This window comes from Halichoerus grypus, chromosome 2, assembly GCF_964656455.1.
Source record: "Halichoerus grypus chromosome 2, mHalGry1.hap1.1, whole genome shotgun sequence".
NCBI lineage: Eukaryota > Metazoa > Chordata > Mammalia > Carnivora > Phocidae > Halichoerus > Halichoerus grypus.
The window spans coordinates 160,584,810-160,645,494 of NC_135713.1; the positions used below are offsets into that span (position 1 = coordinate 160,584,810).

Consider the following 60,685-nt stretch of genomic DNA (forward strand, 5'->3'; position numbering starts at 1 on the left):
TTCTTGCTTGCACAGAGCCTGCAAATCTGCCAGAGGTGAGAACTTAAAGCTTTCTTGAGTCTTTTCTGAGCATGTCCTCAACTCTGTGCAATCCCACACCCTTCATATCCCGCTCCCATTCATGTGGGAGATTTTCAAAGCCCTTTCCCCGTGAAGTGTCTCATTCCTTAGATTTTAACGATTTCATTGTTTGTCCCAAGAGGAGTGGCTAATACATCTGCCTTTATTTTTTTTTTTTTTTTTTCAAGATTTTTTATTTGTTTGACAGAGAGAGACACAGTGAGAGAGGAAACACAAGCAGGGGGAGTGGGAGAGGGAGAAGCAGGCTTCCCGCAGAGCAGGGAGCCCGATGCAGGGCTCGATCCCAGGACCCTGGGATCATGACCTGAGCCGAAGGCAGACGCTCAACGACTGAGCCACCCAGGCGCCCCAATACATCTGCCTTTAAACTTAAGAGTTGTCCCTCTGCTCTGAAGAGTTCTGAGTTGCATAAAATAAAGGCAAGTCCTTTGAGCCAGTTCTTCAAGGAGCCAGTAGACAAGTCCAAACAAATAACCGTAATTCTTTGAGAATAGTATTCTACTCCCATTGGTACAAGGAACATGTACCAGGAATGCAGGCTATTGTCTTCAAGGCTGCCAGGAAGCACAAAATGAATGGGACCAGGGTAAGTTAAAGTGCCACAAAGCAATCTTTTCAAGATTCAGCCATTTTTCTTTATTGTTTTGTTTTTTTACTGACCATTTACTTAGTTGCTGTAAACTTTCATTTTCTAGAGTTCCAATAAAGTTGATTCTGTTTTTGCTAATTTATTCTCTGCTTCTATGGAGAAAGAGACTTTTGGAGTTCCCCATTCCACCATCCTTGGTAGACATCTGCCAGCTTATTCATTTTGAAGTAAAAGGAAAATGTGGTTACTTTCAAGGGTTTCATAAAGCAAAGAAAACCATGCTCACAACGTATAAAGGAGAGAGCTCATTTTAAGGTCACACAGTTCTAAGCAAGAGTTAATGTCCCATGTCAACAGCGCAGGCTTCTACTTTGATTAGATCTGAGCATCAGTGTGCATTACTTTAGGTAATTAACAAAATATGCCTTCCTCTCATGCACCTGCAGGAGCACAACCATCACAGACTGTTTGGCTGAGACAGCGAGTCAGGAGGGGTCTGGACACTGCTGCGTGCGATGAGCACAGAGAGATGAGCAGTAGACCGTCTGGTACCCGGGGCAGCTGCCAGAAGCACAGCCCTCGGTGCTTCTGCACACACAAGGCCCCAGACCCACTCCACAGCAAGTCCCCCAGAGTCAGGCTGCTCTCTTGGGAGCACGAAGAAACTTGGATATGGCAGACAGTAAGTGACCAATCTTAATTTTGTGCCAAGTCACCTATTTTAATTGCAGATTCTAACATAGGCAGAAACCACAGGGTTAAGTGTTTTTGGAAGAAAAAAATAGTCCTGGGGCTCCTGGCTGGCTCAGTCAGTAGAGCATATGGCTCTTGATCTCGGGGTCATGAGTTCGAGACCCACATTGGGGGTGAAGTTTACTTGAAACAAAAAGTAAAATAATAATCCTTTTCTTTGTGAGAATGTCTTCATTAATCTTTTCCTCCATGAATTTGATGGGACTGCCATTAGATGACCTTGGCAGGAGAACATGCTGGTCTAACTCATTGGAGCCCCGTGTTCCAGAGCCTGCTACAACTCTCATGGACAAGTTCTGAGTTCTGCACTCTGAACTGCGGGGCAGACAGTTCTTCAATGCCTGACGTTAACAAGGGTCGTATCACTTGCCCTCTGCGACCACCCCCGCCCCAGCATCTCATCTTCCAGAGCATGCAGAGGTAGCATTTTGTTCAGAGCATGGCTGTGCTGTTGAACAGGGAGCAGAACAAAGCCATGCCAAGATGCAGGTGGCAGCTCATGCCAACTCGCTGACCTGCCCCCTGGGGCTCACAGCCTGCGACTCGAATTCCTCTCCTCCCACAGCCAAGTGATTACGATCAGAAACGTGCAGGTCCTGGACAAACAGAACAGGAAACATTACATCCCTGAGAGGCTACTGTGCACCATGACAAGCTGCAAAAGAGAAAACCCAACAAGCGGACCCAACACTCCAACATTCACAGCACGTGTATTCAGCGTTCATTTTATTTTAGTTACAAAATTGCCCAAACACAAAGTTTAAAAAACACACACACAGCGTTAAGTTTTTTATTCCTTCTTTTGTTGCAGAAAATAAATAATGGTCGCATAATAATCGTTCACATATGCGTGTCTATAAAAGCGTTTCTAAAAATGTCATTTGCTGGGATTCGACAGTATCATCTTTTTGGCTTTTCAGTTGCAGGTATGACACAGTATAGATCATTTGATTTCATGGAACTTTTTTAAGCACTTGGGCTCCAGCAACTTTGGAAAAAGGCTGTCTGTGAGCTTAAAAGTCTTATTCCAGGTTATTGTTGAAATAGTTAAGCTACAAACAACCAGGGTTGTTAATTCATTTAGGAGGAGAATATAGTTTCTCTTTTATAAAAATCGCCCAAAAAACTCATGAACACCTAAACCGACATAAAAAGTTGGTCTATCTTCGTAGGAATTAACAAAAAGGAAGGAACAAAGCACAGACGGCCCCTGGGAAGTACATTGAATCAGGCGTGACCCCTCACAGTACTCTCTGCTTCCAGTTTGGCCCTTGGGAGTTTAAAGAAAGGAAAGCTGTTCAGTCATCTAAACCTATATTTCTGAAAAGGTAGGACATGGACTCCCCATTGTGAATCCGACGGATGGCTTCTGAGAGGATCATGCTGATATCCACAGTTTTAATTTTGGGGCACTGGAGCTTCTGGATTTCATGTGGAATCGTATTGGTAACCACCACCTGCAAATCAAGAGGAAAGAAATCCAACAGCATCAGAGAACCAGGTAGCTTCCTGTCTGGATCTGAAAATCTGATATATTCTCAAATTTCGGTGGTTCTACTTGACAGGACAGTGAGTCTACCATATGTTTTCAGTCAACGTGAACACTACTCGTTTCTTTTATTAAAAAAAAGATTTATTTATTTTAGAGAGAAAGAGTGAGTGAGTGCAGAGGGAAGGGGCAGAGGGAGAGGGAGAGAGTCTTAAGCAGAGTCTACGCTGAGCATGGAGCCCAGTGTGGGGGTCAATCTCACAACCTGAGCTGAAACCAAGAGTTGGACGCTTAACCGACTGAGCCACCCAGGTGCCCCCACTACTTGTGTCTCTTAGGTCAAGGTCTGATACCCGGACACCCACTAAGACAGCTACAGGCAAAAAGACAGAAAATAAGAACTACCAGTGAGGATGTGGGGAAACTGGAACCCTCAGACGCTGCTGGCAAGAGGAGTGAAAAATGGTTTGGCTACTCTGGAAAACAGTCTGGAGGTTCCTCAAAAGGTTAAACATAGAGTTGCCACAGAACCCGAGAAATGAAAACATATCTCCACTCAAACACTTGCACATAAATGTTTAAAACACTATTATTTACAAGAGTCAAAAAGTGGAAACGACCCAAATTTCCATAACCTTATGAATGAAAAATCAAAATGTGGCATATCCATTTGATGAAATATTCAGCAACAAATAAGAATGAAGTACGGATACCCTGCTCCGGCAAGGATGAACTTTCAAAACAGCACACTAAGTGAAAGAAGCCAGACACAAAATGTTCCACATCACAGGATTTTATTTATATGAAATGCCCAGATTCGGTAAATCTATAGAAACGGAAAGCAGATTAGTGGATGCCTAAGGCTGAGTGGACTGAGAAGAAATGGGGAGAGGGGTGGACTGCTAATGAGAATTGGGGCTCTTTTCTGGGGGGAGGAGAATGGTGGGTGCACAATTCTGTGAATACACTAAAAACCAGTGAATGTTATACTTTAAATGGGTGAATTGTACGGTATGTGAATTATATCTCAATAAAGCTGTTTTTCTTAAAATTAAGATTTGGTAAAAAAGAAAGACAAAGAAGCACTTTCCAACAGCTACAAATGGAAAAAAAAATAGCCGTCCTAAAAAAAACAGGGATGGGAATGATTTGTTAATTATATTTATACTCTATACTCCCTACTTCTGAAATAAGCATCAAGACCTCTTATAATAAAGATGCACATACACAAGGAGACTGTTGAAACAGAGGTGGACAGTAAGGAATTATTCAGAACCAGCAGCAGGGACATGAAAACCTAGCCTCATCTGATTCTTGTGACTTCCTTTTGTAGCTGATATTCCTGGCACATAAGGCAAAAATGGAAACATGAAGAGTCACATAAATTATCGTGGCCTGTGAAAGAGAACAGTTCCCAAATTAAAAAAAACAAAACAAAAAACAACAACAACAACAAAAAACCCAGAAAACCCTTCCCACTGGTATCAAGCACAGACTTCTCTGCACACCCCCCAGAGAATCGGTGTGAGGCGTGACCCGGGGCGGGGGGCACTACACCTGCGCCCCATGCGCGGTGCTCCCTTGTAGGGGTTGGTTTTTCACGCATCAACCACCCTCACTGGGGGATGTATCTTCCACATCTATTCTTTTTTTTTTTTTAAGATTTTATTTATTTATTTGCCAGAGAGAGAGAGCACAAACGGGGGGTGGGGGGAGCAGAGGGAGAAGCAGGCTCCCTTCTGAGCAGAGAGCACAACGCGGGACTCGATCCCAGGGCCCCGGGATCATGACCTGAGCCGAAGGCAGACACTTAACCGACTGAGCCACCCAGGCGTCCCTTCCACATCTGTTCTAACCAGTTTTTAGAAGTACCAGTTTGAGAGGTGCCTGGGTGGCTCAGTCCTTAAGCGTCTGCCTCCAGCTCAGGTCATGATCCCAGGGCCCTGGGATCGAGCCCCGCATCGGGCTCCTTGCTTAACAGGGAGTCTGCTTCTCCCTCTGCCTGCCGCTCCCTCTGCGTGTGCTCGGTCTCTCTCTAATAAATAAATAAAATCTTAAAAAAAAAAAAAAGTATCAGTTTTATTGAGATATAATTCACGTACCATCCAGTCACCCATTTAAAGTGTATGCTTCACCGGTCTTCAGAACACTCAGAGTTGGGCTTAGCACGTCCCCCAGAAAGAAACGCTGCATGCCTTCACTGTCCCTCCTCATCTCACCATTCCCCAGAGGCCTGGCAACCACTGATCTCCTGCCTTTATCTATTCTGACCATTTCATTTAAGGATTTTAACTAAAACAAACAAACCAAAACCCCCACTTCAAATCTTGGTTTATCAGCCCCGAGCACTATCTTCCGAAAGAGGAGGACAGCAGCCTCTCCACGTCCCCCACCTCCGCCCCCTACCTGGCAGAGTCCACCGTTGCTCCTGCACTGTTTACACCCTACTGCTCCACTGTGCTTTGTGCTGTAAGTTTACGGGAAAAACCTGAGCTTCCTAACCAGAGTGAACACAGAAACCCAGTTTATTGATTATTATTATTATTTAAGATTTTATTTATTTATTGGAGAGAGAGCACGAGCGGGGAGGATAAGGAGACGCAGACTCCCCATGGAGCAGGGAGCCCGATGCGGGGCTTGATCCCAGGACCCCGAGATCATGACCTGAGCCAAAGGGAGACGCATAATGACCGAGCCACCCAGTCGCCCCAGAAACCTGGTGTAGCCACTAGTTACTGGCCTGACTCCCCCTTCTGGGCATCAGTGCGAGGCCCCTCTCAAGACACAAACGCGCCCATCCGCAGAGGGGGCCTGTCCCTCAAGACTCGGATGCACTTGCGTCCATTTCTGCTGCTTTCATGCCTCCTCTCCAAAGGCCACTCTGCTCTAGGAGGCCTGGGTCCCGCAGGGCCCCCCCCACTCCTCTGGCTTGCTTTTTCAAATCTGCCCGCACGCAGCACCCGTGGGAACCACGTGGACAGACCGTGACAGCTGCCCAAAGTCCTCTCCATCTACTCAGTATGTGAATTCTGTATCCAGTTCGTGGCCTTGAACACCTTTCACGTATTCTTGGCCCTTAGGATGTCTGTCCCGCTGGACATAAGGAGGCTGGATCTAGTCCAAGCCACACCAGCCTGGCCTCTGTCTGAGCGAAGGCACCTTGAACCCTTGAACACAGGGCCAGGCTCAAGGAGATGGCCTGCTGAAGAGTAGAAGTGTGGGACTCGGAAAAGTAAAAGGAGTTTGAGCCACGGAGGATTCAATACCCAGGAATCTCCAGGGCAAAACACCTCCCATTTCTTAAGAGAGAATGAAGATGTGATTTATGCAGTCAGAGCAGACAAGCAGATCAGCCAGCTGACCCGGGGGGCAGACAAAGCAGGAGTAAGCCTGATGGCCTCGCCTCAGGCCTGAGTGAGACGCAGGCGGCTTGGGAAACTGCCCTGTTTGCCTCCTGCCCCAGGTCCATACCGCAGGCGTCTGTCTGTACCAGCGAGAGCTGTGCTTTGGCATCGTAAATGCTCAGCCTACCGGCTGTGTGACCTGAAGAAGTCCCTTGGCCTTTCGGATGCAGGACTTCCTGTCTCTCTAAAAGTGGCGCTGATGGGCAGCCTGCAGGGCTGTGATAGAGTCTGGGGGGGGCCGGGGGGAGTGTGCACAGCACCGCGCGCCATGTGCCCCATTTATGAGAGTCAGTAAAACTAGTACCATGCGCAAAAGACAGAGGCTTCTGGTCCGTGAAACGCAAACATAACCCACGGTGTGAATCGATTCTTAACCACCAAATCATGCAGCCCTCACCCGCTCCCTCTAACCGGGACCGGGAGGCACAGAAGTGTCGGGGCAGCGGAGCCCAGACCGTGGCGGTTACCTCGTCGATGGCGGACTCTTCAATCAGCCGGGGAGCATCTGACGACAACAAGCCGTGAGTCGCCATCACAAAGATCTTATATGCGCCCCTTTCCTTCAGGGTCTCTGCTGCGGCAAGGAAGCTGTCCACGTCGTCGATGATGTCATCCTGTCAAGTCACAGAGGGAGCAGAAGGTACGTGAACACGGGGGCAAAGGCGGGTTCACACAACCCGGAAAAAGAAAGGGTGTCATCCCACTCTAGCAGATCTGCTGTCCCATCTAACATATCCGGGTGGCATGGTGACATGGCCGGTCGCTGTGCCCCCGCTGCATTCCCTGCAGGCCTCTCGGCCACACCGGGGCTCCCTGGGGCCACCAGCTCCACCTTATCCCTCGTGGGTCCGGAACTGTGCCCTCAGCAGGCTGGGGCTCCAGAAATGTTCACTAAAGGGTTTTTGTGTTTTGTGATTTTTTTAAAAGATTTTATTTATTTACTTGACAGAGAGAGGGGGCAGCAGAAGGGGAGGGAGAAGCAGACTCCCCACTGAACAGGGAGCCCGATGTGGGACTGGATCCCAGATCTTTGGGATCAGGACCTGAGCCAAAGGCAGAAGCTTAACCAACTGAGCCACAGGCATCCCGTGAAGGGTTTTTGTTTTTTTGAAACGCATAATAAAACTGTCAGAATGCGCTTGATTCTAGTTAGTCCTTTCCTCTTTTCCTGTTGGTTTTCCTTATTTTCTGAATTTTCTCCACTGGGCACATGGGAAATATACTTTCTACATATGGGAAAGATAGTAATAGTATTTTTTTTCAAAGATTTTATCTATTTATTTGACAGAGACACAGTGAGAGAGGGAACACAAGCAGGGGGAGTGGGAGAGGGAGAAGCAGGCTCCCCGCTGAGCAGGGAGCCCGATGCAGGGCTCGATCCCAGGACCTTGGGGTCATGACCTGAGCCAAAGGCAGAGGCTTAACGACTGAGCCACCCAGGCGCCCCTATAGTAATAGTATTTTAACAAACTACACAGTCCAGTGGTGTCCGACCCATGCACCACAGACTCCCAGTGTGACAGGGTAGAAAATATATATATCGGTCTCCACCCAGAGAGCACACAGAGCTCCTAAAACCCTTGCAAATTTCTAAGTGATGAGAACACTAAGAACATCATTTGTTCTATTTGTCTTTGACCCTGACCCTGACACAGGGCTCCCAAAACCCTTGTAAATTCCTAAGTGATAAGAGCACTAGAAGCATCTTTTATTCTAATGAGGTGACTCCCGGTGGGCTCCTGAATGGGGGCTGGTCACCAGAAAGACTATGCCATGAGAAGCTTGGAATTTCCAGTCCCCTAACCCCCATTCTCCAGAGAGGGGAGAGGGGCTGGAAATGGAGTTAATGATCCATCATGCCTATGTGATGAAACCTCCATAAAAATCCCAAAAGTACAGGGTTTGGAGAGCTTCCGGATTGGTGAACACATCCACATACTGGGAGGGTGACGTACCCCAGCTCCACGGGGACAGAATATTCTGTGCTCTGGACCCTCCCAGACCTCGCCCTATGTATCTCTTCATTGGTATCCTTTATGACATCCTTTAATAAACTGGTCAATACAAGGGTTTCCCTGAGTTCTGTGAGCCGCTCTAGCAAAATTAATCCAACCTGAGAAGGGGGTCATGGGAACCTCTGCTTTGTGGCCAGATCACACAGAAGCTGTGGGTAAGCCGGGGCCGTACTTGCAAATGGCATCTGAAGTAAGGTGGGAGCGGTCTTGTAGGACTGACCCTTAACCCGCGGGGCTGCGACACTAGCTCTGGGTAGACAGTGTCAGAACAGAGTTAAACTGGGGCGCCCGGGTGGCTCAGTCGGTTAAGCATGTGACTTCGGCTCAAGTCATGATCTTGGGGTCCTGGGATGGAGCCCCACATCGGGCTCCCCAGCGCTCTCTCTCTGCACCCCTCCCCCGCTCATACTTTCTCTCTCTCAAGTAAAAGCTTAAAGAAAAAAAAAAAAGAAAAAAAAAAGACCTGAGTTAAATTGTAAGACAAGCAGCTGGTATCACAGAGAAAAACCTCCACGCATTTATGTGAACTGTAAAGGGGATATGCAGGTGAGAGACATGGGAGGTGGAAAACGGAGTCTTTCCTATCACACCCAGGCTACCAAAGTTATTTTAAGCCCACTAGGGTATTAAGCATCGTCTAGACTTGAGTAAGTATTCACACATTTATTTTATATGCATATATATTATTCCTTTCAAATGTATACTGATATTACTGTGATCAAAGAAGAAAAACAGAGATATTACTTGAAAAGTGCTACTGGCAAAATGGTACAGCCATTCTGAAATAGTTTGACAGGGGGGCGCCTGGGTGGCTCAGTCGTTAAGTGTCTGCCTTCGGCTCAGGTCATGATCCCAGGGTCCTGGGATCGAGCCCCACATCGGGCTCCCTGCTCGGCGGGAAGCCTGCTTCTCCCTCTCCCACTCCCTCTGCTTGTGTTCCCTCTCTCGCTGTGTCTCTCTCTGTCAAATAAATAAATAAAATCTTTAAAAAAAATAAAGAAATAGTTTGACAGGTTCTTATAACACTCTCTTTGCAATCACCATGCAACCCGCCAATCGCACCTTTGGCATTTATCCCACAAAAAGTAAAACAAAAACCCATACACAAATGTGCATAGCAATTTTATTTCTAATAGCAGAAAACTGAAAACAATCCAAACGTCCTTCAGTCGGTGTACGGTTCAATTGTGGTACCAACCTGCATGGAAAACAGCTCAGCCTAAAAGGGTGTACTTAAATATATGTAACAACCTGGATGGATCTCCAGGGAAGCATGCTAGGGGGAAAAAACCGATCTTAAAGCCTGGCCAACTGTATACTTCACTTGTATGACTTTCTTGAAGTCACCATTACAAAGACAGAGGACAGATTAGCCATCAGGGATCGGGGGGGGCAGGAGGGGACCTAGCGATAAAGGCAGGGCACGAAGGAGCTCCGCTCAGGTGATGGTGTCCTTCTGTATCTGACCGAGGTGGCGATTACACAAAGCTCCACGTGTGAGAAGCCTGCACACGTCCACACACACACACGTCACACTGGTCCTATCAGGAGCGGCTGTGTGGGTGGTGGTGATCTGAATTTCCAGATTGTGTTACTGCATCACAGTTGAGCAAGGAGGAGGAAGCTGATCAAGAGAACACAAGACTTCCCTGTATAATTTGGGGGAGGGGAGGGCCTACTTCCTATGAATCAAAATTACTTCAAAATAAAAAGGGTTTTTTTTTCTTTTTAATGCAGTAGAAAGGGGCAAAAGCATTACTGAATTCACAGCATCTTGTTACTACAGATTTCGTTAATTAAGGAATAAATTCATGGGCAGTTAGTACCCTAGAGGGTGATGTCAGAGATTTTGTAATTCAGAAAAGATTTTATAATTCAGAAGTTCACAAGCAAAATCACAAGCACTGGGGAGAACGTGGGGCCCCCACTATGGAGTCTTGGTTAACTGGTGCAGCCACTCTGGGAACAGTTTGGCACCAGTCAGGAAAGTTGGAAATGTGTGTGCCTTCTGACCCAACCACCCCACTCCCAGGTGCCAAGAAAGTTTTACACGTATGCTCCAGAAAATAGGCACAAGATTGTTCAGAGCAGTATTATCTGGAAATAGAGAAACTGTATGTTCGGTGCCTGGAGAACAGATCAATAAGCTGTGTCATGGTTGTACCAGGAACAGCAGTAAAGAGAAATAACGTGCAACCACATGTTACTACATGGAGAAATCTCAGAACAGCATCGAACGGAAGTCATAAAGTACACAAAGACTTCATTATACAAACATCAGAAACCTGAAAAACAGAACCACCTAGCATTAGGGATACATGCATTCACGGCAAGCAAGGGCATGAATGGTGACTTCCGGGTTGCTGACAACCTTTGGGGGTAGGAGAGAGAAGAGAGACCAGGGAAGAGCCAACGTGGCCTCACGGGGACAGGACGACGTTCTGTTTCCAAGCTGAGCAGTGGGGCGCCCACGTGTTCATATTATTGTTGTTTTAACGATACAGGCATTAAATGTACTCCTTCTGTGCACTGGTTTTGTGAAGCACAAGAAGATGAGTGTTTTAAACAGTTATCAATTTTGTACCCTACCTTTATCACAAAACAATTTCTCATGTATGACAAACAGCCGCACAACATTTAGTAAACTAAGTAGTTACAATTTCTTAATAAACTAATGATAACAATTTTCTGCTTTTGGACCAAAGTAAACATGTAGCACAAGGTACCAACGTAAAGGAGACTTACCTGGCCACACCGCTATCCACACAATTAACAAATAATTCAACAGAATAACAACGGCAAATACAACAATTAACAATAATAATAAGAGAGATCTACATACCACAATGATGGCGATCCTTCCTCCAACATCGCCAACAACTGTGATTGGGGGCTTTTCTTTAGGAATCAGCACTGGTCAGAATAAAACACACACAAAAGTTTCTATATTAAAGCCTTTAAAAAGTTAATGTCTCATGATAAAAAGACCCAAGGAACTAGAAACAGATGGGAACTTCCTCAACCTGAAAAAGGGCAAATATGAAAAACTCACAGCTGACAGCATACTTAATGAAAGACTGAAACATTCCCCTAACATCTGGAACAAGACAAAGGATGCCTGCTCTCACCATTGCTACTCAACACAGTACTGGATGTGCTAGCCACAGCAATTAGGCAAGAAAAAGAAATAAAAGGTATCCAGATTGGACAGAAAGAAGTAAAACTACCTCTATTAGCAAATGACATGACCCTACATATAAAAAATACTAAAGAATCCACAAAGAACTACCAAAGCTAATACATCAATTCACCAAAGTTGCAAGGTAACACATAAAAATCAGTTCTTTCTACACACAAGCAATGAACAATCTGAAGAAGAAATAACTCCACTTGTAAAAGCATTGAAAAGAATAAAATACCTGAAAATAAATTTAACCAAAGAGGTGAAAGACTTGTACACTGAAAAGTATAATATACTGGTGAAAAAAATTAAAGGAAACATAAATAAATGCAAAGATATCCCATGAATTTATTCCTTAATTAACAAAATCTGTAGTAACGAGATGTTGTGAATTCAGTAATGCTTTTGCCCCCTTTCTACTGCCAGTGAACTATATACTTTAAAACGGCTGATTCTAGGTTATGTGACTTTCACTTCAATTTTTATTTTTTATTTTTAAGGATTTTATTTATTTGTCAGACAGAGAGAGAGAGCACAAGCAGGGGGAGCAGCAAGCAGAGGGAGAAGCAGACTCCCCACTGAGCAGGGAGCCCGATGCGGGGCTCAATCCCAGAACCCTGGGATCATGACCTGAGCCAAAGGCAAACGCTTAACCGACTGAGCCACCCAGGCATCCCTCACTTCAATTTTTAAAGAAAGGTCAGTGTCACTAATGAAAAAAAGTAGGAGTGCTCTAGATCAGGGCTTCTCAACCTGGGCACCATTGACTTTTCGGTCAGGTAATTCTTTGTGGTGGGAGCTGTCCTGTGTTTTACAGGATGTTTACGGCATCCTTGGCCCCCTCAACTGTGACCACCAAAATTGTCTGCAGACACTCCAAGTGTGCTCAATGGGACAAAATCCATGGCATCCCTGCCCCACACGCCCCAGTTGAGAACCAATGCTGTGGATTAAAAGAGGCTAAAGACGAAGGACAACTGAATGTAACGTGATCCTAGGTGGCGGGGGGCGGGGGGGGGGACGACAGAAATGTAAAACCAAACAAAGCAAGATAAATCCCAAAACTGAAGTAATTTTGTACACTTTCCACACTTCCTTTTCCAGGCACCTAACCCCAGGACTGGGGAAAGAGTATAACAGTGTAGACTTTAGGGAATCAACCTGACAAAGAGCCGTATGAACAGTTTTACCTTTGGATTCATAAATCTCACTTTTAGAAACTTACAATGAATAAGCCCAGATACAGAAAAAGCGTTAACCCACCTATGTGCGTTACAACATTATACTGGCAAAGAACAGGTGAAAACATCATGGTGCCTGGGAGGCTCAGTCGGTTAAGCATCTGACTCTTGGTTTTGGCTGGGGTCATGACCTCAGGGTCATAAGATCGAGCCCTGCATGGGGCTCTGCGCTCAGAGCAGGGTCTGATGGAGATTCTCTCCCTCTCCCTCTGCTCCTCCCCCCCCACTTGCTCTCTTTCTAAAATAAATAAAACCTTAAAAAAAACAAAACAGGTAAAAACAAATACCTGCGAGACCCTGGTTGGGCTTAGGTTTCAACCACATTTAACAGCCATTAAAAATGCTGTTCATGCAAGTTTTCAATCACCTGGGAGAAGGTGTATTATGGAGCAACACGTGCATTCTGTCCCCGTCTACACCGCAGCTCCGTAACCCAAGGAAGGAAACCATGGGAAGAGGCCCACCAGAAGATAAAAATGCTGTGTCTCTGGATCTAGTGCTGTAATGTTTTGAATATTTATATAATGGGCTCCTATTCTGGAAAAGTATTGCTTTCTTTTTTCTTTTTTATTTTTTTTTAAGATTTTATTTATTTGTCAGGGAGAGAGCACAAGCAGGGGGAGCAGCAGGCAGAGGGAGAAGCAGGCTCTCCGCTGTGGAAGGAGCCCGACACAGGACCCAATACCAGGACCCCAGTATCATGACCTGAGCTGAAGGCAGATGCCCAACCAACTGAGCCACCCAGGAATCCCATAGAAAAGTACTGCTTTCTTTTTTAGTTGGCATTTTCCCTAAGAAACCAAAAAACACGAACTAATTTTTTAAATCTAATGATAAATATCAAAATCTTTTGATGTCATCACAATCTTAACAAGTATGTGTGAGATTCCATAGGAATAATGTTTTCTTTTGCCTCCATATGTCTATTTGCATCTATCTACTTGCTACTAACTTAAACAAGTCTAGAGGGCCAGGCCAGCAAATGTGTAAAAAAAGTTCAACATTTGGGATCTGTGGAATTAAAATTCTGCTGTATTCCCCCCCAAATCCTCTAGTGTTCACTGCTTGAGTCAAAATGTACAAACAGAAATGTTATAATTACAATCGTGAACTAAACAAGCTGAAACATAGAGAGCAAATAAGTACATAAAGGAAATGTCAGAGAGTCCTGGCCCCTCGTTTTCATATGGGAGACCACCAGCTCCGTCTCTGCAGTCCAGAAATGACTAGCTAAGGCCACACTTAAAGCTAAAGCCCAGGGGCGCCTGGGTGGCTCAGTTGGTTAAGCGACTGCCTTCGGCTCAGGTCATGATCCTGGAGTCCCGGGATCGAGCCCCACATCAGGCTCCCTGCTCAGCGGGGAGCCTGCTTCTCCCTCTGACCCTCCCCCCTCCATGGACTCTCTCTCTCATTCTCGCTCAAATAAATAATAAATAAATAAATCTTAAATTAAAAAAAAAAAAAAAGCTAAAGCCCAGAAGTTAAAAGGAGCTGGTTCATGTGAAGACTGCTGACACGTTCCTGAACGTAGCTGACAGTAATTGCAAAGCTGAATAGGAACGTGCTTTCCCCCTGAGCTCAGGGAAAGGGCTCATCCCTGTAGAGCCCTGCCTAACACGAGCCCCTCACTGAGCAGATACCGGCTCTGAAAGGAAGGCCAGCCACAGGCCTGAGAGCCCAGCAGCCTTGCAGTGGGGTGCACGCGCTAATGTGGGGCCTGATTAGCAAATCCCGAACCCTGGCTCCATCCCTAGCTCTCTCTCCTTTTTCCTTTTTTTAAGATTTTATTTATTTGAGAGAGAGAGCACAAGTGGGGTGAGGGTCAGAGGGAGAAGCAGACTCCCCACTGAGCAGGAAGCCCGATGCGGGACTTGATCCCAGGACCCTGGAATCATGACCTGAGCCGAAGGCAGACGCTTAACAACTGAGCCACCCAGGTGCCCCTCTCTCTCCTCTTTAAAACTCCCATCACAGTGGGAGAGGGCCATCTCCCAAGATGGAATGGGAGAGGCATAGGCCTTCCCGTCCAATGAGCCCATTGCTAGACTCCCAGAGCAGTGATATATGTGTGCTAAGTCACAAATGTAAGCCACAGATGTAATTTTAAATTTTCTAGCAGCCACATTACAAAAGTATCGGGAAATAGGTGAAACTAATTTTAATACATTTTATTTAATCAAAAATATCATTTCAACATGTACTCAATAAAAACATGATTAACAAAGATCTTTCACATCATGGTTTTCACATCAAGAGTGCGTGTCCCTCACAGTCCCGGCACACCTCGGCTCCCATTCGCCCCACTCCAGCGGGCAGGCAGCCGCTGGGTCGGACAGCACAGCCCAGCCCGAGATCAAAGCCCTCCCACTGTGCATCTGTGTAACTTCATCAGCCTCCCAAATCTGTCCTCCCTATCTCTTGCCTCTCTTCCCTGCAATCTATCCCAACACCCAGTGCAGGCCTGGACTTCTGAAGACACCTGCCCCCAGCTCCAGAGAACTTTGCAGCCTTTTGTAATGGAAGTATATGAACTGGCATTTAAAATCCTCCCTTCCGGGGCGCCTGGGTGGCTCAGTTGGTTGGGCGACTGCCTTCAGCTCAGGTCATGATCCTGGAGTCCCAGGATCGAGTCCCGCATCGGGCTCCCTGCTCGGCAGGGAGTCTGCTTCTCCCTCTGACCCTCCCTGCTCTCATGCTCTCTCTCTCTCATTCTCTCTCTCAAATAAATAAATAAAATCTTTAAAAAAATAAAATAAATAAAATAAAATAAAATCCTCCCTTCCGGGGTGCCTGGGTGGCTCAGCCGTTAGGCGTCTGCCTTCAGCTCAGGTCATGATCCCAGGGTCCTGGGATCGAGCCCCACATCGGGCTCCCTGCTCAGCGGGAAGCCTGCTTCTCCCTCTCCCACTCCCCCCTGCTTGTGTTCCCTCTCTCGCTGTGTCTCTGTCTGTCAAATAAATAAATAAATAAAAAATCTTTAAAAAAAAAATAAATAAGGGCGCCTGGGTGGCTCAGTTGGTTAAGCGACTGCCTTCGGCTCAGGTCGTGATCCTGGAGTCCCGGGATCCAGTCCCGCATCGGGCTCCCTGCTCAGCAGGGAGTCTGCTTCTCCCTCTGACTCTCCTCCCTCTCATGCTCTCTGTCTCTCATTCTCTCTCTCTCAGATGAATAAATAAAAAAAAAATCTTTAAAAAAAAATAAATAAATAAAAATAAAAATAAAAATAAATAAATAAATAAAATCCTCCCTTCCGCTCCAGCAGACTCCTGCCACCTTACCCCCATCTCTTCCCCCAGGACCTTCCAGTCAGGGTGGTGTCCTTCCTGGTCACACCATGGCCAGACACAGGCCCCAGCCCTTGCCTCCAGAGCCTGCCCTCTGCCCTGCGGGCTGTCCCGGCATCCTGATCTAACCGACGCCTGAACGCTGCCTCTCTCCACCTCAGCCCACCGAGATCCGCAGGTGCAGTCCCAATTCAGCTTTCCTCCCCTCAAGTGTCTTCTATTTGCAAACAAGCAAACTCCTGGGCAAAGCAAGAACACGAAGGGGTCCAGGATATGCCACGGTGGCATAAAAATGATTCTGAGCTGAAGACACTGGAGCTCCTGAAATCCCTTCCGGTCTAAAAGCAGAACCCCCCAAAAGAACTCGAAAGAATTCAAAGGTCATAAGTCCCCTCCCAGGAACAACCAGGGAAGACTAACTTACCACCTAGACTAGAAGTCAGCACCACACCACACAGACGCGGTCACAAAACCATCCTACTCCCTTCTGTGCTAAGGGCCCTTCACCTCTCCTAAAAGTCACCTGTTTTCCAGCTTCCCCTGTTAAGATCCCCTCCAATCCTAAACCCTGTCTTTTCTTGTGCTAATCCATCTTTTGTGAGATTTGCAGGCCCATAAACCTGAATCTAAAGAGGGCAGAGGAAAAGTTTTTCCTCCCCAACAGACTCAAAGGCAGTATTTTTTGTTTTTAATTGAAAAGATGTTAGTAAAGCACGAAGGAAGTTTCTTAAAAACAAACAAATTCACACATAACTTCCCCACCCCGTCACCATATTGTCACCTTTAGTATTCCCTCCGGGGCCTCACACAAGCCCAGGTATACACTCTTGTATTCTGCCGATTCCCATATATTCCAGATTTTTCTCTTGTATCCAGCTAGGCTTAATTATTTCAGTGGGCTGCATAATTAGTTGTGCTGATACAAGATAATTTATCAGGGCCTACCCTCTGCTAAGCCATTTAGAATATTCTGCATTCAAAGTAACACTATTAGTGAATAGTATGCACAAAGTTTTTTGCTCGTGTTAAACTCTCCTCTAGGATATATTGCTGAGTGAATGGATGAAATTCTCTGAAATGGCAGAACTGAGCCTTTTCCTACTTCTTGCTATGATCACACAGACTGCTTCTAGAAGGCTCTACGATCCACAGGGCTATCAGAAATGCACTTGTTACAACTGGGTATTAATCCGTTTTTGCCCACTTAAAAAAAAACAAAGAGAGAAGAGGCCATTCACAGTGGGAAGACAATACATTCAAGCAGCCTTAAACGCAAAGAGGAGAGTGACAAAGAGGGGCCGGCACACTTACTGGGGATCTCCAGGCTGGGGTGGATGGCAGCTACACTCCTGACCATGGGCGGGGAGTGCCGTCCATCCACCAGGTCGGACTCGGCGTCCTGTGCTTCTCCGTGAATCACCGCGATTCCCAGGCGCAGGCGCTCGGCGAAAGACTGTGCCCTGAAGGAGAGCATGAGACACGGTTCAGAAAGCACGCGGCTTCCGTTGTCTGACGTTCACGGGAGGAACATACGAGAACAACCAGTGTAGTTTCCGAGAGCATTAATGAAAAGAGAGAGAAAATAATCTTCGAGTCCTAGGATCCGGGACAAAGCGTGGGGACCCCAGGTGATGAGCACGTCCCTCTCGCAGGGGGCACCAGTGGCCGGACAGCAGCCTGGTCTGCGCTCAGCGGGCTAGCTGCACCTGCACTCGCTAACTCTGCTAAGCCGCATCTTCCTCGCTTCTAACTGCTAAGCCACCTCGCCACCCACTTAACAGTGAGAACAACCACAGGAGGCAAAGGGCATTAAATACTCCTCAAAGCCATAAGCGTCAATTTTTAAGTTTTACTGAGATATAAGTGAGACCCAACAAACTGTGCATATTTAAACCGTACAATCTCATAAGCTCTGATGTACGCCACGTCCATGAAAACCGTTAGCACGACGAAGACAATGAAGATATCTATCGCTGCCAGACATGTCGTGTGCCCCTTAGTAACTCCTTCCAGCACCAGGCAACCAACAATCTGCTTTGTGGCACCAGAGTTTGACCTTTTCTAGAATTTCCTAAGTGGAATCAGAGTATGTTATCATTTCTTGTCTTACTTCGTTCACTAAGGATAACATTTTGGAGATTCGTCCACATTATATGGCCTATCAACAGGTCACCCCGTCACACTGCAACAGTCCATTATGTGGGTCTACCAGAGTTTGTTCATTTACTTGATACATTTGAGTTATTTCCAGTTCTGAACCATGACAAAACTGCTTTGAACATTCATGTACAGATCTCTGCATGGACTCACGCTTTCCTTCCTCTTGGGTAAAAACCTAGGAGCAGAATGGCTGGATCATAAGGTAAGGCATATATTTAACTCTCTAAAAAACAACCAGACTGTTTTGCAAACTGGGTATACCATTTTACATTCCCCTGAGCAGTGCATGAGGGTCCCGGGGCCTCCATGTTCTCACCAACACATGGTGTGGGCGATTTCAAATGCTATCCATTCTAATGGTGCCTAGTGGTACCTCACTGTGCTTTCCGTTGGGATTTCCCTCATAACAAACAGTGCTGAACATCTTTCATGTTCTTTTTTTTTTTTTAAAGATTTTATTTATTTATTTATTTGAGAGAGAGAGAGAGAGAAACAGCATGAGAGGGGAGAGGGTCAGAGGGAGAAGCAGGCTCCCCGCTGAGCCGGGAGCCCGATGTGGGACTCGATCCCAGGACTCCGGGACCATGACCTGAGCCGAAGGCAGTCGCTTAACCAACTGAGCCACCCAGGCGCCCTCTTTCATGTTCTTATCTGCCATTTGAATATATAGTTTGATAAAGGGTCTGTTTATCTTTTGCCAATTTTAGTTGGGTTGCTAGTTCTCTTACGAAGTTTTAGGAATTCTTTATATCCTCTGAATGTAAGTTCTTTTTTTTTTTTAAGTTTATTTATTTAATTTTTTAAGTGATCTCTCCACCCACATGGGGCTTGAACTCATGACCTCAAGATCAAGAGTCTCACGCTCTTCCGACTGAGCCAGGCAGGTGCCCCTGAATATAATAAGTTCGTTATCAAGCACATGCTTTACAAATATTTTCTCCCAATCTGAGCCTTCTCCTATCATTCTCCTAGTAATGTCTTCTGAAGAGTAGTTTTAGGGGGAGTGGGAGAGGGAGAAGCAGGCTTCCCGCCGAGCAGGGAACCCGATGTGGGACTCAATCCCAGGACCCTGGGACCACAACCCGAGCTGAAGGCAGACGCTTAACAACGGAGCCACCCAGGCGCCCGAGTAGTTTTACTTTTGATGATGTTTAACAATTTTTTTCTTATAAAATGTACTTTTGGTGTCTTATTTAAAAAATTTTTGTCCAGCAAAGTCACAAAGATTTTTCTCCCCCGTTTTCCCCTAGAAGTTTTATAGTTTTAGGTTCTACATTTAGTTACAGGATTCACTTTCAGTTGATTTTTGTATATGATGTGAAGTACGACTCAAAATCATTATTTTGTACGTGAACATCCAATCATTCCAATACCATTCATGAAACGGACTACCATTTCTCTGGTGCATTGCTTTGCACCTTTGCTGGAAACCAGTATTCTAGATACACATAGATCTGTTTTTGGACTCGATTCTGTTCCACTACTCTATTTTCCTATCTTTACCCCAATGCTACATAATCACAGTCGCTTCAGCTTTACAGTAAGACTTAACTTCAGTGTTAGATCTCCCACTTTGTTATTTCTCAAAGTCTAAGTAGCACTTACACATGTACTGAGTGGATGGGCAAGTCCATCTCAATCCTATGTGGCCAACCCCCAAAATCCCATAATCACTGGTGTGGAGAACACCCTAAGAAGTGATTAGTGGCCCCACTACCTCCCAGTAAACAACATACAGCTGAATCACCGTGGATCACTTTCTCAACCCCTCTCGTCTACGAGAGATAATAAATGCTGACCCCCTAGCCAGAGCAGATCAGATGAGATAACGTAGATAGATGTCTTCATACCAGCTCCTGTAACAGAATACACAGCCTAGGGGGTGCTTAAGCAACAGAAATGTATTTCTCACAGTTCTGGAGGCTGGCAGCCCAAGATGAAGGCACGGCAGAGCCGGTGCCTGATAAGGGCCTGCCTTCCGGTTTGCAGACGGCCCATGTTGCTCACGGTACCCTCATGGGGCAGAGAACAGAGAACCACGGCAAGCACCTGACTCTTCTCACAAGAGCACTAATCCCAGACATGAGGGCTCCACCTTCATGACCTAATCACCTTCCAAAGGCCTCACCTCCTAATACCATTATATTGGGGGTTAGCATTTCAAGATGAATTTTGGGAGGGGACACACACGCTCCAACCACAATAGTAGCGAAAACATCTGACGCTACACATAAGCTCCCTCAGGGAGTGTTCTTAGGCCTCATCAGACCTGGCACAATAAACATCTGAATGGATAGGTGACAAACACTGGGGGCGCCTGGGTGGCTCAGTCGGTTAAGTGTCTGCCTTCAGATCAGGTTGTGATCTCGGGGTCCTGGGATCGAGCCCCACGTCGGGCTGCTTGCTCAGCGGGGAGTCTGCTTCTCCCTCTCCCTCTGTGCTCCCCGCCCCCCAAATAAATAAATAAAATCTTAAAAAAAAAAAAAGACAAACACCGTAGTACAGTTGACCCTTGAACAACATAGATTTGAACTGCACTGGCCCACTTATAAGTGGATTTTTTTTTTAATACAGTCCAATCCTGTAAATGTATTTTTTCTTCCTTACCATTTCTTAATAACATTTTCCTTTCTCTGTCTTACCTGGAGTAAGAATACAGTATACAAATGACAAAATATGCGTTAATCGACTGTTTATGCTCTCAGTAAGGTTCTAGGCAACAGTAGTCTGTTAGTAATTAAGTTCTGGGGGAGTCAAAAGTTATGCGTGGATTTCTGAAGCACGGAGGGGGGGTCGGTGCCCTAAGACCTGTGTTGCTCAAGGGTCAACTCTACTAACAAAAGCCAAATAAACTGAGCCAAAGGCTACCGCAATGATAAAATCTCATCAACAAACGGGATTAGATATAAAGCAAGTATTACAGAAGTTACGAGAAGCCTATCCATATGGGCGAGACAAAGGAAAATTCATCATATTCTTTGGGTATTTAGGGGGCAAAAATGTATCAAAATGCACTGCTGCCACTTCTCTTTCCGCTAAGACTCCTCCCACGAAGTACAACCAAAACCCTGGATATCATATATGAAACAAATGTAAGAAGACTCCAAAGGTGGAGAGGAGAAAAAAGACTGGCTGGGGACCTTGAGACTGTTGGAACGACAAGGTGGTCAGTCTGGTGGTCTTTTTGTCTCATCATCACAGACCTGCAGCTGGAGAAGCAGGCAACCCCAAAATGCCAACAGGCACATACCAAAAAAGCCCAAACAAAAGCCTGCTTTCTCTAGCCAAAGGACCAAGAAAGGGGCAGCCTCCCAAGTCAGAAAACTTTAACACAGTAACTGCCCTTCTCCAGCCAACCGCCACAGAAAAAGCCAGCTACACCACTCCGGACATAAGCACAGGTCAAGTAGGGGGGTCTACCCTTCCTCACTTGCCAGGCTATAATGATGAGCCCCAAACCCTCCAACAGGGCGGTTTCAGAGAAGGCCAAGTAGGGAGCTGGGACTTTCATCCCTACCGAGCGGTAATGATCCCCCACCCCCCAGCGTCAGTGCAGCATGAACCCTGGACTTCCAACCCCACTCGGCAGTAAAAGGTGCCTTTCCCTCTCCCCTCTGAGGTGGTGTCAGGGGAGGCCTCGTGGGGTCAGGAGCCTCACCAGCCCAGTGGTAACAAGGCCACTTCCCACTTGGTGTCAGTAGAGGATTCACAGGGAGAGTACTCCCACTTCTATCTACTTGTGGGTGTTCTGATCTGATTCTTACTACAAAGCTACAGTAATCAAAACAGTGTGGTGTTGACACACAGACAACAGAACAGATCTGAGAATCCAGAAATAAACACAAACATCTATGGCCAACTGACTTTGGACGAGAATGCCAAAGCCATTCAAGGGGGAAAGAATAGTCTTTTCAACAAATGGTGCTGGACGACCAGATAATCACGTGGAAAAGAAAGAAGCTGGCCCCCGAGACCTCCCTCCATATACAAAAATGAACTCAACATGGATCAGCCACCCAAACATAAGAGTTAAAAACTAAAGCACTGGGAGAAAACACAGGGGCAAACTTAATGACCTTGGATTTAGCAATGGTTACTTATATATGATGCCAGAAGCAAAAGCAGTAACAACACAGCTAACCCAGACTTCGTAAAAATTAAAAACTTGTGTGTGTCGAAGGACATTATCAAGACAGGTAAAAGAGGGATGCCTGGGTAGCTCCGTCGGTTAAGCGTCTGCCTTCAGCTCAGGTCATGATCCCAGGGTCCTGGGAACGAGCCCGGCATCGGGCTCCCTGCTCAGAGGGGAGTCTGCTTCTCCCTCTGCCTGCCATTCCCCCTGCTTGTGCTCTCTCTCTCTCTGACAAATAAATAAAATCTTAAAAAAAACACACACAGGTAAAAGACAACATACAGAATGGGGTAAAATATTTGCAAATCCTCTATCTGAAAAGGACCCAGTATCCAGAATATATAAAGAACTCCTCTCTCTCTCTCACAAAAATAAATAAATAAAATCTTAAAAAAAAAAGCACACAGTGAGAGACTACTTCACACCCACTGGGATGGCCATAATAATTATAATAATAGGGGCGCATGGGTGGCTCAGTCGTTAAGCGTCTGCCTTCGGCTCAGGTCGTGATCCCAGGGTCCTGGGATCGAGCCCCGCATCGGGCTGCCTGCTCGGCGGGAAGCCTGCTTCTCCCTCTCCCCCTCCCCCTGCTTGTGTTCCCTCTCTTGCTGTGTCTCTCTTTGTCAAATAAATAAAATCTTAAAAAAATAATAATTATTATAATAATAATAAAAAAACAGAAAATAAGTGTTGGTAAGGATGTGGAAAGTCTGGAACCCTTGAACATTCCTGGTGAGAATGTGAAATGGTGTAGCCACTGTAGTTCAGCGGTCCCTCAAAAACGTCAGCATAGAATTACCATATACCTAGCACTTTCGATCCGTGGTACACATCCACGAGAAATGAAAACATACATCGACACAGCAACGTGTACACAAATGTTCACAGCAGTAGTCTTCATAACAGCCAAAATGTGGGAACCACCCAAATGTCCTTCAATACATGAACGGATAAACAGTGTGGTTCATCCACACAGTGGGGATTATTCAGCTGTAAAAAGAAATAACTGACTGATACACGCTACGACATGGATGAACCTGGAAGACAGGAGGCTACGTGAAAGAAACCATACTCAAAAGGCCACGTACTGTATGATTCCATTTATACGAAACGTCCAGGATAGGCAAATCCACAGAGACAGAAAGCAGATTCGTGGCTGCCAGGGGCTGGGGAGAGAAGGGGCAAATATTTTACCCCATTCTGTATGTTGTCTTTTACCTGTGTGTTTTTTTTTTAAGATTTTATTTATTTGTCAGAGAGAGAGAGAGAGAGCCCAAGCAGGGGGAACGGCAGGCATGGAGAGTGATTTCTTAATGGGCATGGGGTGTTCCTCTGGAGTGATGAGAAAGCTCTGAAACCTGAGAGAGGTAGTGCGTGCACAACATTGCGAAGGCCCTAACTGCCAACGAACTGTATACTTTAAAATGATTAATTATACCTTACGTGATTTTCACCTTAACAACAACTAAAAGCCTATATATCAGAGAAAAACAAATTACTACATTAAAACTGATCCAGCGCAATGCCCAGAAAAGTGTTTGACAGGTTTATACTCCAAAACGAGTCATGGTTTACTATGACTTCCTCAAATGGACGATACAAGACTCCGCTGATAGAGCTTCTCGAAGGAAGTGTGGTGTGGGCACAGCCCTGGCTGCACCGGACACGGCGACTTTATGTTTTTATCACAAGTGCCAGCCTAATTTATTTAATATCCTAATGTCCTTCGTAATTTATAATGGAAAACTGCTTGTAATGCCCTTTAAATCACTGGCTTACTGTCTGCAAGCTCTCCCTCATCCTTCAATATCATCAGCCTGCGGGACCCAGGATGGAGGTACCTATGTTTTCTTATACTCTGCAGGGCTTCACAGGGATCCAGTGAGCAAAGGCATTCAATCGCAGGACATAATTTTAAAAGAGCATTTTTAGGGGCGCCTGGGTGGCTCAGTCGGTTAAGCATCTCACTCTTGATTTCGGCTCAGGTCATGATTGCAGGGTTGTGAGACTGAGCCCCACACTGGGCTCTGCGCTGGGCGTGGACCCTGCTTAATATTCTCTCTCTCCCTTCCCCCTAATAATCTCTCCCTATCTAAAAAAAGAAGAAAAGGAGGGGGGGAGCTTTTTTCCTTTCTTCCTACATTTGCTTTTGTTCTCTCCCTTTCCCACAAAGTGGCTTCTCCAGAAAACATGGGTATATAAAATCCTCTCAACCCTAAACCACTTTAAATATTGTATTACTGATTTATCAGCTACTCCAGCTTACATGTAACTCTCAGCACTGCCTCCGGGTGTTTTTGTTCTGTAAAATGTCACTTTTTAACACAGACCAAGAAGTGGCTTCTCAGCTGGATACAATTCTGTTAATAAATTACTGAGTTCTTGCAATAAAAGGCAATAAACAACTAAAAGTATATTCACTGGTACTGTAAACACCATGGATTTTAAACACCTTGGATGTGAAGGTCCACCAGTGGCTGCCAATCTGGAAATGAGAGAAGCATTAGGTCAGGCTTCCCGACACCTGCATGTCTTTGACTGGTGGGCACAGATTGGAATTGAAAAAAAAAAGAGGAAAATATATCATCATTTTTAAAATGGAGTCAGCAGACAATCTTTAACTATCAGCCCATAGAATTAAAACAAGGGACACCAGTGGGAACCACTGAGGTAGAATCCAGAGCGTCCAGGATTCGATCAGGGAGATGATTCTCCATGTGGACCCAAGGATTAGTGGTGAGCTCCCGCCTACCTCTTGGCTGAGGCTGGAGATTTGGCCACGATCACTGCATTCCTGTAATCCGGGATCTGTGACAGACAAGAGGTCAGGGATTACTCCCATGTCTCCATGAGGCTATTCACACCAAAACCTGACAGTCGATAAAAAGGAACATTCCAAGACTCAAAAATGTCATCTGGTCACTTCAAAGTTTTCCAAAAAGAGAAAAAGTTCAAAGTAAATTTTCCCTTTGGAAAATGAAGAAACCCCTACCTAGGAAAAAGTATTATCAAGGTGAGAACCTCACAGACTGAAGACAAAAAAAAGTAGGGTGAATTGCTGATTAGCTCATATCCATGTGTTGGCGAATACTGATAGTGGGACATAAAGACATTTTTATCAAGTCAACAGGAAGTCCTCTCATGAATCCCCATTGCATGCAACTTCCCAGTGCCAGGATGATACCCATCCAACGTGAATCCAAGGTAACTGTCCAATTCCAAATCAGTGCCGTCCATACAAAGGACTCCCAGGTCTCAGTCATGGCATATTGAAGAAACCAATTTGTTAAAGGATAATCATGACAGTGGGGTTTTATAAAGATATGAAGAACCCTTAAGAAAATAAAATTTCCCTGATGAACCTGGATGCAGAAATTCTCACCAAAATACTAGCCAATAGGATCCAACAGGACATTAAAAGGATTATTCACCAAGACCAAGTGGGATTTATTCCTGGGCTGCAAGGTTGGTTCAACATCTGCAAATCAATCAATGTAATACAATACGTTAATAAAAGAAAGAACAAGGGCAAAAATGATCCTCTCAATAGATGCAGAAAAAGCATTTGACAAAGTACAGCATCCTTTCTTGATTAAAACTCTTCAGAGTGTAGGGATTTGGGTACATACCTCAATATCATAAAAGCCATCTATGAAAAACCCACAGCAAATATCATTCTCAATGGGGAAAAACTGAGAGCTTTCCCCCTAAGGCCAGGAACACGGCACAGATGTCTACTATCACCACTGCTATTCAACATAGTATTAGAAGTCCTAGCCGCAGCAATCAGACAACAAAAAGAAATAAAAGGCATCCAAATTGGCAAAGAAGAAGTCAAACTCTCACTCTTTGCAGATGATATGATACTTTATGTGGAAAACCCAAAAGACTCCACCCCAAAACTGCTAGAACTCATACAGGAATTCAGTAAAGTGGCAGGATATAAAATCAATGCACAGAAATCAGTTACATTTCTATACACCAACAACGACCATAAGATACCTAGGAATAAATCTAACCAAAGAGGCAAAAAAATGTACTCAGAAAACTATAAAATACTCATGAAAGAGATTGAGGAAGACACAAAGAAATGGAAAAACATTCCATGCTCATGGATTGGAAGAACAAATATTGTGAAGATGTCAATGCTACCTAGAGCAATCTACACATTCAATGCAATCCCCATCAAAATACCGTCCACTTTTTTCAAAGAAATGGAACAAATAATCCTAAAATTTGTATGGAACCAGAAAAGACCCCGAATAGCCAGAGGAATGTTGAAAAAAAAAACAAAGCTGGTGGCATCACAATGCCCGACTTCAAGCTCTATTACGAAGTTGTCATCATCAAGACAGTATGGTACAAAAACAGACACATAGATCAGTGGAACAGAATAGAGAGCCCAGAAATGGACCCTCAACTCTACAGTCAACTAATCTTCAACAAAGCAGGAAAGAATGTCCAATGGAAAAAAGATAGTCTCTTCAACAAATGGTATTGGGAAAATTGGACAGCCACATGCAGAAGAATGAAACTGGACCATTTCCTTACACCACACACAAAAATAGACTCAAAATGGATGAAAGACCTAAATGTGAGACAGGAGTCCATCAAAATCCTAAAGAAAAATACAGGAAGCAACCTCTTCAACCTCAGCCGCAGCAACTTCTTCCTAGAAACATCGCCAAAGGCAAGGGAAGCAAGGGCAAAAATGAACTACTGAGACTTCATCAAGATAAAAAGCTTTTGCACAGCAAAGGAAACAGTCAACAAAACCAAAAGACAACCGACAGAATGGGAGAAGATATTTGCAAATGACATACCAGATAAAGGGCTAGTATCCAAAATCTATAAAGAACTTAACCAAACTCAACACCCAAAGAACAAATAATCCAATCAAGAAATGGGCAGAAGACATGAACAGACATTTTTCCAAAGAAGGCATCCAAATGGCCAACAGACACATGAAAAAGTGTTCAACCATGAGAGACGATGGACTCTGAAAAACAAACTGAGGGTTCTAGAGGGGATGGGGGTGGGAGGATGGGTTAGCCTGGTGATGGGTATCAAAGAGGGCACATTCTGCATGGAGCACTGGGTGTTATGCACAAACAATGAATCATGGAACACTACATCTAAAACTAATGGTGTAATGTATGGTGATTAACATAACAATAAAAAATTTTTTAAAAAAAGAAAGAAAAAGTGTTCAACATCACTTGGCATCAGGGAAATCCAAATCAAAACCTCAATGAGATACCACCCCACACCAATCAGAATGGCTAAAATTAACAAGTCAGGAAACGACAGATGTTGGCGAGGATGCTGAGAAAGGGAAACCCTCCTACACTGTTGATGGGAATGCAAGCTGGTGCAGCCACTCTGGAAAACAGTATGGAGGTTCCTCAAAAAGTTGAAAGTAGAGCTACCCTGCGACCCAGCAATTGCACTACTGGGTATTTACCCCAAAGATAAAAATGTAGTGACCCGAAGGGGTATGTGCACCCCAATGTTTATAGCAGCAATGTCCACAATAGCCAAACTGTGGAAAGAGCCAAGATGTCCATCAAGAGATGAATGGATAAAGAAGATGTGATACACAGACACATACACAATGGAATATTATGCAGCCATCAAAAACCCCGAAATCTTGCCATTTGCAATGACGTGGATGGAACTAGAGGGTATTATGCTAAGCGAAATAGGTCAATCAGAGAAAGACAAGTATCATATGATCTCACTGATATGAGGAATTCTTAATTTCAGGAAACAAACTGAGGGTTGCTGGGGTGGAGGGAGGTGGGAGGGATGGGGTGGCTGGGTGATGGGCACTGGGGAGGGTATGTGCTGTGGTGAGCGTTGTGAATTGTGTAAGACTGTTGAATCACAGACCTGTACCTCTGAAACAAATAATACATTATATGTTAAAAAAAAGAAGAAGATAGTAGGAAGGGAAAAACGAAGGGAGGGAAATCGGAGGGGAGATGAACCATTAGAGACTATGGACTCTGAGAAACAAACTGAGGGTTTTAGAGGGGAGGGGAGTGGGGGGATGGGTTAGTCCGGTGATGGGTATTAAAGAGGGCACGTCCTGCATGGAGCACTGGGTGTTATAGGCAAACAATGAATCATGGAACACTACATCAAAAACTAATGATGTGGGCGCCTGGGTGGCTCAGTTGGTTGAGCGACTGCCTTCGGCTCAGGTCATGATCCTGGAGTCCCGGGATCGAGTCCCGCATCGGGCTCCCTGCTCGGCGGGGAGTCTGCTTCTCCCTCTCCCACTCCCCCCTCTTGTGCTCTCTCTCTCTCACTCTCTCTCTCAAATAAAAAAAAAAAAAAAAAGGGCGCCTGGGTGGCTCAGTTGGTTAAGCGACTGCCTTCGGCTCAGGTCATGATCCTGGAGTCCCTGGATCGAGTCCCGCATCGGGCTCCCTGCTCGGCAGGGAGCCTGCTTCTCCCTCTGACCCTCCCCCCTCTCATGTGCTCTCTCTATCTCATTCTCTCTGTCTCAAATAAATAAATAAAATCTTTAAAAAAAAAAAAAAAACAAAAAAAAAAAACTAATGATGTAATGTATGGTGACTAACATAACATAATAAAATAAAATTAAAAAAAAGAAAATAACTAAAATATCAGTCTACTTTGGAGTCTTTTACTATTGAACATTTGATTTGTGCTAGTGATGATCGTAACTGAAGATACCCATTAGCAACTTCTAAGAGTTTAGAAGACGGAACTCTTTTTAAGCTGTGCAGTGGACTATTTCTGACTTCATCCCGGCCATATTTCCAGATTATGTTCTTGACAATTAAACACTTCACTAAATTATATGATATATCCTTCAATATATCCTAATTGCTTTTTATCTCACAATTATGCTAGATAATGATTTTCCATATAAGCATTAATAATCTTCAGCACCTCGTACAATGCCTAGTATGTGGGAAGCACTAAATAATATTCAGTGAATGAACAAAAAACTGATTAATTTGAAGACAGCTCTAACGCAGATGTATCCAGCCTAACTACATGGACTGGATGTCTTTACAGGACAGTCTAACTCATCCAATGCTAGGGAGTAAAGCAGCAAAAAATATTCTCATTTAGGCGCTTTTCTTATTTTTGCCGGAAGTCTTTCTAAACTGTTTTTATGTACTTGTCTCACCAAATATCATCAAACAGCACCAAACCAAGCCAAGAGAAGTAACAACGAAGGAAACAGTTACTAAAGCAAATAAAAGAGGAGGCTTTAGAAGAAAGGACTCTTTGGGGCGCCTGGGTGGTGCAGTCAGCTGAGTGTCCAGCTCCTGGTTTCAGGTCAGGTTGTGATCTCAGGGCCGTGAGATCGAGCCCCACATCGGCTCTGCACTGAGTACGGAGTCTGCTTGAGTTTCCCTCTCTCTTTGCCTCTCCCCGCCATGCTCTCTCTAAAATAAATAAATAAATCTTAAAATAAAAGAAAGAAAAGACTCTAATAAAAACAGGTCCATTTTGGGGGAACCTGGCTGGCTCAGTCGGTAGAGTATACGACTCTTGATCTCAGGGTCGTGAGTTTGAGCCCCATGTTGGGCGTAAAGTTTACAAGAAAAGAAAAGGTAAGAAAAGAAAAGAAAAGGAAAAAAAGAAAAGAAAGAAAGAAAGACAACAGGTCTATTTTCTCCTCAGGAGCTAAAACAGGAAATTGTACACCTGAACAACAACTTGTTAAGAAAAAGAACCAGAAAGGGCGCCTGGGTGGCTCAGTTGGTTAAGCGACTGCCTTCGGCTCAGGTCATGATCCTGGAGTCCCTGGATCGAGTCCCGCATCGGGCTCCCTGCTCGGCAGGGAGTCTGCTTCTCCCTCTGACCCTCCCCCCCTCTCATGTGCTCTCTCTCATTCTCTCTCTCTCAAATAAATAAATAAAATCTTTAAAAAAAAAAAAAAAAAAGAAAAAGAACCAGAAAGAAATCGAGAAGGTGAGAATCATTACAGTCCCATTAAGAAACTCAGCAGCTGGCTGATGGAGCGGCAGAATAGACACAGATGAAGAACAAGCCTGGGAAATGAAGCCGAGGGATTTTCCCACAATGCTGTATATAAGGATGCAAAACTTGGGGGAAAAAAGTTAAACAACAGAGACTAGATCCAAAATTTTCAACATCTAACAGGAAAGGATGAGAAAACAGAAGGGATGAGACACTCAAATTATAGGGGGAAAAAATGTCCAGAGAACGAAAGGGAGTATCTACAAAGATGAATGGAAACAAGATCTACCCCAGACACATCATGCTGAAATTTCAGAACCATGGCAGAAAAATGAAACACCACTTTAGATGGGGGAAATTCCTGCCCACCCCCAAAAAACACACACTAGATGCTCAATCACACTAGAAATCGAGAAAGGAAAGAATTCAAATAACACAGTATTGTTTTGCTCATTCAATTTGCAAAATGAAGAGCAAAGGGAAACAGATACTATCCCATGTACTGTGAGTGGGAGTATACACTGATACAGCCCTTTCAGAGAACTGCAATTTTCATATCTATTAAAATATTAGATTTTCAGAAAATTGCAATTTTTGCAGTATCTATTAAAGTACTAAAAACAGATACTTTTCAATCAAGCAATTCATTGCACCTCCTAATATTTTTTCAGAAAAACACATAAGTAATCAGAAAGGTAAGTACAAGAATTTTCAATGCAGTTTCACTTACAATAATTTTTTTTTAAAGTGATCTCCACACCCAATATGGGGCTCAAACTCACAACCCGAGATCAAGACTTGCATGCTCTACCCATTGAGCCAGCCAGGTGCTCCTTATGATAAATTTTTAAAATAAAGTATTTCACTTAAAAGAGTGAAAAATTATGGGGCGCCTGGGTGGCTCAGTTGGTTAAGTGTCTGCCTTCGGCTCAGGTCATGATCCTGAGGTCCTGGGATTGAGCCCCAGGTGGGAGCCTGCTTCTCCCTCTCGTTCTGCCCCCGCTGCCCCCCACTTGCGTGTTCTCTCTCTCAAATAAATAAAATCTTAAAAAAAAAAAAAGAATGAAAAATTAAAACAACCTAATTTCTAATCAAGAAGAAAATGGTTGGAAAAAACAGTGGCTCATTTAAACCTGTGCTTTAAACATTTAAACATGCAGCTATTTCAACTTAAATTGGGGTGCCTGGGTGGCTCAGTCGTTAACCGTCTGCCTTCGGCTCAGGTCATGATCCCAGGGTCCTGGGATCGAGCCCCGCATCGGGCTCCCTGCTCCACGGGAAGCCTGCTTCTCCCTCTCTCGCTCCCTCTGCTTGTGTTCCCTCTCTCGCTGTGTCCCTCTCTGTCAAATAAATAAAATCTTTAAAATAAATAAATAAAAATAAATAAACTTAAATTAATTAAACTTAAAGAAGATGATTCGGCTTTCCAGTCACACTAGCCACATGCAACAAGCAGCTACCATAGTGGACAGCCGCTAGAACATTTTCATGATCACAGGAAGTTCTACTGGACATCACTGATCTAAACTGAAGACGATTACGTAGCAATTATAACCAAAGCAATAAACCTACATATCTTAGCATGGAAAGACCTCCACATACCAGCACAGCAAAGAAAAGAAGTTGCAGAACAAGGCAAACAATATGGCAACTGTTTTTTCAAAAAAGCAACCACAAATCAGGGGCGCCTGGCTGGCTCAGTGGGTAGAGCATGTGACTCTTGATCTCAGGGTCATAACTTCGAGCCCGACATTGGGGATAGAGCTTACTTAAAAACAAAAGCACCCACAAATCAACATCTATAACTAGGTAGACAAGGAGGCAAAAACAGAAAGGTCTGAGAGGACACAGGACACAAAGCAAGCTGGTAATAAGGGTTACCCCTGCAGAAGGGCCCAGGACCAGGCTGGGGCCCAGGGAAGCCAGGGCTTTACCACTATTGTCAGAATTACGATAGACACACATGCACGTGTCCCTACACTTCCACAGTCAACGTGAAGTTTCATTTTTCACTTGTTAGAAGATTACTCTTACTATCGAGTGGAGGGGAAAACACACCACATGTCATGTAAGTCCAGCTTCAAACTCTAGTAATTGTCCCCCAAACCATTAAGGGAAAACATCATCAGGGCTACCGTGGAACCACAGAGAATCAAACTGCCCTACACCCCACGCTCCCTTGTTATACACGCCCACCCTTGTCCCTAGTTTCTCAGTCCCCGCCATATCTCATTTCTGTGATGACAGGGGCTCGATACAAAGACACTAAGAAGAACAGAGGAAAAAAAAAACAAAAGCAACTCAAGAATAAGAAACAAGATAACACTAGAAGCTCCTATTTAAAAAATTAATGGGATAGGATCTCTACATACACCATAGAAATATACTTGTAGTCCCCTCTTCATCATTTCCTTAAAAAATCCTGGTGCAGATAGGGGCGCCTGGGTGGCTCTGTTGGTTGAGCGTTCGACTCTTGGTTTTGGGGGTCATGATCTCATGGGTCATGGGATCGAGCCCCGAGGCAGGCTCCCTGCTCAGCAGGGAGTCAGCTTCTCCCTCTCCCTCTTCCCACCCACCCACCCGCCGCTCCCCGGCTCATGTGCTCTCTCTCTCTCAAATAAATAAATAAAAGTTTAAAAAAAAAAATCCTGGTGCAGACCAATGATTTCTAGGATTGTCACTGTAATATTTAGTCATTTTTTAAAAACATGCACTGTATTTAATCAATACCCAGACACACGCACCACAGTGCAACTGTGGGCAGGAGAAACTGCCAAACTCCCAGGAGAGAGCACCAAAGCTGCAAGGCAGTGAGCATCCAATTATCTGGACATTCCTTCCAACTCTGGCAGAAAGCACGTAAATTCCAGGGACGACTCAAGAGAAACAGAGTGTAAGCTGTCAAATCGGAAGATGTCAGCATCAGTCTTGCAGAACAGAATCACTAAGTGACACGAAGGCACTGTGTCATACTATAATCCACAGTGTTTTCTTCTTTCCTGACGATCTAAATAACATAAACCTTAACTGATGGCATCTTCGATTCAGGACGATACGGTCTACTAAAACAAGTACGCTATAAAAGGCAAGGTGAACAAAAGTCCTTTCAAACAGTGAGCTCCCGTATAATATTTCAGTTTTGATAACCTGTCTTAATTTATGTTTGTGAATGAAGGACAGAATCTTAAAACTACAACGTTTGGCATTATCCCTATTAGCTTGCCATCAAAAACAAAGAACCATTTTCCTTGTTTGCTGAACCGCGAATGGTGTAAGAGAGAGTTCAACCCTGAGAGTTCAATCCTTTCCAACAATGAAGCCTAAAATGGGATCTTTCAAGTGGAAGGCAGCCTTGTACCGAGGCAGAAGCCCACACCAAGGGGCCATGGCTAGGGCAGCTCAAGGAGCCCGGAGCCTGGCCTCTGGACCAGCACCAGGGGGCCACAGCCCGGACTCAGCAGGCCAATGGGTGCGTCCCACACGTCAACACACAACATGCCTGGTACCTTGAGTGGATACGTCCTAAAAACTCATAAGACGTAAACATCAGTCTATAAAAGTCTACGCTGACTCCTCCATTTCTTCCAAAACTATAGGTTCCTTCACGTGACTAGTTCTTATCTGGACCATGCTCCCCCACATACCCAAGTCTCATCCTCTTGTGCTTCTCTCTGGCTGGACCCCATTTTCCTGCCCCATCAACACACCTGTTGTTGCTCTCCCATCCTTTCTCTCTCTCTGAGAGAGAGAAATCATGCTCAGGTAAATTCTACTCTATATTGTTTCCTGAACTTTTTAGAGTTTGTACATTTCTTGTGTGTAACTTTAAAGAAAACAGACCATAGTTTTGTCTTTCAAAAATACTTAAATTCATTTTCACTACTGAGGGCCATGGTTAAACTGTTGGAGAATAGACACGTAGGCCAATGGAATGGAACTGAGGGACCGGAAATAAACACAAATGTCTATGGCCAATTTTTTTTTTTTTTGACAAGGCCATTCAATGGGGAAATAGTCTTTTCAACAAATGGTGCCGGAACCACTAGATATTACATGCTAAAGAACAAAGTTAGACCCCTATCTCACACCATATACAAAAATTAATTCCAAATGGGTCAACCTAAATATAAGAGCTAAAACTGTAAGACTCTCAGAAGAAAACACAGAGGTAAATCTTAATGACTCTGGATTTGATGATGTTTTCTTAGAGCAAAAGCATGAGTAACAAAAGAAAAAAAAAACATAAACTGGACTTCTTCAAAGTTAAAACCTTTTGTGCATCAAAGGACAATATCAAGAAAGTGAAAAGACAAACTACAGAATGGTGGGAAATATTTGCAAGTCATATATCTGGTAAGACTAGTATCCAGTATACATATAAAGAACTCCTACAACTCAATAAAAAGATAAACAGCCCAATTAAAAAATGGGCAAAGGATCTGAACAGACATTTATCCATAGAAGATATACAAGAGCACCTGGCTGCCTCTGTTCATAGAGCGTGTGGCTCTTGATCTCGGAGTCGTGAGTTTGAGCCCCACAATGGATGCAGAGATTACTTAAATAAAAACTTTTAAAAAACCACAAAGAAGACATACAAATGGCCAATAAACATATGAAAAGATGCTCAACATCATTAGTCATTAGGGGAATACAAATCAAAACCACAATGGGGTACCACTTTATAACCACTAGAATGGCTATAATCAAAAAAATAAATGTCAGTAAGGATGTGATTGTGAAGAAACTGAAAATCTTATACACTCCTAGTTACAATGTAAGTGCTGTAGCCACCCTGGAAAACTGTTTGGCAGTTCCTCAAAATGTTAAATGCAGAATTACCATATAATCAAGTAATTCCAATCCTAAGTATGTATCTAAGAAATGAAAGATATGTCCACAATAAGAGCCTATGTCCACTTAGAAACTTGTACACAAATGTGCATAGCGCAGTATTCACAACAGTCAGAAGATGGAAATGCCCCAAAGGTTCATCAACACAGGAATGGATAAATAGTGGTATATACGTATAATGGAATAATATTCGGCCATCAAAAGGAATGAGGTCCTGGTACATGCTACCACGTTGATGAACCGCAAAAGCATTACACTAAGTGAACGAAGCCAAACACAAAAGGCTGCGTATCATATGGATCCCCTGTATTATGAACTGTCCAGCACAGGCAAATCCAGAGTCAGAAAGCACATGAGTGGCTGCCAGGGAATTGAGGGAGGCAGGAATGGGGAATGATTACTTAACGAGTACAGGATGTTCTTCTGGAGTGACGACAAAGCTCTGGACAGAGGTGACAGTTGTACAACACTGCATGACTACATGCCACCAAACTGTTTGTCTTAAACTGGTTAATTTTTATGATACGTGGATTTCACCTCAATGAAAAAAAAAACAAAACTGAATATGCCTGCTTATCTAGTCTCCCTAAGGAAAGCTACAGGTTACAAAAGGAGAGATCTATATGAAACCAATACTAACAAATGGCCAGAATCCAGGATAAAAACCAGAATGCCTGTAGCTCAGAAAGAAGCACACACAAAATCAGTGAAGAACAAACAAAAGTGCATTAAGGGCCTTTTCACAGAACAGGAAATATATGGAGAGATGCTCAACTCCTTATGTCATCAGAGATCTATCCATTGAAGTGACACCAAGACACCACACCATAGCCATTCAACTGGCAAAAATCGTAAATTCTGGTAATGTAAGTATTGAAACAAGATGGATCCACAGACTACCCTGTTGCCCTGATGCTGGGAATGTAAGTTGGCATAACTGCTTTGGGAAAAATTAAACACACACGCCATGCCACCTAGCAACGCTCCACTAGGTATATGGCGGCAATACACGTCTGCTGCCGCACCACGGGACACACAGACAAGAGCGCTCACAGGAGCTCTACCACGACAGCAAAAACCTTACGGATAAACTGTGATAGAGCTGCACGGTACCTCTCGGTAGTCAAATGGATGCACTGTGACACACGACATAGAGGAAGCTTACTAATGTCACATCAAGCGAAAAATTCCCCCCAAAATAACACGATTTGATTCATTTTTTATGAAGTTAAAAAAATACGTATTTTGTGTTTTTGTCTTTGAATAGTATCTCTATGTGGATGTACGTATGAGATAAGACCATATACAAAGGAAATTAAGAGAAGGACAAAACGAGGTTCAGGACAGCGGCTCCCTCAGGTGGGAGGAAGCAGGGGGGGATGTGACGGAAAAGGACCAGTGAGTGGATGTCAGTTATGATGCATCCAGTTTTCTTGCTGGGTGGTGGGATCACGGATGCTGACCACTACAGATGGATGGTCACAGAGAGAGGAAGAGCAATGGATACGCAAACGAGGGCCAGGTCCACGCACGGACCAAGGGTGAGAGTTATGTGTCATGATCACCACTAGTCCAATTCTACGTACCTAAGGCCCCAAAGAAAACACAGAAATTTTAAGAGCTTAGCAAAAGAAATAAATTACAGATTAAGAATTTTAAAATACACTGAATTACATTTATTAAAGTAAATAGTATTTTATTATTTTTTTAAGATTTTATTTATTTGAAAGAGAGAGAACAGAGGGAGAGCGAGAAGGAGAAGCAGACTCCCCGCTGAGCAGGAAGCCCGACAGGGGACTCGATCCCAGGACCCTGAGATCATGACCTGAGCCGAAGGCAGACACTTAACTGACTGAGCCACCCAGGCACCCCTACTTTATTATTTTATTATTTTTTTTTAAGTCGGTTCCATGCGAGGCTCCGTGGAGCCCAACACAGGGCTGGAACTCATGATCCTGAGATGAAGAGTCAGATGTTTCACCAATGACCCACCCAGGCACCCCAGGAAATAGTACTTTAAGCAGAATACACCAAGTTTTAATCCTTTACAGACGGCCCAAGGAAATGGAAATGTATCTTTTCAACCTTAAACAGAATGTTAAAATGCTGAAGTTTGAGCTAGCTTACCTCTTCTTGAATATACTGCAGTAAGAAGGGAGAAGCTCTTAAATTATCAACAGGAATATTGAAGAAGCCCTGAATTTCCTTCTGGTGTAAATCCATAGTAATGAGATGAGTCAGACCTTTGGAAACAAAGCAGACACCAACACATGAATAGTTAAATAACCAGTCACAGGGTATGAACTAAGCATATATAAAATATGATACAATATGTAATAGCTATTAAAAAATTGCTCTCTCATCAAAAAGACTCAGTATCTTTATTTCTCAGATTTTTTAGTTCAATGAGACTGTGAGAGAACAGAAAATACATATAGTGGTCTCTGCCCCCTGGTTCCTGACACAGGGCTCCTAGAACCCTTGTGAATTCCTAAGTGATAAGAGCGCTAAGAGCACCTTTTATTCTGATGAGCTGAGATGGGCTGGAAATGGACTTAATATTGATTGAGGAAGCAGAGGCTTCGGGGAGCTGCGAGGTGGGAGGTGAACAGGTGGAGATGCTGGGAGACTGGTGCATGTCGAGCGGTCACAGGCTCCGCAGCCCTCCCCACATCCTGTACCCCTTATCTCTTCCATCTGGATGTTTGCTTGTATTCTTTACCGTATGCTTTTACGATAAAGTGGCAACCAGTAAGTGAACAGTTACTCCTGAGTTCTGTGAGCTGCTCTGGCAAATTAATCGAATCCGAGGAGTGGGTCCTGGGAACCTCTGATTTACAGCAGATTGGTAGACACACAGGTGCCAACTTGGTCTTGCAGCTGGCATGGGGGAGGGGCTGTCTCGTGGGATGGAGCCCTTAACCTGTGGGATCTGACACTATCTCCAGAATTTAGCTAAACTACAGGATACCTAGCTGGTATTCTCATGGAAAATTGCTACGTGTAGGGAAAACCCCCTACACACTTAGAAGTGTCAGAAGTGACATCTGTGTGTGAGTAGAAGAGACACTTGGGAGGTGAATGGGCTTTTCCCTACTCAAAAGGGGAAGACTGAGTGATTTTCTTACACCAAGATACATGATTTTCACATCAATTTATAGTCTTAAAATAGCAAAGATAATAGTAATGAAGAAATGTCTCTTGTAACTGGAAAAGTTTTAAAAAAGCAAAACCTGCCCAAAAGAGCAGGAAAGTCAAGCTGGTGGCCCAGCCAGGATGAAGGCCAGGAGAGAAGAAGAGCAGAATCTTTCTGGAAGGTTCGGTGAGCTAGCCTGCTCCCTTCAGCCAGCTTTTAAAACTCTGAAGACTTTTCAACAGGTTATATACTGTTGAGGTTGCTGGGGTTCGGGTTCCATCAAATTTGGGTGTGTGGGTTTTCTTTCTTTCTTTTTTTTTTTTTGCCTGCTTTGGAACGCTACAGTAGAAACTTTATTCCACAGTAAGTGTGTGTTCAAATGCAGGGATATGGGGGCTGTCTTGTCCTTTCCTCTCTGTGCCAGTGCTCTGGGATACGTGGACTCTAGAGTCCCATACACACACACACACACACACAGTAACGCTTCTGAAGGTTATAGAAACAAGGGGGAGACACTTAGGATGTGACCTGAAAATACACAACACAAAATAACACATATGGTTTGCAAAATATGCCAATCCATCCTGGACGAGACTAAAAGTTGTTGCCGTGTTAGATTGCTTGGTTCCAAAAATACCTTTTTCCCCTTCAAAAACGACTTCAATGCAATTTTAACTTGTCATTTCAATGTAATTTTTTAAACAAAGACCTTAGGGAAAAATAAGTTGTTCTCCTTAACTTTGTGTTTTAGGGAGTTGGGAACAGGAGAGAATTCTCTGCACTGCTTTCTCATTATAAATTAGCTGTCTTTAAAAATGGTCTTTTTTCGGGGCGCCTGGGCGGCTCAGTCGTTAAGCGTCTGTCTTCGGCTCAGGTCATGATCCCAGGGTCCTGGGATCGAGCCCCACATCGGGCTCCCTGCTCAGCCAGGAGCCTGATTCTCCCTCTCCCGCCCCCCCTGCTTGTGCTCCCTCTCTAGTTGTCTCTCTCTCTCTGTAAAATAAATAAATAAAATCTTAAAAAAAAAAAAAAAAGGTCTTTTTTCTGCTTAGCGTTCTAATTTAGTTAAGACAAGGGGTTACAATGTCTAAGGTAAAAATCAAATGCCCAGGCCCAGTAAATGTCAAGTATCTGCTGTTCTCACCAGCTTTGCACATCATCGAAGCCAGCAATTTAGAAACAATGGAGCCTCTTTTTCTCATCTTGCACTGTTTGCTGTAAGGAAAGTAGGGTATCACGCCGATAATGCTTTTGGCACAAGAGGTCTTACATGCGTACACCATGATCAGGAGCTCCATGATGGTGGTGTTCACGTCCCTGCATCCCAAGAACATAAGACACGTGATTAATATCTCCCTGTCCCCACAAAGTGGCAGCAGTGTGCTCCTCGCGCCCCTACCAGGACCTAAGGCTCGAGACACAGACAAGGCATGAACATTCCCTCACGCCGATGACCCTAGTTCCTTTTTCCCTGAAAGAAGAACCCAGTCAGAAGGGAGAGGTTCTACGGGCTCCCACCGCCATGTGCAGCCGCACCCCACAAGTCGGCCTGTCCTCCGCCATCAGAGACAGACTTTCCACACCAAAGTTACTCTGCAATTAGCCCTCCCGATGACGCCCTAACCAGCGCCCGCGCCCCCACTCCCCCCGCCAGGCTACTGGAAGATAGGGCTCCAGCCATTCTCCCTCTCTTGTGTCCGCCATCAGCTTGGTACCCTCCCCTGGCTTGTACCCAACGGCTTAGAAACATTGTTCTTCCATTAGAAACGACTGGTGGCCACTCTTCCCACTGCCCTATTTCTTTGCTCCCCTGTGTGTACATCTCAAGAGAGCTGTCTACGCTCACCATCTCGCTCTCTCCCAAACACGTGGCAATCCAGGTCATCCATGACCTCCATGCGCCTAGATCCAAGGACAATTCTCCTGCTCCTCTCACCTGAGCTGCGGGCAGCAGCTCCCACAGCTGCGCACCCTGCTTGACCCACCTGGCTCCTAGAACTTCCTCGCTGTTCTCCTGTTCTGCCCTACTTGGCTTCTTTGGCTGGTTCCCCTCCTCCCCACCTTCCTGCCCAACACTCATTCATGTGCGCCCCCTTTGGCCTCCCCTTAGCCCTTGGGCTTCTCATCTAGTTTCACAGCTTTCTAGAAGCTGGAGGAGACTCCAGGTCACAGTCCCAGGCCAAGGTTCTCTTCTCAACTCCTGTCCAGCAACACTTTTAGTGTCCTAAAATGAAAGATAAGATGTATCTGACAACATCAAATCTCAACGTTAACTATTTCATAAAGACCCCGATGGCCAGGCTCTCCGGCAACCTGGCAAGACTAAGAATCCCTGAGTTCACACAAGGTCACGGTTCAGGACAATGCAAAATGAGACATGCAGACAGTTTTAGCTATGGGAATAAGAAACCAACAAGAGGCGGGGCAGAATGATAAGTGTTGAAATAAACCAAAAAGAAAGAAAAGGGACAGGGGCGCCTGGGTGGCTCAGTCGGTTAAGCGTCTGCCTTCGGCTCAGGTCATGATCCCAGGGTCCTGGGATCAAGCCCCACACCGGGCTCCTGGCTCAGCGAGGAGCCTGCTTCTCCCTCTGCCTCTGCCTCTCTCCCTGCTCATGCTTTCTCTCTCTCTCTCTCTCTGTGTCTCAAATGAATAAATAAAAAAATCTTTAAAAAAACAAAAAACAGGGCGCCTGGGTGGCTCAGTTGGTTAAGCAACTGCTTTTGGCTCAGGTCATGATCCTGGAGTCCTTGGATTGAGTCCCGCATCGGGCTCCCTGCTCGGCAGGGAGTCTGCTTCTCCCTCTTACCCTCCCCCCTCTCATGTGCTCTCTCCCTCATTCTCTCTCTCTCAAATAAATAAATAAAAATCTTAAAAAAAATAAATAAATAAAATAAAATAAAAAAACAAAAAACAAAAAGAAAGAAAAGGGATGGAAGGACCTGGAAACAGGCAGGATGACATGAGCCACGCTGTTGAAGCCCTGAATCCTAAGTCCAATTTGGCCTTCAAGGCCCACTTATCCCCTTGTGTAAGGCAAGCGACTTCTGTGCATTTATCCAAATGGATTCACATGCGTCTGTAAGGAGATAAAAGTACCGCAGACACTCAGGAGCCAGAAGCAACATAAATTGTAAGTCGTTCTGTGCTCTGCGCTTTCCCCACCCCAGTGCCGGAAGGTAAAGGGCAGGTGTGGGCACAGGGGAGCTCCCCACTAGCACCCCGGCCCTTCGGCTGGCGGGGGAAAGAGGACAGCGGTGGCAGGGGCCGCAAGAACTTGGTGCCTCCTAGCCCAGGAGCATCCTCTGCCGAGGATGCTAAGTGGCACAGAGGAAATGAAACAAGGGAACCTCAGCAGAGGCCAGCCACCCCCTCCCTCTGTCAGGTCACACACGCTCCTGGGAAGGCTTGGGATGCAACGACAGGTCCCCTTCAACTTGTCTTTCCTGAAGAGCCAGGTGGCTACGAGATTTCATCTCCATGAACCAAAGACCAGGACAGATGTTCAAAATGTAAGTGAAAGTATCTGTGTTCCATGTCTAAATTCTCCTGAAACGTGGCTCTTCTTCCCCCTCCTTGGTATTTGTTATACGTATAAACACAGATCTGACATGCAGCAAAATTTAGAATCTCTAAGCCAAAAAATGATGCCCTGTACAAACTGACTTCCAGACATTATTAAAAACCGAGTGAAGCACTTTCATATACAGAGGCATGTGGGGACGTCTGTGGACAGCGTGGTCCTTGATCGAACATGACACCTCACTGCACTGACTCCTCACCAAGCTCACACGGCTGCAGCCTTGACAATTTCCAGAACACACGTTTGTCAAACGTCACACCACACAGGAATACATATTCCTTCAATACATTATTCTTTTATCTTCTCTGCTCATTTAATCTACACAACAAAATAAGAACTGGTGATCATTTTTTAAATTGCCTGCAGTCAAAGCTTTAAGAACCCCAAGTAAGTAAACACCTCTCCTCCCGCCTTTTTTGGGGAACTAGCAGAGCTTCCCTCTGAGTTTTATCAAATTCTGGCTGTTGAGAGGCAATGTAATGGGTTCTATTCTCATTAAGAACCTCTACTCCAAGACTTGGTTACTTCCACCCTTCAAGAACACGAAAGAACACGTAAAAGTCCACAGTTATGTCAGAAAAATTAGTAGAATAAGACATACCAATTTTCAAATGCTCATAACTCTTCCTGTCCAGTCAGCTCTTATTACTCTAAACACTCGTGCCCAGAAAGAAAAACCCAGAGAGCGACACTGCGTCTGTTGGATAAGGACTCACTTTGAGACAGTTTGGATGATGAAAACATCCTTTCCCCTCACGGATTCTTGAATCTGTACTCTTGTTTCTGGCAGGAAAAGGAAAAAAAAGGCGGGGGAGGGATGAAAAAGACATATAAATTTATGTTTTTTAAAATACACAAAAAATCTGTTTCATCCCCAATGTTATAAAATATGGAAACTGGAACTGTTAAAGAAACTCATGAGGTTTTAGGTGCTGTAAAGGATAATGAACACACTGGCATTAATCACACTTTTTATTTTTTTTAGAGAGGGGGAGAGAGGGAGGGTAGGGACAGAGGGACAGGGAAAGAGAGGATCTCAAGCAGGCTCCGCGTCCAGCACAGAGCCTGACATAGGGCTCGATCTCATGACCCTGACATCATGACCTGAGCCAAAATCAAGAGTCAGACACTCAACCGAACGAACCATCCAGGTGCCCCTATCCACACTTTTTAACATGTCAGGTTACGTTACGTGCTTCAAAAAGAATTCCGTTTCTGACCTGGAACAAGTAAATCTACCCTTACTTCTCTCACATAGGGAGTGAGTGCTGTACCACGCTGAGCACATACTCATTCATAAAACCAGCACAATTAAGAACTTATTAGGCAGGACGCCTGGGTGGCTCAGTCGGTTAAGTGTCTGCCTTTGGCTCAGGTCAGGATCCCAGGGAGCCTGCTTCTCCCTCTGCCTGCCACGCCCCCTGCTTGTGCTCTCATGTGCGCTCTCTCTCTCTCTCTCTGACAAATAAAAAAATAAAATCTTTTTTTAAAAAAAGAACTTATTAGGCAATGTTATAATAATGCTGTGAGAGTAAACATAAATAAGGTCCAACATCCCTACTCTCCAAAAATGTGCGATCAGCCACAATTAGACAAATGCAGAATGGGACATTTTTCAAAGTCAATGTCATGCGAAGAAAGAACTGTTCTAGATTAGGAGAAACTAAAGAGATAAAAAAAACATATTGCTTGAGCCAAGAATCCTGGTTTGAAAAAACAAAAAACAAAAACCCAGCTATAAAAGGCTCTCCAGGACAACTAGGGAAATTTGAATACAGACTAGATATTAGATAATTAGAAAACAGTCGTTAATTTCTGTAAGTGTGACAACAAGAGTGTACTCGTGCAGGAGAACGTGGTTATTCTTGAGAAGCATGGTCAAGCATTCAGGGCTTGATGCCTGCTACTTACTTTCCAAAGGTTCCACACACACATATCTATATTGCAAAATCACACCTGCTGAATCCAAGTAGCAGACATACATATGGATATTCACTGCACTATTCTCTCAACTTTTTTACAGGTCTGAACATTTTCATTCAAATGTTGGAAAAAACAGAATACGTGTTTACAAAGGAATGTGGTACCAAGGAAAGAAAATGAGCTTTAGAGTCGGGGAGATCTGGGTTTGAATCCTGGCTCTGCTACTTTGGGGACTTCGTACCTATTATCACCCCTGAGCGCAGTTCTTCAGTATCTGCTAACAGCGAGAAATCCACAAATGTCAGTTCCTGCCTTCCTTCCCAATAGACACCAAGTATTTTCTCTGCCTTCATTCATGAACGCGAAGGATGGACCAACCTCCTCGTGGGCCTTCTGCTACCGGTTCTCCCTTACCCTCTCTTCCAGACTACACAAAGGATATCATGCAATCCCCTTTAGTGGCAGATTAAATCATCTGCAGTTTAGAAAGGTCCGAGCTCAGCACGGGGTCTGTTTGAGATTTTCTCTCCCTCTCCTTCTTCCCTTCCCACTTGTGCACTCTCTCTCTCTAAAATAAATAAATCTTAAAAAAAAAAAAAAAAAAGGAATAACAATCAATTAATACTGTGGCCACATGGGGTTTTCTCGTTCTGCCCAAGGGGACATAAACTCAGACAACTGCTGAATTTCCATTCAGTGGACCAGCTGCATGCATCTCTGTGGTTTTTACTGGATGAGGCCTGAGAGCTGGAGTTCAAGCCCCACACACTCTATATCCACTTGGTATCAGTAGGAGCTAAAGCACCACTCTCACCACCTTGCCCACCCGGCTTCGTGTGGAACTAACCGGCCACTGGGTCCAACTATTTCAAGAGTGGAGGATGAGGGACCGAGCCAGCATGCCGCATTCCACAAAAAGATCAACGTAACGCACGTCCAAGATAGCTCACCTCTGTTAGGTTCCTGGTAAACCTGCACTTTGCCCATCTCCACCCCCAGCCGCCTAGAGAAGAGAAAGGGGGGGAAAGTTGAAAAGATAATACAGACATAATCCATCCAACATCTTTACAATTTGAGGATGCTTCAGAAATTCATAAAAAGAAGATAAAGCAAAATAAAATAGAGGCACTCTTATTATAAAATTGAAAGTGGATATGCTACTGTTCTGTCACTCCGTTACCTAACCCCCCACGGCCACCCCACGCCGACCCCAAGAAGGCCTCCGGAGTCCTGCTCAGCCTGCCTCACCGACCATCTCCCTGTGCCCTCTGCCGTCCAGCTGTGCCCCTGGTCTATACCAACACCTCCTGCTGCACACCTCAGGGCCTTTGCACCTTCTGTCCCCTCTGCCTGGAGGGTTTCTCAAGTCACATACCATCCCCTAGGTTTAAAAGGCACCCAAGCCCCCAAGCTAAAGCAGAACAAACTGCCCAAATTGTTTCTTTCACACTGTTTTCTTCACACTATCACCGCCAGAAATTTTGTTTTGTTGACTTCCTTCTTGCCTGGCTCCACAGCTAAATATAAAAAGGAAGGATCCTGACTGGTTTGTTCACCGTTAATCCCCAACATCTAGGATCAAGGCCTAGTACCCACCCAGGAGGGTGTTCAATCTTTATTGTTTTTTTTAATGTAAATTTTGTTAGTTAACATACAGTGCAATATTGGTTTCTGGCAAAATTTTATTTAATAAATAACTAAGACTATACTGGACTGTAATCTAGATAAACTATTTTCATAGAGAATACACTCCACTGTTCTTTATAGTCAAGTAATTCTAAACACAGGTGGCTCCGAACACAATCCCTGGCACTCATGAGGACTCAATAAATGTCTGTTTAACAAACACGTAGGGGGTTACGACAGTTTGACAAAAAGGTTAGCCCTTGGGGCGCCTGGGTGGCTCAGTCAGCTGGGCTGCTGCCTTCAGCTCAGGTCATGATCCCAGGGTCCTGGGATCGAGCCCCGCATCTGGCTCCCTGCTCAGCAGGAAGCCTGCTTCTCCCTCTGCCTGCCACTTCCCCTGCTTGTGCTCTCTCTCTGTCAAATAAATAAATAAAATATTTAACAAAAAGGTTAGCCCTTAATATATAGATGACACGCAGATTAACTACAAAATATCTGCTCTCGAGTTGAACAATCAGTACTCTTGCAATCATCAAATTTAAAACATCACATAATGAATATGGATCTTAATGGTACGATTATAACTCACTCGGCAATCTTCTTTGAGAGCTCCATACACGATGAATTAGAATTTGCTGAAAACAACACCAGACCTCCTTTGGTTATGTTCATCTTGGTTTCTAATTCAGGTGGCGCCACACAAAACATCAAAACCTTCTTGGTTTTCCAATTCTCAGAGCCTAGGAGGATTAAAAGTATATTAACAACTGCCAGAGAATATTAAATTCACCTGAATGAACTTTTATTTTTTTTAAATAGCAAATGACTTAAGCTGAAGGAGATTAGTGTTCACCATCATGGAGTCTCTTATGTTACATCTATGTATGGACAAATAAAAAGTTCGTTTGGATTTTAGGGTTCCGAATTTATGGAAATATGTTATATGATTTAGTTAGTTTTCATGACCACTGGGAATAAATGATAAACTTACAAGAAAGGTGGAGCTGAAGAGCTCAGTGTTTTACTGTTTTGCTGCTTAAAGTCAATTATGGACAACCTCCTTTTATTCTCTGACAACAAAAGTCCTCCTGGATTAACACACAGAAAAATGGCAGAGCCATTAGCAAGGACACGGACTGATGGACCCTTAAATAATGAATAACCCATCTATGCCCATTATATTTTCCTATAATAACTATTTACCCCAAAGCCCTCCCCTGGCCTGTCAGCTGCCTAATGCCCTGAGCCACATCTAAGGTGGACCTTGCCACCTGCATTCTCCTGAACTGCAAGAAAAGGCCGACCAGAAAATAACCCTGAGGGGAAGTGAGCAGACCGCCCAAATGAAAGGCAGCAGGGCACAGAGAGAAAAGCCCCTGGCCTCAAAGTCATCAGAGGTGAGGCGGTCATCCCACATTCACGTGCCCTCCCACCCTCCCTTCTCTGGGCTGTGTCCTTATCACCCAAGGAAGGTGGAGGACTTAGGTGCCCCAGCAACAATCTCGAAGGCCACGGGGGCATGGGGGCACATTCCCAGCAAGCACACTGTGCTTCCTCAGTTGCAGCTTTACTTGGGATGGCACCAGGGAAGGCCGGTGGAGATTACGAAAAGAGATGAAGCTGAGCGGCTCTTTTTTGCTGTTCTTCCATTTTAATTATAAGAGTAACACACAAACACATTCTCCTTGGAAAAATCGGAACCAGGACCGTTTAAGCTAAAGTCACCAGCCCCCATCCCAGGCCCCTTCCCACCCACCCTCCCAGAATGGACAGTTCTTATTAGTTTGATACGGACACCATCAGACCTTTACGCATTCACTCGTGGCCCTCCCCTCATAAAAAGATAGGACAAAAATACATTTCTAACATTAAAAAAATCATCGTACAAATGTATCTATCATCCTTTTTGTTAAACGATATATTCTAACAACCCAGGGTTACAAAATAGATGCCCATCTGGTCCTTTTTAACTGCTGCAAATACTCCCTGGTACTGGAGATGGCTCATTTAGCGGGTCACCATCCTAAACAGGCCTCCTAGTGCATGTGTGCATCTCTCTGCAGTAACTGCAAGAGAACCACTGGGGCCTGGGGATGGTGCAATTTACAGGTAGGGCAGCACCAGCCTGCTAGGAAAGCCCATTTCCCCACAGAGTGCCTCTTAAGGGAAATGCAGAGCAGGGCAATGAAATTTACCTACAGCCTGTGAATTACAAACAGAAAGGCAGGCACAAATGGCCAAAGCCCTAAGGAGACCAAGGAGGACTGGTGGTGCCTATCATGGAAGGTGGCTCGGGAGCAGGGATTAGCCAACTACAGTCCACGGGCCAAACCAGGTCCCTCCTAATGCTATTTCTGTACATAAAACTGTATTGGAACACAGCCACGCTCACTGCCTACAAACTGTCTATGGCTACAATGGTAGAGTTGAGTGCCGGCCATAAAGCCGAAAAAGAGCTGATCATCTGATCCTCTATAGAAAGTCGGCTGACCCCTGCTTTATGGCATAGTGTGGGGTAGAATGGCTGGTATATATGAAAGAACATTCGCAATACTCGAAGTTGGAAGAGATCTTAAGTATCTTCCGATACTGTCTCTCAACCAATATATGTGTGTTCAGGAACACAGGGTACACATCTGGAAGAGGAAACTCATTTTCCTGTAGTTATAAGTATAGGCTTTGGAGTCAAACTCATGTGTACATCTTGTCTCCTACGTAGTTCCCTGCGAGGCCCTGCATAATCTCTCTTAGCCTCAGTTCCCTCATCCATACAATACATGAATATGGCCCCTACAGGGTCACTGTAAAATTAATTTCTGTACAGCACTTAACAAAGTGTCCCACATAGAGGATCTGCTTGGTAAATGGAAGCTACATAGGAATCAACTGTTAATATTTTGGTTTTCTCCTGAACAAGTACAGTAATACACATAGGGTGGCCCTCTTTTTATATCCCACAAACCTCAAATAAGAAGATTCCTAAAGTACCACAGTGGTCTTGAGAGGGCTTGGAACACTCAGAAGGAAAGCATCTGAGGGCAGAAAGAGCTCTTAGAGGTCAATCGGCCCATCTACAGCACTCCAAGAAACCACTCCAGGCGCTTGAAGAGCTCCAGAGACTGATGCCCACATCCTGAGGGCCCATCCATTCCAAACTCTTTTTAGAACATGCTAAACTTCCTCTCCCCGCAGTCGCCAGCCCCTGGTCCTTGTCCTTCCCTTGACAATTTACAGCAAACATCAAATTCCTTCGCCGCAGGGCAGGGCTCCACCTATCTCTAGATGGCTCTCTTAGCTCTGTGTATTCTCTTCTCCAAGCTACTTCCTGGAGCCTTTCCTTACTGGTCATAGTTTAAATGCCCTTCACCACTGACTGTGGCCTCTTAAGTCCCCGTCTTCAGGTACCAGGTTTCTGTAACTGAAACCTAACCTGAGACTACCCTCAGAGATGGCACCGGAAGGGGAGTCCATGTGGAAATGGTTATCGATACAGTCATGTTCTGTGACCATTCATTCTACAAGATGTTCAAACCTAAGGGCTGTTGCTAGCTTTGGTTCTCCTTTTCCCTACTGGAAATGGAAGTTGTGCTCTTTACCAAGCTTCAAGAAAAGTGAGTTTTAAAAGATTATCCTCAGAAACATAATCACCAGGATGGGGCTGGCAGGAGGCTCATTAGCACAAAGCTTCAGTGTGAAATGGAACCCACAAACTACAGTTGCTTTTACATTTATCCTACATTTACTTGACAATGTAAATGTGTGAGAATTATTTATACCACGTATGAAAACACACCCTCTTCAGAGACTCTCGGCCCCTCTCAAAAAGCAAATCCTACTCCTCTTTGAATGAGATTTGACAACCTATTAGGTCTCGTGAATGAATCCACACTGAAAGACCACTTGCTTTGGCTGTTGCCAGCAATCATTTCAGAACCACTTCTCCATATTTTGGATGAGGAAGGCTCGCATTACAGCGTGATGCTTTCCCTCCAAAGAGCCCACTGTACAAACACCTCCTATCTAAAGATGCTGGAGTAGGAGGGTGAAGTCTTGGGTCTGTCTTCCACGGTCCCTAGCTACCAGTCCTTGGGTAGGTCCCTTGGCCAGGCCTGTGCCTCTCCCTTCCTGACAAGAGAGATCGATGCTTAGTAAAATCAGCTTCCTCCACCAGAATTTAAGGTCCAGGACAACAGAGATTTTTTTTCTCACCATTATGTCCTCTGCTGTATGACCAGAGCCTAGTACCTGGCACATTGAAGAAGCTCAATGATATTTGTCAAACAACAAACATTTGTTGAGTAAAGTCTGACCTGGTTGAGTTGCAATGATTAACAAATGGAACTAGAAGGCATCATAAAGTGCAAAGAATGATTATTTTTATTAGTGATGTCCCTCACTCAAAAAAAAAAAAATGCTTTTTATATCAGTGCTGAAGAGAATTAGTAGGGCAAAAGCCTAAGCTGAATTAATCCTCTATGCCTCTGTGATCCCAGGCACTTTGCCCGTCTCTCCATCAGCACGTTTTCTTACAGCAAACATCATTTTCTGAGTGCTTTGAATTCTTATGACAACTCAATAAAGCAGGCACCAGATGAGGACCCATTTTACACATGGGGAAACGAGGCTTTGAGATGAAGAAACGTGCTCAAGCCTGCATGGCCTCTGAGCAGCAGACATTAGCTCAGTTTCAGTCTGACTTGGAGCACAGACAGTTATGTATGCACAGCTTGTCTCTCAACAGCACAGAAAATGACTGGACTCCCCTGCTGAATTTGGCATTACAGCGAGCAGGATCGGACAAACATCCAGATTTTGAAAAATGTCTACAGCAAACGTGCTTGTTTAGGAAACAACTGATATCAAGTGTTAAAGAAAGAACACAACACAGAACTTTGATTCAGTATTTCCCCTTTTGGGAATTTATACCAAGGGGAAGAAAGAAAAAGCAATATATGCTCAATGATGGTCACTGCAAGCTTTTTTTAAGAGCAACACTGGACATGTGGAAAGGATCCCTAATGGGGTAATTAAGTAAAATTCTGAATATATATTCAACACAATAAAAACGGTAAATCTCCGGGACTATGCAGAAGTCTCTAGGTTAAGTAAGAGCAGAATTTCATCTCCTCTAATCAAAACTGGGTGATAATGGTATAGACCAGGTCAGGATAGGAATACGGACAGGAATAAGGGTATGATTTAGTGGAGTTCAATAATGTGACTGAATTATTTTTATTTGCGCGTTTAAATCTTTTTAACATTATAAATCACACTTCCTCATGCCCCAAATCCCCATTCCGCATTTCCTTATTCTTTGTAAAAGCTAAACAACCTAAACTGCGCCAGGATCAGAATAAAGGGGGAAAAATCCTTCTCATCAATGTAATATACTGGGGGGAAACATTTTATAGTAAAATAAGACCTAAAAATTACATCAAGGTCCTCCCTCCTGGGTGAGTTCTGGGCGGAATAAAAATAAAAATAAAAATAAAAAATAAAAAACCGGCTAGAGGGTAACAAATGTCTGCGACGAGCAAGGCCAGTCAACTTAACATCAGGGGCCGTGGCAGATTAGGGGCCGGAGATGGCTGGGCTGGAGGCTTGTTTTCTGAGCCGCCCGGCCGCAGGTCCCATAATTAGGGCTCGACTCCCAACGGCGCCTGGAGCGGGGCAACCCCGGGGCCCGCGCGCCGGGCCCGAGCCCTGCGGACCCCGGACGGGAAAGGAGGGAGGGAGGAAGGGGGCGGCTGCGGGCGCGAGGCCGGGGTCGCCCCGCTGTACCCCCCCAGCCGCCGCCCCGGGACCGCGCGACCCGTCCGCGAGCCGGCGCCGCGGGGCTCCCCGCCCCTTGCACCTGCGCCCCGCAGTGCCGGAGCCCGCCGGTCCGCGCCGCCACTCGTCGCTGGCTCCCGCCCGCCTACCTGGCCCCGACCCCAGCCCCGGCCCCGCCGCAGCCTCGGCTGCCGAAGGAAGAAAGCGCCGGCTCTCCAGACGGCTTCTCTAGGAGCAAAATGGCGACTCCATGCGCAAGAACGGCGTCCGCGGCGACTGCGAGGCCTGTGGGCGGGGCAGAGGGCGGGGCCGGGAGCCGGGCTTGCGGAGGCACCTGGCTTGGGGCCGTGGGCGTAGCCCACCCGAGCGGAGGAGCGAGGCCGAAGGGCCGGGCTAGAGGGGTGGGGCCAGGCCGGCACGAGGGGCGGAGATGGGCGGGGCTGAGCCTCATTGGGCCCCTTGGACGTGGCTATCCCCCAGGTGGCTGTGAACGAGAGCGAGCGTGTGGAATCACAGATGTCTGGGTTCGAGTCTTTACTGGCCTGTAACCTTGGGCAAAGTCACTTCACCCCTCCGAGCCTCGATTTCCTCATCTGAAAAATGGAAATGATAGTAGCATCCATGTCATGGGGTTGTGAGGATTAAATGAGATAGCACATGCAAAGCTTTTTAGCTCCGTTTCTGGCAAGTAGTAAATGCTCCGTTGTTACTGTAATTATTTCCTTTCTTCTTTTGTTATAAAGGAATTGGTGCTTTTGGTATCCGTTTCCTGAATTCCTTATAATTTAAGTGTGTTTAGCCTTTATTTTATATATATAACATAATAATGGCGACCACGTATGTAGCATTTATCATGTGTCAGACCGAGTCCTCTTAAGTGCTTAACATATATTAACCGTAATTTATTTAATCCTCACAAGAGAATGAAGTAGGCTTTTTTTTTTTAAGATTTTATTTATTTATTTTGAGAGAGAGAATGAGAGAGAGAGAGCACATGAGAGGGGGGAGGGTCAGAGGGAGAAGCAGACTCCCTGCTGAGCAGGGAGCCTGATGCGGGACTCGATTCTGGGACTCCAAGATCATGACCTGAGCCGAAGGCAGTTGCTTAACCAACTGAGCCACCCAGGCGCCCTGAAGTAGGCATTTTAACAGCTGTGGGAACTGAAACACCGACGGTGAATGACTTGACAAATGCTAAGTGGACAAGAATTGCAATCCAGGATGCCCGGCACCAAACTCTGCACTAAGCTGACCCGTATACCGCACTGCATCTCCAACTCTGCTTTGGATTTTTCACAAGCATCAGGCATGAAATCATTCATCAAAAGTTGGGCAGCTTAGCTAGAAACAGCCAACCTCTTATTTTACAATTGCGGAATACAAGCATCTCAACTTATGAGTTATAAATTGGGTGATACTTCATGAAATGGAGTCATTTAAGACATCTCCTTTGCGTGACAACTGTACAGGGACATACTTCTGCAAAGAGCGAGGCCCATGAGCCCACTGATACATCCGCGGCACAAAACTGAATCCTCTCCAAACGGAACTCTGCTGGGTTTTCTTCACTTCTTCTGCACTGTGATCTAACCCTCGTCCAACCCCACCTGCCTGCCTTGGCCAGCAGCGTGGGATCCACCCTTCACGCCACCTGTTGCCCTATGAATGGATCTGACCAATCAGGACAGCTCATCTCTCTCTCAGCTTGCTGATTGGCTCCAAGGTTAGGCCGCTGAGCCAACGGGAGCCCAGGAGACACAATCTCCAGCCTCCTGGGGAACTGAGGCTAGAGTCTTCCTCTCTTGCTATCTGTCAGGATACCTGGAGGGGAACCGACAAGAAGAAATGCTCAGAGAAGAAGAAAGGGGGAGGGATATAGACGAGCCCCGTTGAGTTTGGCTGAATCTGAAGTCAGGAGTTCCCTGGACTTTTCAATGATGGGGGCCAATAAATTTCTTCCCTCCACCCTCTTAAGTCATTGCGGACTGGGTTTCAGTCATTCATTCGCAGGGGCCTGCGGGTTCTCCCCCAGCTTACTTGTTGTTCTTTCTCACCAGCCTCTTTCTCACCAGTTCACCTCTATCTATGAACTACAGGGCCTTTGCACGTGCTGTTCCTGCCTCCCGGAATGCCCTTCCTCCTGCAGTCCTTTCCTCCATCCACTCCTACTGAAACTGCATCTCAGCTCAGCTGTCATCTTCAAGCCTTCCCTAAACACCCCCCATCTACTTCATGTACTTTTTCTTCATTAAGCTTATCATGATTGCTAATTATTGCTAATTGTTTTTACTTGGATGATTATTTCATAAATATCTCCACCCCAGGTCCCATAGACTGTAAGTCCCGTTTGGGCAGGCCCTTTGTCTCTTTTGCTGACCACTATTTCCCAGTACTCAAAACAGTGTCTGACACAAGTATGGTACTCAAGAAATGTCTGTAAAATGGGTGACCTCAGATTTACCCCCTTGGTGGAAAGGAGGTGGGCAATAGCACAGAATTATATAATACTCGCACCACACAGAGAGAATGTTCTGGAAATTATACAGATCGGGGTGCCTGGGTGGCTCAGTCGTTAAGCGTCTGCCTTCGGCTCAGGTCATGATCCCAGGGTCCTGGGATTGAGTCCCACATCGGGCTCCCTGCTCGGCCGGAAGCCTGCTTCTCCCTCTCCCACTCCCCCTGCTTGTGTTCCTGCTCTCGCTATCTCTCTCTCTGTCAAATAAATAAATAAAATCTTTAAAAAAAAAAAAAAAAAAAGAAATTATACAGATTGGCTCTCCTGAGCCAGTATGGCTTGCTCCAATATAGCACTGCTTCCAGGATTCCAGTGAAATGGTTAGTTTCTCATCAGTTTCCCCTCATTGCAGGCACTTATCTTCTGGTTTCCTTTGCTCTTTTATATCAAATACCACTTGTCCATCTGCCTTCCGTTTTCCAAAGACTCTTTTGAAATCCCTGGGGCCGATGTCTTATCTCCCATTATCATTATCCTTGGGGTTTAGGCCATGGGGGGAAGCTGTGGTGGACATCCTGCCCCGATGACCCAGCAGTGACCGCAGCCCCAGTCACCACCTGACAGCAACTGTAGGAGAGACCCCAAGTGAGAATCACCCAGCTGAGCCCAGTCAAACCACAGAACATTGAGAGATAATAATACATTTTTGGATTAGGTCACTGAGGTTGGAGATGTCTTGTTACACAGCCATGGGTAATTAGCAAGAAAGGAGCAGAACCAGAATTTAAAGACTGTGGTCAGTTTCACTTGAATGCAGTTTTGGGTTAGTCTATTGCTAAGCTTGAGAATCCCTTGCACACTTGGAGGTTTCCAAGTCTTTATATATTATGGAAGTGATCAGCCTGCCTGCATCACTTCATTGACCACATTCAAGGGTCAAACTTTTGCACATAAAATATGAATCAAGACACCAAGCCTAAGACATTCCCCTCCAACCTTTTCTTTTTAAAGGAAGAGAATCTTTGCTATAGTTTTTTAGAAGTTTGTCAGAAGGGTGGTAGAGCAGAAAACACAGACTTCTCCTTCAAATAAATGTTAAAATGAAAATTCAGGGACTTGACTGTCAGTCACTAGGACCAGAGTCTGCATCCTGCCTCCTCATTGCAGAAATGACCTCAGACAGAGCAGTGAGGGCACCGCCCTGAGCTTCAGTTTCCTCACCTGAAAAATGGGTACTCAGATTAGCAGCTATACGGGGATTCGGGGTAGGGAATGACCTTTCCGTGGAGTCCAGGAGTAAGAGGCCACCAGGGGAAGCTGGCCCACCCTCGCATCTCTGGCCATCAGGAATAAATGGATTTGTTTCCTCTCCAAGTGGAGGAGGATGGCAGCTGGTCTGACTGTGGGAGGCAACAGAGACCAGTGCCCTGGTCAGTAGTCAGGGGGACCTTGGAAGCTTCCATCATCGAGCCCTTTCCCTTATCCTTTGGATTTTCTTTTTCTATCCCCCCCCAAAAATGAAAAAAGCTTCATAGTTTTCGTGATTATTAATATTTACATGTAAAAAAATTCAAACACACAAAGAGAAGTAAAAAGGTGTTTGCCATTATCTTACCATGGAGAGATGCTCACTTCTGATATGTTTTTTTAAAGATTTATTTATTTATTTGAGGCGGGGGAGAGGAGCAGAGGGAGAGAATCTTCAAGCAGACTCCCTGCTGAGCGCGGAGCCCAACACGGGGCTTGATCCCACCACCCATGAGACCACGACCTGAGCCAAAATCAAGAGTCTGTCGCTTAACTGACTACGCCACCCAGGCACCCCACTCCTGATCTTTTTTTAACCTCCCTTTTCCACTTACCAATTGATTGCAGACAGTTCATGTAATGAACTTAAGTCAAGGTCATCGTCATGTGTACCGTGGACTAAACAGCATAGACTTGGGAACGAGATGACCTCTGTCCAAATTCCTTCTCCCCTACTCACTGGCCGTGTGACCTTTACCTTTCTGTCCCTGCTTCCTCAGCTATAGGAGGGGAATGATCACAACGTCTACCTCAGTAGGTTGTCGTGATGACCAAGTGACTTATTATCTGGCACACAGTTGTCAACCACTTTCTATTAGCCGCACTTACTATGAACTACGGTAATATGGATGGACCATGATGTTTTTAAACCACCTCTAATTCTGAGCACTTTTTACTAATCTACGCAACCTGTCTTTGCGCTTTTGCCCAAGTATTTTTTCACGTTAAATTTCTCCAGGTAAGCTTGTTGATCAAAGGATATGCACTTTTCAAATTTTGTTCCCAAGAAATTTTGTATTAATTTATATTCTTGCCAAAAACATGAAGAGTGTCCATTTTTTCTCCTCATCCCCACCCACACCAAGCACGGTCCTTTTTTTTTTTTTTAATTGGCCCAGTGGATGGTCAATGTTTCCTGGGCTTTTAAAATTACTTGTCCAGGGCGCCTGGGTGGCTCAGATGGTTAAGTGTCTGCCTTCGGCTCAGGTCATTTTCTCAGGGTCCTGGGATCAAGTCCCGCATCGGGCTCCCTGCTAGGCGGGGAGCCTGCTTCTCCCTCTGCCTCTGCCTCTCTCTCTCTCTCTCTCTCTCTGACTCTCATGAATAAATAAATTATTTAGGGACGCCTGAGTGGCTCAGTCGGTTAAGCGGCTGCCTTCGGCTCAGGTCATGATCCCAGGGTCCAGGGATCGAGTCCCACGTTGGGCTCCCTGCTCAGCGGGGAGCCTGCTTCTCCCTCTGCCTCTGCTGCTCCGCCTGCTTGTGCTCTCTCTCTGACAAATAAATAAATAAAATCTTTAAAAAAAAAATTAAAAAATAAAATAAAATAAAATAAAATTACTTGTCCATATCAAGTTGCCTGTACCTCCCTGGCCACCTTGCTAGCTGACCTTCAGCTCCATTCATTCACTCAACAAATATTGATTGAGTACCCACCACGTGCCAGGCCCAGTTAGAGAGCTGGGCCGCAGCAGAGAATGATGAAACACCTGCCTTACGAGATGACCAAGAGGTAGGTAAGCCCCTGCATGCTAAGTGGTTGCCAAGTGCCTGCTTTAGCACCCAGGAAATGATACTATACAAGTGAGACCTTCGTAAATAAATATAGAATATAAATTTTGTAAATATATAAATGATATTATATCACCATATATGACATTGATCCCAAGTTCCCATGGGAGGTCGATGCTGTCCAACAGCCATACTTTGAGAACCACTGTCTGGGAGCTCTGAGGATGAAGGAGAAGAGTGGATGTTGGTGAGCTACTAGCCATCTCCATCACAGACGGGAAGGGGCCCCAAGTCATGTCCTGCAAAGGACCACTAACAACATTAAGACCTTCTTCCAGAATGAAGGGGGGGAAATCGGAGGGGGAGACGAACCACGAGAGACGATGGACTCTGAAAAACAAACTGAGGGTTCTAGAGGGGAGGGGGGTGGGAGGATGGGTTAGCCTGGTGATGGGTATTAAAGAGGGCACGTTCGGCATGGAGCACTGGGTGTTATGCACAAACAATGAATCATGGAACACTACATCAAAAACTAATGAAGTAATGTATGGTGATTAACATAACAATAAAAAATTAAAAAAAAAAAGACCTTCTTCCAAGGCTTTGTCTTTGTATGCTCACTCCACATCCTCCATCAAATATATAAAAATGTGCCCACATATGGCAGAAAATACGGAAGTCTTTGCCGTAAAATAAAACTTGGAAGGATTTTATATGATTTTGTTTCTGAAGTCATTTGGCCGCAAGGGATTCACTCAACTTCCGAATATCTGTGATATCTAAGCAATTAGCGTTCATCTTACTTTATGGGAAATTTTTACAAAGTGAGAAAATCTAAGCCACGTGTTTTGCTGTCCTGAAAAATGTATGAACATTAGATTCAGTGATGAGGAGATGGAGTCTAATGTTACATTGTGTGGGCCTTTAATTAAATACAGATTAATACTGGCTTTGCAGGGGTTTAAAACATTTTTTGGATGTAATAAAAAAAAAATTAGGTCTCAAATATAAATGAAGGCCCTTGAAATAGTCCTCAGTCCTGGGCTTGGTGCCCAAAAAGCTTGCAAAATAAAGTGGAAGCTCTTTCTGAAGTGTCTGGACATGGACCCTGGAGACACCTCTCTGCCTATAAATCACTGCAGGCCTGTCCCATGGGAGGGAGCAGCTGGGCCCTGTTCCTCACTGAGGCCCGAACTGGGGCCAGGGCAGAGGCTGCCAGGAAACAGCTTTCATCTCGGCCTCAGGAAGCTGGTCAGAGCTACCAGCGGAAGGCACCTGTCCTGTCTGGGGAGGCACCACTGTGAATGGCAATAAGGAGGTCTCTGTGGATCAGGCTGGGCTGGGTTTTGCTGCAGTAACAAATGGGCCCCAGATGACTGTTGGTTATAACAGCAAAGAATTTGTTCTTTTTTTTTTAAGATTTTATTTATTTCTTTGAGAGAGAGTGAGAGAGCACGAGAAAGCACGAGCAGGGGAAGGGGGAGGGGCAGAAGGAGAGGAAGAAGCAGACTCCCCGCTGAGCAGGGAGCCTAACACCAGGCTCAATCCCAGGACCCTGGGGTCATGACCTGAGCCAAAGCAGACGCTTAACGACTGAGCCACCCTGGCGCCCCCAAAGAATTCTTTCTAACACTACGTGTCCATTGTGGGTCCTCTGGCAGCTCTAACCGACATGGTCCACATTCGATGCCCCAGCCTGAAGGAACAACCCCTTTTTGGGCCACTGTCCATCTCCCAGCAGAGAGAAAAAAAGACACCTGTTGCTAATTATGCATCAACCGGAACAGCTCCTGCTGGGAAATGACATGTGTCATTTTTGCTCATGTCAGACAAAGAGTCTCTCCTTGGCTGAACTCTACTCAGGCTCCTCTAAGTTCTTTTTTTTTTTTTTTTTTTTTGACAGGAAGTAGGTTTTATTGGTGGGCATGAGTCGGGAGGGGGCAGTGCCGAGATTCTCATGAGTGCAGAGCCCTCCATTTGTCCTAGGGGCCACGATTAGGGATGTATTTGACCCCACAGCCATCTGGGATAAGCCGCTTTTCAGCCACCATGTCTTCAAATTCATCCGCATTAAACTTAGTAAAGCCCCACTTCTTGGAGATATGGATCTTCTGGCGGCCAGGGAACTTGAACTTGGCCCTGCGTAGGGCCTCAATCACATGCTCCTTGTTCTGCAGCTTGGTACGGATGGACATGATGACTTGGCCAATGTGGACCCTGGCTACTGTGCCCTGGGGCTTTCCAAAGGCACCCCGCATACCTGTCTGCAGCCTGTCAGCTCCAGCACAGGACAACATCTTGTTGATACGGATGACATGCAAGGGATGGAGCCGCACTCGGATGTGAAAACCATCTTTGCCACAGCTTTTCACCATGTACTTGTTGGCACAAATACGGGCAGCCTCCAGGGCTTCAGAGGAGAGCTGCTCATATTCATCTGACACCATGTGGCCACATAGTGGGAACTCATCCACTTTTGCCTTCTTCCGCCCCAGGTCAAAGATGCGGATCTTGGCATCAGGGACACCTCTGCAGAAGCGAGACTTTGGATACGGCTTGTTCTTACAATACCGGTAACACCGGGCGGGGCGGCGGCCCATGGCGACACCAGGATCTTCAGTGGCGCGCCGAAGGAAAAGAGTCCTCTAAGTTCTTTTTCAACTAGGCCTCAACTTTTGGACTTCCGTGCTCATATTTGCATTGTCCAGTTGAAGTAAGAACGTTGCTAAGTCCGTTTAGCCAGAATCCCCCATCCTCCATATGCAATCACCCTCCATACCTAATGGAAATCCTCACCCTCCGCTGTCCCCCTGGTGGTGTCTCATCACCCTGGCCCGCCTTCTGCCAAAATCTCCTTTGGCCAGAATCCCTCTTGACATTTCCTTTCGGTAATTTTTCATCCACTGGCCCCCACCCTACTCCCTGGTTATAAATTGCCACTTTTCTGTGTTGTGTTCTGAGTTGAGCCCAGTTTTTGTCCCCCACTGCAAAACCCCACCACAGTGGTCCCGGCACTTACCCCGATTGACCCTCTTGAATAAAGCCTGCCTTACCATTCTTTAACGGGTGTCAGAATGAGTCATTCTCTCTTTAACACACCCACTGGCCAGAGGAAGTCATGGGGCCAAGCCTGGTGTTTGGAGCAGGGGAAGAGAGTGCTCCAGCAAGTGGCACTGCGTATAATGCCATCCTCCACCACTTTCCTTTGAGAGGGAAACCTGGGGCAACCATCTGTAAAGCAGACCCCACCCAGAACGGTGGTCTTGTCCATTAGGTCTGACGCAACTGTGCACTGGAGAGAAGGAGGAAACGTCACTTGCCAAGGTCACAGAGCCAGAAAGTGGCAGAGCATCAGAAGACCCTTTCCCCCCCTCCCCCCTTTAATCTCTTCCTCCATGTTCCTAAAGGGGATGCAGGTGTGGTCATCTCTGATTTACATCCCTGCCCCTCAAGCCAGTGTAGAAGGTCATCTGACTCTGACTCAGCTGGGCTTGAGGTGTGGAAGTCACAAAACCTCCGTGGGCGCAGGCCGTTTGCAGGCTGAAGGTACCCAGTCTCAGATTCATAAGGCATTTTATGCGTGATTTTCCTTGATTAGTTCCTTTCTGAAAAATCATTTTTACCGTGTCATTTATGTGTAAAGGAAATTTCAATGGCTCCAACTTCCAACCTAGGAGATGTGATCTGAACTCACTGTCCCCTCTCCCAGCTGTACTGAGAGCCCGCATCAATTTCCCTTTGGGGTATAAAAATTGAGATCATGTTAGGAGGGGAGCAATGGGTACCAGGGAAGTGACCAGCAATAGCCATCAACATTCACCACTGTGACAACCTCTTCCTACAGTAAAAATAATGCCCGGTTTTTAATAATAAAAGTGTCCTCGTGGGCACGCAGGTAAATTACATTCCCCAGTTGCCTTGCAGTGGGGCCGTGTAACTGTGTTCTGGACACGAAATGTGAGCAGACGTGACTTACACTGCTTTGAGTCTTGGCCCATAA

At 45.2% G+C, this 60,685-nt stretch overlaps 2 protein-coding genes across 6 annotated transcripts; both read right to left on the minus strand.

Annotated features, from left to right (window-relative positions):
- Positions 1 to 222: 222 nt before the first annotated feature.
- On the minus strand, positions 223 to 51,472 carry PRPSAP2 (phosphoribosyl pyrophosphate synthetase associated protein 2). 5 transcript variants are annotated; one of them, XR_013446043.1, is made up of 14 exons: positions 51,341 to 51,470; positions 46,411 to 46,507; positions 46,009 to 46,159; positions 44,744 to 44,796; positions 42,587 to 42,653; positions 39,432 to 39,604; positions 37,279 to 37,394; positions 25,082 to 25,137; positions 17,349 to 17,497; positions 11,174 to 11,244; positions 6,784 to 6,930; positions 2,768 to 2,880; positions 1,939 to 2,018; positions 223 to 882 (listed from the first exon to the last, which is right to left on the minus strand). XR_013446043.1 is itself a non-coding variant. In XM_078067999.1 (13 exons), exons 3-13 carry the CDS (start codon positions 46,125 to 46,127, stop codon positions 2,003 to 2,005), a joined length of 1,080 nt encoding a protein of 359 aa, XP_077924125.1. In that variant the 5' UTR covers positions 46,128 to 46,159; positions 46,411 to 46,507; positions 51,341 to 51,470; the 3' UTR covers positions 223 to 2,002. The 5 variants fall into 5 exon arrangements, 4 of the variants coding, with proteins under 4 accessions (XP_077924125.1, XP_035929399.1, XP_035929400.1 ...); XM_078067999.1 differs by having other exon boundaries at positions 223 to 2,018; XM_036073506.2 differs by lacking the exons at positions 223 to 882; positions 1,939 to 2,018 and having other exon boundaries at positions 2,200 to 2,880; positions 51,341 to 51,469.
- A 7,087-nt stretch (positions 51,473 to 58,559) lies between these two features.
- On the minus strand, positions 58,560 to 59,338 carry LOC118523732 (large ribosomal subunit protein uL16). Its single transcript, XM_036073512.2, has one exon. The coding sequence runs from the start codon at positions 59,283 to 59,285 to the stop codon at positions 58,668 to 58,670; it is 618 nt and encodes a 205-aa protein (XP_035929405.1). The 5' UTR covers positions 59,286 to 59,338; the 3' UTR covers positions 58,560 to 58,667.
- Between the last annotated feature and the right edge of the window lie 1,347 nt (positions 59,339 to 60,685).

Excerpts from the sequence above, each read along its gene's own strand:
- PRPSAP2 (XM_036073507.2), bottom strand. The coding sequence starts at position 46,127 with ATGTTTTGTGTGGCGCCACCTGAATTAGAAACCAAGATGAACATAACC. Across the intron at positions 44,797-46,008 it reads CTCTCAAAGAAGATTGCCGA|GCGGCTGGGGGTGGAGATGG; the intron begins GTGAGTTATAAT and ends TCTCTTCTCTAG. Across the intron at positions 2,881-6,783 it reads AAGAGTCCGCCATCGACGAG|GTGGTGGTTACCAATACGAT; the intron begins GTAACCGCCACG and ends CTTGATTTGCAG.
- LOC118523732 (XM_036073512.2), bottom strand. The coding sequence starts at position 59,285 with ATGGGCCGCCGCCCCGCCCGGTGTTACCGGTATTGTAAGAACAAGCCG.